At 34.5% G+C, this 64,955-nt stretch overlaps 2 protein-coding genes, 2 long non-coding RNA genes and 1 pseudogene across 5 annotated transcripts; 2 read left to right on the top strand and 3 right to left on the bottom strand.

Moving 5' to 3' along the window:
- Positions 1-5,368: 5,368 nt before the first annotated feature.
- LOC108465922 (disease resistance protein RPV1-like) lies at positions 5,369-8,360 on the bottom strand. The gene is made up of 3 exons (XM_053021579.1): positions 6,934-8,360; positions 6,086-6,843; positions 5,369-5,819 (listed from the first exon to the last, which is right to left on the bottom strand). Exons 1-2 carry the CDS (start codon positions 7,996-7,998, stop codon positions 6,580-6,582), a joined length of 1,329 nt encoding a protein of 442 aa, XP_052877539.1. The 5' UTR covers positions 7,999-8,360; the 3' UTR covers positions 5,369-5,819; positions 6,086-6,579.
- An 865-nt stretch (positions 8,361-9,225) lies between these two features.
- Positions 9,226-11,205, bottom strand: LOC108471851 (disease resistance protein RPV1-like). The gene is made up of 2 exons (XM_017773405.2): positions 10,558-11,205; positions 9,226-10,269 (listed from the first exon to the last, which is right to left on the bottom strand). The coding sequence occupies exons 1-2, from the start codon at positions 11,043-11,045 to the stop codon at positions 9,321-9,323; spliced, it is 1,437 nt and encodes a 478-aa protein (XP_017628894.2). The 5' UTR covers positions 11,046-11,205; the 3' UTR covers positions 9,226-9,320.
- An 8,962-nt stretch (positions 11,206-20,167) lies between these two features.
- Positions 20,168-29,262, bottom strand: LOC108471852 (disease resistance protein RPV1-like; annotated as a pseudogene).
- Positions 25,255-26,317, top strand: LOC108470454 (uncharacterized). Its single transcript, XR_001869333.2, has 2 exons — positions 25,255-25,660; positions 25,988-26,317. It is a non-coding gene; the product is annotated as an uncharacterized LOC108470454 (long non-coding RNA).
- A 24,972-nt stretch (positions 29,263-54,234) lies between the features above and the next one.
- On the top strand, positions 54,235-56,553 carry LOC128284063 (uncharacterized). 2 transcript variants are annotated; one of them, XR_008274376.1, is made up of 2 exons: positions 54,235-54,393; positions 56,361-56,553. It is a non-coding gene; the product is annotated as an uncharacterized LOC128284063 (long non-coding RNA). The 2 variants fall into 2 exon arrangements; XR_008274375.1 differs by lacking the exon at positions 54,235-54,393 and adding an exon at positions 55,448-55,579.
- Positions 56,554-64,955: the final 8,402 nt, after the last annotated feature.

The raw sequence follows: 64,955 nt of genomic DNA, 5'->3' as shown, positions 1-64,955 counted from the left end.
TTATCCACTCTAATGTCTAGCAGGTAGGATATATCACCATAACTTTGGTAAAACAACTGCTTGATCCTTTCATCCCAACTAGCCCAAATGTCTCTCAACTCTTGTAGCTCATTCTGTACTACATTGACGCGAGTGAAATCCCGTAGCTCTGATACATGCCCTTCTGCCAAGCTATCCCCTCTCTCAGATTGTAGCCTTTCTGACCAAGCACGAATGACTGCATTATCCTCGACTTTACTAAGAAATTCATTCTCCATGTCAAATTTTCTAACGTAGTAATTGAATGTAGATTAACGCCTCCTTTAGTATGCAATTTCATGCAAAAAATACAATCAAAACAAAACATCAGTTAGTATCAAATAATAGCGATAGAATGCAAGCACATAAACGGTGATTATAACGCATATACAGGTAAGTACTAAGGCTCGACGCGGCTCCACCCAAGGATAGCTCCTAAGGTTCACTATATGTGGTTTAGTTCTAGGAAAAGAGGTACCCGAACCAGCAGATTCCTCAATCCTCACCCATTATAAGCTCATATAGATCGAGTTCGGTTCGAGGGGATACATTTCCCTATGACCATACGGAGATGAAAATCTCACGAAATCATAGGTACGGATGTACCCCGGAAGCAATCCACTAGCCCATGCGGAGGTGAAAACCTCACGAAAGCGTAGTTTCTTACTCCCACTTAGAAGGTGTGACCACGGTGGTCATGCAATGAAATGCAGTACTATTATACAAGACCCGCACCAAAACAATCATACAATCGAATGCAATCGAAAGATACATGATTTTTAAAATACATTTTCGGTTTTTGACAAAAAGACAGTAAATAATCGATTTTCATGGCTCGACTGTCAAGTCCCCAGCAGAGTCGCCAAGCTGTCGAAACCATCCCTCGAATTAAAAATTTTGAATTTCGAAATTTTTGTTTTAATTAAAAAATGGGGGAATCGACTATTTGGGAAATAGAAATATGGAGTCGCCACCGATCTTTTGTTTTGGTGTGATCGGGTCACCTAAGGATTTGGTTATTTTAATAAAATGTTTTGGTTTACTAAAATAACGATTTTGGTCTATGAAAATATGAGAAAATGGGCTCGGGAGTTGGTTACGTATGAGGAAGGATTAGCACCCTCACTACGCCTAAAATTGGTACCAAATCGATTAAATATTGTCCTTAGGTCTAAGATAAAAATGTTTTGGAAATGTGGTTCTTTTCTAATAACGTTCGAGTAACCCGAGTTGATTGTCAAAAATCTTCTTGTTTCGATGACCGAAAATTTATAATTTGAAAATCACAAAAGGATGCTCAACTATTTAGTCCAACGAAAAATCGAAACCCAAAGACAAGAGGGTACGATTCTCAATTTCAAACATTGACCATTGCCTTACCTTATAAAATACGTGTGAAATTTCGAGGAGATATTCGATTATTTTGGACAAATGAAAAAGTGCAACCCAGCATGATAGGGCACGATTCTCAAATCTCCAAACAATGAACATCGTCTTCGTTTTTAAGTATTTTTTTTATAAACATGAGCGAGAATATAAAGGAATGTTCGATCGTTTTGAGCAAACGAGAAATCACAACCCAGCACGATAGGGTATGATTCTCGAATTGTCAAACGCCAAATATTGCCTTCATTTTAAATAATTTTTAGAAGACATGAGTGAAATTTTGAAGTGATATTCGATTATTTTCAACAAACGCGAAATTGCAACCCAACGCGTTAGGGCACATTCCGCGAATTGTCAAACATCGAATCTCGTCTTCATTTTGAAGAATTTTTGAATGAATGATTATAAATCTAGCTTAAGACGTATTAAGTCGATTTGAAATAAGACGAAGTTAAATCATAAAACTTGGTTTTAGAACCATATTTCAAAAATCAAAAGGAAAACAATGAATGGGGTAATATGCACATGCGAGATTTAATGCTTAACGAATGAAAATATTAATCAACTAGCAGAACAAGCAATTAAATATAACTAATCTAAGTTAACCTAATTTCAATCGCGTAATAATAATAATTGAAATATCAACAGGATGAATACCATGCGATGACAATGTATATGCTATAATATAGAACAATCGACAAAATAAGCTAACAGAATAAAATTTAAAAGTTAAAGTAGTATAAAACGATGTCGAAACAAAGGCGATCTAATGAACCAATAATTTATACGATATGCTAATTAATGAATTGAGACACTTTAAATCTATATAAAAAAACTAGGATATATATACTTGATACATATTATAAAATGAATGTATTAATCGGATATCATACCAAAACATTAAATAATATTGGTTTAAAAAAATGAGGATTTATAGTATGAAAAATTTAAAATATGTGTAAAATATATTACAAATAATAATAATAATAATAATAATAATAATAATAATAATAATAATAATAATAATAATGTATAACACGATATAGTCTTTAAAAAACATAATGGTTCTATAAATTATATGTATAAATAATAATTTATTTTTAAAAAATAATTATTTGTAAAAACATAAAAATACATGCATGCTTAAATTAATTTTATAAAAAATTATATAATAGCTTTACTGAATGCACTTATGTATATGTAATAAGGAAAACTATGTAAAATACATGAATTAAATAATATCTATCTAGATAAAATATAAGTATTAATATATATATATATACACATAATAATAATTTAAGAGATGCATTTCAGAGGATTATATAAAAAGTTGATAATAGTATGTATACATATGAAATGAAACCAACTTTAATACAAAATACACATGTACATATACAAAATGGGCTAAAAGCATACTCATATGTGCAAAGTATTTTTAATGAAAATATACATAAGGTTTATATATATATATATATATATATATATATATATATATATATATATATATATATATATACGCGTGGATTCAAAAGAAAGAATATATGTGTAAATGTGTAGAAAAATCTTTTAAACAAGGTATCATGCAGACTGTCATGCAAATAACATGATAAAATAAGCTTCAAAACCCTTACAAAAATAAAACCTAATTAAAAAGATTCAAAATAAGTGGGGACAATGCGCGAACTCTTGAAAGTGGACTAAGGACTAGCACATAATGCGCATGAATGCCGAAGGACTAAGCTGGAAATAGCCCAGCTCCCAAAACGCGGCGTCCAGGCGCGGATCCCCTTGCAAGCAAGCATAAATTTCGGGGCTGAATTAAAGAGAACAAATAAGCAAAAGGGATGCGATTGACTGCACGTGAGAAAGGGGAGGGTCTGGTGCGCAAATATCCCCTCACCGCGAAAACGCACGGATCCTAGGGGGACTCAGGTCGGATCATCGGGTCATAGCTCTTAGAACGGTGTCGTATTGCAGCCATTGGGATTGGCACAAACGGCACCGTATCTGCTCTCATATAAAGCTAAATAATGCCTTTTCTAGAACCATTCCAGAACCCTAACCTACCCCTCCTTTTTCTCAGCCGAAACCCCGCCTCTTTAGCACTAGCTTCGATCTACCTTCATACGCAACAATCGACCAGTTCGGGTTTTGACGGGTTACCTTGTAGCTTTTAAGCTCTCCTCCAAACTCCGATTTTGACGGAGCCAAGGAAATCCGATGGCCCTAAAGCAAGGTAAAGTTCATCCCCTCCCTTTCCTTTTATTTTCCCTTTTTTTTTTTTTAAAAAAATGATGAAAGATTCAAGTAAAAATAGCAAAAAAGAGAAAAGATTATAGAAATCGAAAGTGGAAAATCACCTTCTCTATTTTTGATTGCTCTTTTTGTATTGCTCGTATATCTTGCGTAAAAATGTATATGCGTTTGTAACCCTTACAAGGGTCAAAAGCTTGGCTTTTTATAGCCGAAGAAAAGAAATAAAGAAAAATAAATGAAAAACGCCCTTTTTCAATTGTTGTTCTGCTATTTTGTTTGTGTTTGCTGCCGTGTGGTTTGTCCTTTTTGCAGGTAGAGTACGGACGTGCGTTGGCCCTTGGCGTGAGGCGTACGGGGCTGTGTTGGCGTGGTTGCTGGAGACTGGGGCGTACGGAGGCGATGTGGTTGCTGCTCGTGAAGGCTGCGGCGCGAGGACCCTTCTGCCCTAGGGTTTGCCGAAGTTTGGCTTGGCTTTCGGGCTATGGGTCATGTAACTAGACTAATGGGGTATTGGGTCCTCTGTAACCTTAGCGTTTTGGGCCTGTTCTTGTAGTTGGGCCACGGGTCTTGGTAATTGGACTGTAAAATTGGACCATGGTTATTTATATTTTATTTTTATTTATTTATTTTTGGGTTTCAAGGGGGCCGGGCAAATTGGCCTATTTACATGTGGTCTTTTTGCAGTGAATGCTTGGTGGAAAGCTCTTTTTTTCAACATCCTTTTTTGATTTCTCCCTTTTGTCAAGCCATGGTTTCTTCTCTTTCTGACTTACACCTGAGCTTTCTTTGACCTTTGCTTGGAAAGCTCCTTCAGGATGCTCTTCTTGCCTATTAGTCCTCCTTTGCTCATGTGCATACAAGGAATTTACCAACTCAGGCAATGAGATGGTTGATAAATCCCTCGAGTCCTCCAATAAAGAAATCCTTGACTCAAATTTCTCAGGGAGAGTTGTAATAACCTTTTCAACAACTCTGTTCTCACTGAAATCATCACCAAGGAGCCTAATGTTGTTGACTATGGCCATTATCCTATCAGAGTACTGCCTGATGGTCTCTGACTCTTTCATCTTCAAGTTCTCAAAGTCTCTCCTAAGGTTGATTAGTTGCTGCTGTCTTGTCTTGTCTGACCCCATAAACTCCTCCTTTAGCTTCTCCCATGCTTGCTTTAGTGAGTCACATGCCATTATCCGAGTAAAAATCACATCGGATACTCTATTTTGCAAGCAAGCCATAGCCTTGTGCTTCTTGGCACAATCTTCACTATGTTGCCTTATCTGTGCAATGGTGGGATTGGCCCTCAATGGAGGTGGTTCAGCATCATTCTCTACAACATTCCACAAATCGTGTGCTTGGAGGTATGTCTTCATCTTCACTGCCCAAATGTGGTAGTTTTCTCCAGCAAACACAGGTGTTGGTGGTGGTGTAAAACTTATCTTGCAGCAACAAAACAACAACTTCAACTTCTTCCTCTTTAAGTTTTCTCCACAGAAAAATACCAACAACAGAGGCCCTTAAAGATGACAGGCTCTTGATACCATTTGTTGGGTTTTAAGAACAGAGAAAGAAAACAAAAGCAAGTAATTCGGATGAAGTATGAAGCTCTATCTGGAAATAGAGCAACAATGTAATTAACCCGGATAAAATATAAAAGAAGCTTAAGCTTCAAAGACTTGAGACTTGCAGAGAGAAACTACCAACAAAGCAGAAATTTTTGGAAGAAAATGAATTTTTCTTTCTTTCCATTTCATCTGGCTAAAGTATATATGTGTTACAATAAAATTGACAGTTACCTAACATAATTGGTCCGAAAATGCTTGTCAAAAGCTTAGCTAAAATTACAAACAAAATGTAGCTGACATACTAGCTATCACATTCAAATCTTGACCAAATCCTACTAACTTAAAATTTAGATTACAAAGCAACCAAGTCAAGTTACAAATAAACAAAATGATTTTGCTTCATTTGGTTCAGCTCAAATGCTAGTTTGCATGTTGCATTGCATGCTAAAGCTTAACAATTTCTTCCAAATCATTCTTATACACTATTCCAGCACCACACTTTTTCACCTTAAGACTGTGACCAATTGGGGTTGTGAAAGAAAACTCAAGCATATTACAACCAGCTGGTCCAACTAGCTCTAAAAAAGATAGCCTCCATATCTGCATCATGTCAAAATGTACACATTTCAATTATGTAAAAAAGGAATGAATTAAGTAATTAAAATTTTAAATGGTATAAAAAATTATGTTATCAACATTTGAGATATATACATGTTTAATATGAGTATGAATAATAAATATAAAATCTTTTGGTATATAAGAAGGATTATATATAACACGCAAATAAGTCATTCTAACTTAAAATGAAATAAAAAACATAGAAATGTAAAAAAAGTTAGTAGGACAAGGTTGGTTTAGTAGTTTACCACAATTAATGCTTCTGATGAGATTGGCCCGTTATAAAACTGAAAAGTTTTTGCATCCGTTTTGGTTGTGGCCCTTCTTCCTCAGCTTCCTCGTAGATATTACATTTTCGTTTTATGTGAGAAGTGTTACCTACTGATTCATCGTTTTGAGCAGAGTGCTGGTGGATTTGTTCAAAATTTGGAAAACTTTGAGTGCTATGGCATTGCAACTCTTTTATTTCTTCCAAATCTTTCTCGTACACTATTCTAACACCACACTTCTTCACCTTAACACAAGGGAAATGTGGCGTCCTGAAAGACACCTCAAGCTCATCGCATTTTTTATCTAAGCCATCTGTTGCCCATAAATTATTGGTTTCACAGTCACCACATTTATCTTCCAAGGAAAATGGATATAATTTATCACGCGACCAATAACGAAGAAAAAGGTGATCTTTCATTATTCCTCTACCCAACCCCAAGCCACTACTATTAATCTGTCGAGAATTTCTACCTCAAAAGATAGATCCATTACAGCTGGCTTGTTCAGAATTTCTACAATAGATACATGCTCCACAAACGATAACCTCGTTATCCCTTGAAGCATCATTATTGACAAAAATACAGCAACAAGCAACTCCAATCCATTGACTATCTTTCCGAAGGTTGATAGGTAGGGGCATCTTAATTGAACAGTCATTTTTTTGTTGGCTAAACCATTCTGAGATTTCACTTCCGGGCATAATAATATCAAACTTTTTTCTTGAATTTGCAAATGCCTGCAAAATAAAACACAAGTCGTTTGGTACCTAAACCAATAAATTCTCAAGTATGAGATTTTGTAAGGGAGAAAGTAGAGATAAATCGACCTTAAGATGTTTTTTCAGCAGTGTTAATGCATTGATATTCTCAGCCAATTTGAAGCAGTTAATGGCTCTAATGAAACCCAAATCCACTAAATTGCATGCTTTTGATGGACTTGCAACTACTTCAAGTGAAGCACAACCATCTATCTGCACCCTTTCTATACTTGCTAGAAGCTCAGGCAAATATTTAAGTTTCATGCAATTTGACAATCCAAGAAACTCAAGCTTTGAGAGTCGAGTAAGAGATGCAGGTAGGCTGATGAAATTGTTACGCTTAAGATCAAGGAATTCCAAAGAGGATAGACCATGAATATCTGCTTCACCAAGAGTGCAAATGTTGCAATTTGACAATTCAAGATACCCAAGCTTCGAGAGTCGAGTAAGAGATGCAGGTATGCTGATGAAATTGTTACCACTAAGATCAAGATGTATCAAAGAGGATAAACCAGAAATATCACGTGGAATATCTCCTTCACAAAGACTGCAGTCCCTTACTTTTAGCACTCTTAATGAACTCAAACCTGACAACAAAGGCAACATCCGAGCCATGGGATTCGTCCTTCTTCCTTGGATTACCCTGAAAAGAGAAGGTAAATTTGGTAGGAACTTATATGATCGTCCCTTGCGCCCATTGAAAGACAGAACTTCAAGATTTTTAAATTGAAAAATGAAGGATGGTGGTTCTGTTATAGCTGTTTCACTCAAGTCGAGCTTTTCCAAAAACTTTGCTTGCTGCAAATTCTCCCATAAATTTTCCACTCTATAACAACTGGAAAGATCTAGAATTTTTAGACGTTCCATTTTCCTATCAATCTCCGGAAACCTTGCAAGACTTGAGCAACCTGAAAGAATTAATGTTTCAAGAGATTCCATTCCAATTTTGGTCGGAAGAGTCCTAAGACTTTTGCAATCTCTTAAATTCAAAAGTTTAAGACTCTTAAGCACTCCGATTGATGGATGAACATCCACTAATTTGGTACAACCTTCCAAAATCAAAACTTCAAGATTTGATGCTGTTGTGAAGTCTGGTGTCTTGATCAGGTTTTGGGACCCTTTGAGGTTCATCATTTTCAACTTATACAAGGGCTGTTGAAAACACTAACAAATTAGATACAAATGAGAAAACATAATAATGCTCATTTTTATTTTTTTTACCTTAATCAAAGTTTTATCATTTATGTTAAAATAAGCTAAAACATAAGGATAAGATGAGTTAATTCTTACTCTATTTTCCTTCCATAATTGTTCAATGTGACTATATGGTAAAAGAAGTGCGATAAGGTTGTTCGGTTGGAAGCTTGAAGGTAAATATTTTAAAGGATATCCTGTCCAATCTAAAAGTCGTAGTTCATTAGAAAGATATTTAAGATCATCACAATTTGATAGGCAAAGCACTTTGAGCAATCTCAATTTTTTCATCTTCGAGAAGGTATCGACACTCAAATTGAGCATTTTGGTTGATTCCCTAATAACAATGAGCAAAACAAAAATGAGCTTCAAAATATGCTAAAACATTCAATATCTAAAAGCTATGTTGCATTGATATTGTTTTCTTAAATACCCGTATGAAATACTTATATCTAATGCATATCCAAATACGAGTATTAAGATATGGTTCTTTTTAAGAACTCGTTAAATACATGAAATTTTAAAAAATTTAACATACCCATATTGAAGACATTTATGTCTAACAATTACATTAGACTACAAAATACTTAATCGTAAAAAATTCAATTTATATTTTGATTTATACTTGATACTAAAACAATGCATAAATCTATAAATAAACCAAACAATGACATGTAACTAAAATGAAACTATTTTCATTTAAAAAAAACTTTTGATGATATGTTACAATCTAATTCATTTATATAGACTATTAGTGCATTAAATATATATCATGAGTATTTCAAAAAGTCATACATTCTCTATTGCTTCTTTTGAAAGAGTAATATGTTGCTAGATAAATTTCATAATTAAACATTGAAATATTGTGTCAAAGGTTTTGCTATAGTTTCTTATCATATTTCAAAAATAAAATCATTATTTACAATACACATAGATATAAGTTTATGTGTGTCTTCTTACCTTTATTATTAATGATCATGCCTTCAATCATTTCGTAGCCTAAAAATTAAAAAACAAAAAATAAGAAAAAAAAATAAATGCGGTATAATGTAGGATAAAACTATTTAAATGAAAAAAGAAATAGTATGTAACTTTTGTTGAATAACTTACAGTATTTTTTGTTAAGATATGATGGACGTCCATTTCCTCCCACAATCTGCAACGCTTTCCAGGTTCATCAACACATTTTTCTCTAACAATTTTTCTTCCCATTTCTTGCAACAAGTCATGCATCCTCAAATATTTGTTGTTTTTATCGACTTTTATGAGAGATTTTTTAATGAGAACATCAATTCTAATAGTTGGGAAAAACTCACAACCATCCAATTATTGATTACAAAATCTTTCTTCTCCCCATTGAAGAAACATGCTATATCTAGAAATATATTCTTCTCCCTTTCTTCTAGTCCTTCAAAACTAATTTGAAGTTTATCGAGAATTTCTTTATTAGAATCTCTTTTAAGTCTTTCAATTGCACTTTTCCATTGAGTTGCATCTCTACCGCATAAAAAGGAACCTAAAACTTCAAGAGCTAAAGGGAGTCCACCAGCATAATTTACAACATGTTCAGAAAGCTCAATAAAATCATCTTTTGGCACTGTATCACTATGGAAAGCTTTCAGATAGAAAAGTTGAAGCGCATTTTTGGGATTCAATGTTGTGGGCATATACACATCATCAACTCGACAACATCGAAGCAAATGTTCATCTCTTGTTGTTACAATGATTCTGCTCCCTAATCCAAACCAATCATGCCTTCCAACCAAGCATTTTAAGTGTTGTATGTTATCAACATTATCAAGAACAATAAGAACCTTTTTGTGAGACAACCTATGGCTAATTATGTTATTCCCTTCATGAACATTGAAAAAGTTGAAGCATTCATCATGAAAGATCTGTGAAAGAAGTTGTTTCTGTAAAGAAACTAATCCACATTTGTCTGAAACTTCTCGAATATCAGCAATAAAACTTTTACCTTCAAAATGAGATAACATTTGACCGTAAGCAATTCTTGCAAGTGTTGTTTTACCGATGCCACCCATTCCACAAATCCCGATAATGCGGACATCATCTTCCCCAATGTTTATTTTCAAATATAAATCTTCTAAGTGTGCACCAATTCCAACCAAGTCGCTATGAGTAACTGGATATGTCTGACATAATTTTGCTGATATCTTCTTAACAATCTCTCCAATAAATTTTGATTCATGCCTATAAAGAAAGATATTTTAATTTTTTGAATATTTTTTTTTGATATCTTTCAGATGCACTTTCTTTTTCTATGAATCATGGAACATAATATAATTTGGAACCAAGAATTAAAAAGGACGATCTTTTGCCGAACCAGAATACAAAATTTGCTCTTTTATTGAAATATGACGCTTTTCAATTAAACACATAGGATTATAAAATATTATATATATAAAATTCATATAATATAAAAACTAACAAGTTTCTGGTGATTAAAGCTAGAAAAAAACGAAGAAAAGAAAGAATTACCTGTTATTTAAATGCCATCCCTTGATTCCAGCCACTTGAATTAAAGCATTTCGCCACCTTTGGATCTTATCACTACCTTCTTTGTATCTCTCTTCATGTCTGGCAAAGGCTTCTTCCACTTTCTTTTTTTGTTTACTTAAATCAGATGGTTCAACATGGTAAAAAATTGGAAACACTTTATAGCCGTTGTTGTTATGTTGTTTAACAATCTTAGCAAGCTCCTCCAAGCACCAACTTGAGAAGGCATAAGTTTCTGAAAAAACGATTACCGAGCACCATGATTGCTGAATTACTTTAAAGAGTTCTGGCGCGATCTCTTCGCCGGCCTCCAGCTTTGGATCATCTCTGAAAGTGGCAATCCCGCTCCTCTTTATAGCATTATAGAGATGATCTGTGAAGTTCCTGCGAGTATCTTCACCTCTAAAACTCAAGAAAACATCATATTTCTTTTTAGAAATGGACGATAGAGTTGAAGGTATTGATAACATGAGGATGTATGAGAAGAAGATATTTCTTTCTAAAACTCAAAATCAGAAAATAATTCGCCCAATACCGCAGAAAGAAACTGGGAACAATGAATATATGAGCATAAGAAAGAGAAAAAAAGATAAAAAATAGATGAGGGATGACGTTCTTTCCAAGAAGGTGAGAGTTGAAAAATTGGAGGCTAGTTTATTCAATTATACGCAATAATTAAAAATGTTGGACGGTTTGTATTTTACAATTAAAGAGTAGATATGACAAACAAAAATAATAATTAAAAACAAGTGATGCAAACTTATTGGCTTATTTTATGTTGCCTATACAATTAGTAATTAAAGTTGATAGCTAAATTAGAGACGACAGAGCTTTGATAATATCTAGCCAGTGACAATGTGGTTAAAGAAAATGTAAACAATCTCTTAGGGAATGTTAAACATATACTTATATTTGTGGTGTTAAAAATATTAAATATATTAAATATGGATCTTACGGAGCACGACGGAAGCGATTAAGGTGAACCAGCGAATAGATCAACAAAGAAAGTTTGAATACGAGATATCGAAGGAAAATCGGGATGTCGTAATGGAAACTACACAAGAAACTTGGAAATCTCTTTCTTGGAAAGATCGCCTAATGGGTTTAGGGCTATACTCGAATGAGAAAACATCAGTCGTGATAGGATCAGAAGAAGATGAAGATCTTGAGTTAACAGAAGATGATGTGGAGCGCTCAACAATCAATGACATTCCTTCGATTAAGTTTTCTGATTGAATTAACCAAATCCTCATCAAACACATGGAATTCACAGTAGTAAATAAACTGTTGGGGAGAAATATAGGTTATAATGCACTTCAAAACAAGGTAAATTCGCTTTGGAAACCCTCCCAACCATTTCGACTAATGGATGTGGAGAATGGTTATTTTCTGGCAAAATTCAAAAATCCAGATGACTACGAGAAGGCTTTGTGCTAAGGGCCTTGGGTCATCTTTGGTCAGTATTTAACAGTACAACCATGGACAATGGACTTTAACCCCACTCAGCCACACCCTAGCACAGTTATGGCCTAGATCCGACTCCCCAGATTACCTGGCCACATGTATAAACGACAAGTCCTAGGGGAAATCAAGGCAACGATTGGAAAAGTCGCAAAATTTGATTTCAACACCAATAACGGTGTAAGAGGGAGATTCGCGAGAATGGCGATCTTCATTAACTTAGACAAGCCCTTGATTTCTCAGGTCATTATCAATGGAGTAACTCAACGAATCAAGTATGAACACCTCTCAACGGTTTGCTTCCAATATGGGCACTATGGACATACAAAAGAAATATGCCCCAAAGGAGAGATGGGATTGGAAGGATTCGGAGAAGGAATTCTAGGAGACAAACTAGAACAGGGACTCACCTTAGGGGAAAATAAAGGAGAGAACTCAAGTCAAAGTGTATACGACCCGTGGATGCTTGTTGAAAAGAAGGCAAAGAAAATCAGCAAAGTAGGAAGGAAGGTTGACAGCAAAAGAGCGGTAGGTGCAGAAAGGAACTCAAGATTCTAGGTGTTGGAAAACATAGATAAAGATGGATCTTCAAAAGCCCGTGAAGAGGAAATAGGAATGGATATTGAACAAATTAATCCGAGGCCTTAAAAATGTGGATGAGTCGAAATTAAATAAATTGAAATCACAATTGTGAAAAGAAACAGAATTGAGAAAAAAGGGGTTTTCCTATTGAGAGATTCTAGCCTCCGGTTATCTCGATCCTCCTTTGGTTCAACCATCGGCTTTTAGGTGATCCTTCTCATGATCGAATAAGTCAGTTATAGTGGAAGAGGGCGCCTACGACCACCAGCTCCACTTAGGTTAAAACTTTACAATCTTGAGGAACTTAACTCTAGCTAACTGTCACTTTTGTGGGACCATCTTACACTAGGTCATCGCTTCTCAATGGTGAATGTCATGCCATTTCATCTCTTGGGCTCGACAACATCTGATGCAATAAGTTAACGAACCAACTGTGCAATCCTTCCAAAACATAAAAAGTGGTCGTTCCTTGCACAAGATGAAAAGATTGCTTTTGGAAGGACATGGACAGAAGTGAGTCCCGTAATGCAGAGAAATGATGAATACTCGTTGAGAAGGCTAATTGCAGATTCTAAGCCTCATGAACTCTTTTGGAGGAGTCTTGATAACCTTTAGTTAGATGAGTTTAATGGCTCGTGCTTTTCGGGAAAAGAACACAGATGTAATAGAATGGAATTTTTATTGGAAAATAAAAGGAACAAAAAGCTAAAAGCTTTAGGGAAAAGGAGTTTTTTACAGAATTGATTAGTGAATATTCATGCCACTCCATCTCCTATTTATAGTACATAAAAAACTTAATTTGCTCCTAATTAAACTCTAGAAGGTAAGAAAAAATATAATTTGAAATTAAATCTAAAAAATATCATAATAATCCTAACAATAATCCTAAAAGTAAAATTCAAATTTAAATAAAGTCTTATGTTCATAAATCTCTTCTTTTAATTTTTTTCCCCAAGTTTTTCACACTATGTATTTTCGGCACCATTTCTTTCCTATTTCGCATGCTGACCTATTTTGTCTTTAATTTCACTCTTTTTTCCTCCAAATTTCTTTTTTTCCTTCAATTTAGTCCCTACAAGATAAAAAACCATAAAAAGCCCAATACTCAAAATATATATGTAATTAACAAATAAAAGTATGTCATTTTATAGTATTATCAACAACGTAGATGTGTAAAAGAAATTAATAGGACAATGTTGCTTAAGTAGTTTACCACAATTAATGCTTTTTCCCCAATTGGCCCATTATAAAATTAAAAAAAAAATTTGCGTTAGTTTTGATTGTGGCCCTTCTTCCTCTGCTTCCTCGTAAATATTACATTTTTGTTTTATGTGAGAAGTGCTACCTATTGATCCATCGTTGTTAGCAGGGTGTTGGTGGATGTGTGTTGGAATTTTGATACTAAGATAGGATTGTAGAGAAAAAAAATGAGAAATTTAGTAACAAAATTGTCTGCTAAGGTTTTTTTTTTTTATTTTGCACTCATATTTTTTAAACAATGTAACATGAGTATTTATAACAAGAGAAATTCCTAAATATGGAAAGAAATAACAAAGATATTTATACTAATTAATGCTAAATATATTATACTAATAAAACTAAATCTTCTACAAAATAAAGATGTTTTGTTTAACTTGTCTTGCAAGTGAACTTAACTTGCAAACAATCTTTTTTGAAAATCTGTTCATATTTTTTTTTAGTCCACCAAAGTTGAAGTGTTCGCCAAGTTTGCATGAATGGTCATCTCGCAACACTCCTTCATGGCCTTCATGCTACCACAGCCAATTTCATTTCACAGTTTCTCAAACCTGGACTTTTCAAGCAGTTTGGTCAGAATATCAGCAAGTTTGCATCTTGGCCAACTCACAACTTTATATTTTGATGAGTTCACATTTTGGCTAGTTTGCACTTTTGCAGCTCACATTTTATTCAGCTTGCATTTTGCACTTTGCATAGCTCGCACTTGTTTCAACTTGCAACTTGCACTTTTCATAGCTCGCACATTTGTCAACTCACACTTTGATGATGATTTACTTAACTAACTAAAATCACGACAAAGACAAGTGCACCTATCGAATAATAGTATAGCTATGGTGAGTCGGGAATATCGTATCCACGAGGTCTAAAAGTACTAGTACTTACTATTTTTCTATTATCTAGCCGGTAAATTGAAGAAGTTTGTTTTTAATCTAAAATTATCTAAACTAATTATTAAGAACTAGACAGAGAATAAAGTACGAAAATAATCGAATAAACCAATGAGAGAGACAATACCCAGGAAAAAATCCACCTAGACTTCACTTATTATTCTGAATCTGACTTAAACGATTTATTCACTTGCCTTGATCCGTAAAAATCCCTAAATCATATTAATATCTCTTTCGAGAGTAAAAATGACTGACTCTAGGTTATTAATTGAAATTTTTTTCTAATTAAAACCCCTATTGTCTCATTAACTCGATCTATGGATTCCCCTATTAGATTTGACTCTAATCTGGTAGATTTATGTCATCCTATTTTTAGGATTGCATGCAACTCCACTCAATTATGGCAGATCTATTCTTAAACAAGGACTTTTGCTCCACTAAAATAAGCACATCAATCATGAATTAATATCCTAAAAACATTGAAACATGGAATAAGTACACATAATTGAGATCAAGAAATCAAGTATTTATCATGTAATTCAAAAATTAAATAATAAGATCCATCATAGGTTTCGTCTTCCCTAGGTATCTAGGGAATTTAGTTCATACTTTGGGAGGAAAACATCTCAAAATTAGGAAAACAACAAAACATAAAGAAACCCGAAAACTTCTAGAGAAATTGACTGGATATCTTCAATCTTGAAGGAAATCCTGCTTCTGAGTTGATTTCGACGGCATTTTTCGAGTAATTTCTTCATTTTACTCTGCGTGCTCCCTTAGGTCCTCTTCTAGTGTGCATTTATAGATTTTAGAATGCTCAAAAACATCAAAAATTGGTTTTTTTCGCGTGTTTAGGTAATAGGGAGCGATATTGACACGAGCTAGCACATGGGTGTGTGGCCAGCCTGTGTGTCTGACACGGGCGTGTGCTCAGCCTGTGTGGGAATATCAAGGCCATGTGGATCCTAAAAGTAGCTCGTTTTGTCCAATTTTTGGCCCGTTTTCTGCTTCTTTTGCTCTCTTATGCTCTCCTAAGTATGGAAACATGAAATTAAAGGATTAGGAGCATCAAATTCACTAAATTAAATAATAAATCATCCAAAAACACATCAAGAATGGGATTAAAATATGTTACTTTTATGCCTTATCACACTTTTTTTGAGTTTGTAACTTGCATTTTGGTAAGCTTGCAAGCTCACACTTCATCCTGTTGGTTGCTACTGCTTGATTGGCCAATTTGCAACTCTTTCTTGACCACCTTGCAGCAAACTCCAATTTGTTTTCTCGTGCAACTTCTTCAAAAATTGCATGTTCCATTACTGCTAAGTCACATTTGTGATAAGTTTCAACAATAGGCCTGATACTTTTAACAGGAACGTAATCAAAACCTTTATCTCCATATTTATCTTCAACTTTTGTCATCTTCTCAACTGATTTTGACTTCCACACTTAACTAAGGGAATTATAGTTCACATGTTCTTATCTTTTATGCCAACTATATGATTTATCCACTGGACCGGTATAGCCTCTTAAAGCCTCAAAATTCCAATCCAACACAAAGCTTTTATTTTTCATTGAGATTGTGACCACTTCCTGTCCCAATGAATCAAATATCGTGCATCATTTATCTATGAAAACAATAGTGTATTTCTTCTCCATCAATTGACCAATGCTAAGAAGATTATGATATATCACAGGTACTAAAAGAACATCAAAAATTACTTTTGTAATTACTGGCGAATTGATCACCACTTTGCCTTTCCCCTTAGCCTCTAAGAGTTCGCCATTATCAATCCTAACTTTAAGATTGCAGATTCGGTCTATCTTCTTGAAGATGCTTTCATTTGAGGTCATATGGTTGGCGCATCCACTATCAATCAACAGACCTCTCACGACTTTGTTCTTTGATGCAGAACTTGTGGCTATAAACACCTGCTTCTCCTGAATGCGATCTTTCTTAATTGCCTGAGCCTGCACATTCTGTTGAGGGGTTCATCTTTTGTTCTTGCATACCTTTTCTATATGGCCTAACTGCTTACAGCTTCTACATTGAATATCTGGCTTGAACCAACAATACCTTTCCAAGTGATTTGTCTTTTTGAAGTGGAAGGATGGTGGGTTTTTTCCTTGCCACCATCTCTACATCTATCCTCTTTCTTCTTTGTCCAACCTTTCTTACCCTTATGTTTTTGGGGGTTCACATCATCAATACTCAGGGCTCGCAGTGCTTCTTCTTTTACGCACTCCCAATGCCTTACTTCTTCTTCTACGTGCTTCCAATGCCTTGATGCTCTTCTTTGCTCTTGAGCATACAAGGCATTTATTAATTCTAAAAGAGAGATCACTGAGAGATCCCTTGAGTCTTCGTGTGAGGAAATCTTCAATTCATACCTCTTATGAAGTGTTGTTATGACCTTCTCAATGACCCTGCTATCTGCGAACTCTTTCCCAAGTAACCTGATGTTATTTACCACCGCCATAATCTTGTCTGTGTACTACTTTACTGTTCAGCCTCCTCCATATTCAAATTCTTAAAATCTCTTTTGAGATTAATAAGTTATTGTTGTTTGGTTTTATCAGAACCTTGAAACTCCTCCTTTAGCGTATCCTAAGCTTCTTTTGGAGTCTCACAAGCCATAATACGTGTGAATATGACATTTGAGACGCCATTTTGTATACATGACATTGCTTTGTATCTTTTAGCTCGCTCATCACTATGATGTTTGATTTGATCGACTGTCGCGTTGTCCCTTAATAGTGCTAGCTCGACATCAGTATTCACAACCTCTCACAAGTCATAAGCCTATAGGTAGGTCTTCATCTTAACAACCCATATATGATCATTTTTGCCATTGAAAATAAACGGTAAAGGTGGTGAGAAACTTGCAGAAGCCATATGTAACTCAGAGGGAATAATTATGGCCCTTAAGAAGATAGCTCTGATACCAATTATTGAAATTTTGATACTAAGATGGAAAGAATTGCAAAGAAAAAAAATAAAAAATTTAGCAACAAAATTGTCGATAAGGTTTTTAATATTGTTCACTCATTCTTTAAACAATGTAACAAATTTATAGTAAGAGAAATTCCTAAATATGAAAAGAAATAACAAAGATATTTATGCTAATAAATATTAAATATATTATACTAATAAAAACTAAATATACTAGAAACTAAATATATTTTGTTTAACTTGTCTTACAAGTAAACTTAACTTGCAAGTAATCTTTTTAAAAATATGTTCATATTATTTTTGGTCTACCAAAGTTAAAGTGTTCGCCAACTTTACATAAAGGGTCGTCTCACAACAATGTGTTCAAAATTTGGTGAAGATTGAGTGGTATGGCATTGAAACTCTTTTATTTCTTCCAAATCTTTCTCATACACTATTCTAACACCACACTTCTTCACCTTAAGGCTATGACCATTGAAAAACACATGAAGCCCATCACATTTATGATCTAAGTCATCTGTTGTCCTTAAATTATTGGTTTCACAGCCACCATATTTATCCTCCAAGGAAAATGGATATAATTGATCACGTGACCAATAACGAAGAAAAAGGTGATCTCTTTCATTATGGGCTTGTTGAATCGTTTACCCACCAACTAGCCTCTCCTCTCAATCTGTCGAGGATTTCTACCATACATTAACGCTCTACAGTCGATAAAGCTGATATCCCTTGAAGCATCATTATTGACAAAAATGCAGCAACAAGCAACTCAAATCCATTGACTATCTTCTTGAAGAATGATAGGTAAGGGAATCTTACTAAAAAAGTCACTTTTTGTTGGCTAAACCATTCTGGGATTTCACTTCTGGGCATGATAATATCAAACATTTTTCTTGAATTTGCAAATGCCCGCAAAATAAAACACAAGTCGCTTGGTAACTAAAACTATAAATTCTCAAGTAAGAGATTTTGTAAGGGAGAAAAAAAGAGATTAATCGACCTTAAGATGTTTTTTCAACAGTGTTAATGCATTGATATTCTCAGCCAATTTGAAGCAGTTAAAGGCTTTAACGGCAGCCGAATCCACTAAATTGCATACTTTTGATGGACTTGCAACTACTTCAAGTGAAGAACAACCATCTAGCAATTTAAGCCTGGAAAGTTGAGTCAGAGCCAAAGGAATGGTGATGAAATTGTTGCCCTCAACAAAAAGATATCTGTTTTTTCTTTTTTACTCTTTTTTGACATAATGTTTAGAGCTATTTATAACTCCATCCCGAATCATAAATAAGAAGATAATATGTTTCAGTACACTCGAACTTACTTCTTCCTGCATTAACAATAATGTCTATGCCAATTGAATTAAAACTCAATCAACTTTTATAGAAGTTATTTAAATGCTAAAAGACTTATTTAATTATTGATTATTGTTTGTTTAATGTAATGATAAAATTAAAAAAAAAATAGTTTATAATAGTCTCAAGAATTCATTCATATATTAATCATCGGAACCATTGATTACTTTGAGCGAATTTCCATACTGATGTTCCCTCAAGTAAGTTACAATTATGCCATGGTTGAAGATCATCAAAGACCGCGTTGTTCTATCTGCACCAGCAATGGGTGACAGAGATATCATATTCAAATTAATAAATGGAAGATTATTTTAATTGATAATATAATATAATATTTTTTATAATTATGATGTATGTTATTTATATTATATTAAGCAAATATTTTAAAATCTATTGAACTTTGAAAAAAATCAATTAACTAAAAGAGTAGGTGCTAAAAATAAATGTCTAAATATAAATACTTTATAAAAAAATACAAAATGAAGAGTTAGAATAATAACATTTTACTTCAAGCTATAAAATTTAAACGGTATACTTTTATTAGGAGGAATTAAACCTATTTAAGCACTTATGTTTAATCTTCCAAATATATAAAAAAAACAATTTTGATGGATTAAATTGAATACATAAATTGGTCTCAAATAAAAATTAAATGACTTTTAACTCAATTGAAATTATGATCTAATCCTCGTTAAAGGATTTTTACCTTATTAGCATCTGCTTTGATAGAAATACTATCTATTTTTCTCCACATTTCTATATAATGAAAATAAAATTTTGGTAAGTAAAAAATGAAACCAACCAAAATGTACACATTTCCATTATTATGTAAAAGGAATGAATTAAGTGACTAAAATTGTAAATGGTATAAAATATATATATATATATATATTATATCAACATTTGGGATAGGTATAGAATATAAGTATGAATAAAAATTTTAATTTTTTTAATATATAAAAGGGATTATATCTCAATCGCAAATTACAAATAAGTCTTGAGTGGTTACTTCAAATGAAATAAAAGATGTAAATAAGGTATATGTGTAAAAAAAACTTTTAATCGGACAAGGTTGGTTAAGTAGTTTACCAAACTTAATGCTTCTTCTCCAATTGGCCCATTATAAAATTGAAAAATTTTTGCATCCGTCTTGGTTGTGGCCCTTCTTCCTCTACTTCCTCGTAGATATTACGTTTTCGTTTTATGTGAGAAGTGCTACCTAGCGATTCATTGTCGTGAGCAGAGTGTTGGAGGATGCGTTCAAAATTTGGAGAAGATTGAGTGCTATGACACTGCAACTCTTTGTTTTCTTCCAAATCTTTCTCATACACTATTCTAACACCGCACTTCTTTGCCTTAAAACTATAGTTACCTGGAAAATATATCTCAAGCTCATCTCATTCTTGATCGGAGCAATCTGCTGTTAGTAAATTCTTTGGTTCACATTTATCCACCAAGGAAGATGGATATAGTTCATCACGAGACCAATAATGAAGAAAAAGGTGGTCCTTCTTTATGGGTTGGACATATTCCCGACCTAAAGAAATTATACTCGAATGGACCTTTCGAGAATTTTTACAGCCAGATTGTCCTGCAATTTTACTATGGATATTAGGATATTAGCTTTACAGCCGAAAATCTTATCCCCAGAAGCACTATCATTGACAAAAATGCAGCACACAGCGACTCCAATCCATTGACTGTCGTTCTGAATATTGAGAGGCAGAGGTATTTCAATTACAGAGCCACCTCTCTGTTGGCTGAACCATTCTGGGATTTCATTTCCAGGTATAATAACAAAAAACCTTTTTCTTGAATTTGCAAATGCCTGCAGGGTAAAACACCAGTAGTTCAGTAATGAAAATCATAAAATTTCAAGTATGAGATTCTCTAAGGTAAAAGAAAAGAGAGTGATTAACTGACCTTAAGATGTTTCTTTAGCAATGTTAATGCATTGTCGTTCTCCGCCAAATTGTAGCAGTTAATGGCTGTAATGTAAGCAGAATCCGATAAATTGCATACTTTTGATGGACTTGAAACTACTTCAAGTGAAGAACAACCATCTATCCACACATCTTCTGTACTCGTTGGTAGCTCAGGCAACGATTTAAGCATCTTGCAATCTGACAATCTAATATAATTAAGCTTGGAAAGTCGAATAATAGATGCAGGTATGCTTATGAAATTGTTACCCTTAAGATCAAGGAATTCCAAAGAGGATAAACCAGAAATATCACTAGGAATATCTCCTTCACAAAGACTGCAGTCCCTTAGATTCAACTCTCTTAATGAACACAAACCTGACAATGAAGGTAACATCGGAGCCATGGAATTTGTCCTTCCTCTTCGGATTAACTTGAAAAGAGAAGGAAGATTTTGTTGTAACTTAGACGATCTTTTGCATCCATTGAAAGACAGAACTTTAAGATTTTTAAATTGAAAAATGAAGGATGGTGGTTCTGTTATGGCTGTTTCACTCAAGTCGAGCTTTTCCAAAAACTTCGCTTGCTGCAAATTCTCCGATAATTTTCAACTCTATAACAACCGGAAAGATCTAGAGTTTTTAGACATTCCATTTTCCCATCAATCTTCTGAAACCTTACAAGACTTGAGCAACCCGAAAGAATTAATGTTTCAAGAGATTCCATTCTAATTTTGGTCGGAAGAGTCCTAAGACTTTTGCAATCTCTTAAATTCAAAAGTTTAAGGCTCTTAAGCACTCCGATTGATGGATGAACATCCACTAATATGGTACAACCTTCCAAAATCAGAACTTCAAAATTTGATGCTGTTGTGAAGTCTGGTATCTTGATCAGGTTTTGGGATCCTTCAAGGTTGATAATTTTCAACTTATAGAGGGGCTATTGAAGACCATAATAAATTAGAAACAAATCAGAAAACATAATAATGCTCATTTTTTTACCTTAGTCAAATTTTAATAATTTATATTAGAATAAGCTAAAACACAAGGATACGATGAGTTAATTCTTACTCTATTTCCCTTCCATAGTTGTTGAATGTGACTATATGGTAAAAGAAGTGCAACAAGGTTGTCCGGTTGGAAGCTTGAAGGTAATGATCTTAAAGGGCATCCTTTCCAATTTAAAAGCCGTAGTTCATTAGAAAGAAATTTGAGATCATCACAATTTGACAGACAAAGCACTTTAAGTAATCTCAATTTTTTCATCTTTGAGAAGGCATGGACACTTAAATTGAGCATTTTGCTCGATTCCCTAATAACCATGAGCAAAACAAATATGAGCTTTAGAATATACAAAAACATTCAATATCTAAAAGTAATGTTGCATCGACATTGTTTGTTTAAGTACCTATATCCGATTCTTATATCTAATGCATATCCGAAACTTATACTTTAAATACATGAATTTGTTTTTAAAATTCAACACACCCATATTAAAAACATATGTATATCTTAATAGTGACATCCCACGTCAAATTACCTAATCTTAAAAAAGTTTTGAATTAATATTTTGATTTATATTTGTGTCAAAACTATCCCTTTTTCGAAATTTAAAATTTTAAATTTAATAAAAAATAGGGGAATCGACTTTTGAAAAAAACAGAAATAAGGGAGTCGCCACCGATCTTTTTGTTTTGGGTGTGATCGGATCACCTAAGATTTGGTTATTTTAATAAAACATTTGCAATTTACTAAAACAACGACTCTGGTCTACGAAAATTTTAGAAAACGGGCTCAGGAGTCGGTTACGCTTGAGGAAGGATTAGCACCCTCACTACGCCTAAAATTGGCACAAAATCAATTAAATACTGTCCTTATGTCTAAAAAATGTTTTTGGAATGTGGCTCTTTTTATAATATTTGAATTACTCGAGTTGGTTGTTAAAATCTTCTTGTTTTGATGTACAAAAGTTTATAATTTGAAATTAACAAGAGGATACTCAACTATTTGGTCCAACGAAAAACTGAAACCCAGCACAGTAAGGCACGATCCCTCAAATTTCTAAACATCGAACATTGCCTCACTTTAGAGAATATAAGTGAAATACCGAAGAGATACTCGATTATTTTGGAGAAATGAAAAAGCGGAACCCAACACGATAGGGCTCGATTCTCAAATCGCCACACATCGAACATTACCTTCATTTTGAAAGATTTTAGAAAATGTGGGTGAAATCCCGAAGGGATATTCAATTGTTCCGGATCAATAAAAAAGCGCAACCCAGCACGATAGGGCACGATCCTCAAATCGCCAAACATTGAACATCGTCTTCGTTTTTAAGTATATATTTTTAAAACATGAGTGAGAACACAAAGGAATGTTTGATCGTTTTGAACAAACGAGAAACCACAACCCAGCACGATAGGGCATGGTTCTCGAATTGTCAAATGCCAAATATTGCCTTCGCTTTTTTAAAAAAAAAATAGAAGATATGAATGAAATTTGGAAGGGAAGCCCGATCATTTTGAACAAATGAAAAATTGCAACCCAACACGTTAGGGCACGATTCCGCGAATTGCTAAATATCGAACCTCGTCTTCGTTTTGAGGAATTTTAAAAGGCATGAGTGAAATTTCGAAGTGGTATTCGATTATTTTGAGCAAACGCAGCATTGCAACCCAACACGTTAGGGCACGATTCTGCGAATTGCCTAACATCGAATCCCATCTTCGATTTGAAGAATTTTTGAATGATTATAAAGTTAGTTTAAGACGTATTAATTCGATTTGAAATAAGGCAAAGTTAATCATAAAACTTGGGTTTTGGTTCTCGAAAGGAAAACAATGAATGTGGTAATATGTACATGCGAGATACAATGCTTAACGAATGAAAAATATTAATCAATTAGCAGAACAAGCAATTGAATATGATTAATCTAAGTTAACCTAATTTCAATCACGTAATAATAATTGACATATCAACAGGATAAATACCACGTGATGATAATATATATATGCTACAATATAGAACAACCGACGAAATATATGCAAAACGGAATAGAATTTAAGAGTCAAAATAGTATAAAACGATGTCGGAACAAAGGTAATCTAATGAACCAATAACTTATACGGCATGCGAATTAATGAATTGAAATACTTTAAATCTATAAAAAACTAAGGATATATATACTTGATACGTATTATTAAAATGAATGTATTAATCGATATCATGCCAAAATATTAAATAATATTGGTTTTTAAAAAGAAATGAGGGTTGATAGTATGAAAATTTTAAAATATGTGTAAAATATGTTATAAATAATAATAAATATATATAATATGATATAGTCTTTAAGAAACATAACGGTTCTACAAGTTATGTGTATATATAAATAATTTTCAAAATAACTATTTGTAAAAATACGAAATACATGCATGCTTAAAAATTTAAAAAAATTATATAATGGCTTCAAGAATGTGCTTATATATATGTAATAAGGAAAACTACGTAAAATACATAAATTAAATAATATCTATCTAAATCAAACATAAGTATTAACATATACACATATACATATAATAGAAATAATTTAAGAGATGCGTTTAGAGGATTATATAAAATACGAGGAAAATGAATTGATAATAGTATATATACATATGAAATGAAACCAACTTTAGCACAAAATATACACGTACATAAACAAAATGGGCTGAAAACATACTAATGTGTGCGAAGTATATTTATTTTTAATGAAAATATGTGTAAGGTTTTATATATATATACACGCATGGATTTAAATGAAAGAATGTATGTGTTTAAAGGTAAATACATGCAAACTCATAGATAATGTATATGCATTGTAATATATGTATATGTACGTATATAATAATATAAATGAAACCAATATTTAAAATGTGCAATACATTATGCTAGAATTGCTAAAGGAGAACAGTTTACAACAATGGAGTAGCCATGATTTAAAATTAAAAATGATTAATTAAGAACACACAAAAGGGTTACGAATTAAAGGACTTAATCGAAATCAAGCTAAAACAAGAGGGAAAAATTAAGAAAATGGAACAAATGAAAAAGGGGAACCAATGTGCGAGGCGTCATAATGCAGAAGAATCTAAACTGGAAATATACCAGTCCTCACAATGCAGCATTAAAACGCAGACTAAATTGCAAACACACACAAATTACAGGTAAAATTTAAAAAAAAAGAAAAAAATTGCGCATATTAATTGATTTGAAAATGGGGCTAAAGCGGAGGGACCAATCCTGTAAATAACCCTCACCACGAAAACGCACGGGTCCTCGGGGTGCCTGGGGACGGGTCGGGTCAGACTCTCTAGACGGTGTCATTTTAAGGCTACAGATCATGCCTTAAATGGCACCGTTTCGCATCACCGAATAAAAGAGGACAAGGCCTCTGAAAACCCTAGACATTTCAGTCAAAACAATGGGGAAAGGGGGAACCTAAAGGTTCTGCGCCGTTCGGCCACCATTTCATCACTGCGACGATGAATGACGACCTTCGGTGACCCCCCCTTTTCGCTCCTTCGTCCGCTCCAGCGTGGAACTCATCAATTTAAGCCCCGAAATCCCATCTCCAACTTCGACTTCAGCGAAGGAGATGAGGTCTTCAATGGCTCGTTATGCAAAGGTAAAGTTTCACTCTCCCTCTCTTTATTTTATTATACAGAAACATGTGAAAACGAAAGGAATCTCAAACAGATGCGAAAAAGAAAAGAAAAAAAAAGCACCAGGCGTTCGAAAAGATCACCTTCTTGTTCTATTGCTTTTCTATTGATTTGCTATCTGGGTTTTTTCGTATTGTTTGCGTTTGTATTGCTTGTGAAAGAAAAAATCTGAAGACCTTTACAATCGAAAAATACCCAGATTTTTATAGCCGAGAGAAGGAGAAAAATAAAAATATACAATTTTTTCTATTTCTCTTGTGTCTGTTGTCGTTTTGTCCATTTCATTGCAGGTATAGGTGCGTGGCGCTTGGGTACGGACTGTACTGGCGTACGGAGGCTGTGCTGGACAGTACGGAGGCCAGGGTTGGCATGGACGGAGGCGCTGGGGGGCTCGAACTGCTGCGGCGCAATCAGACAGCTAGGGCTCTGTGCAATCTTAGTATTTTGGGCCTATCGGGTCTTGTAAGTTTTGGTTAGGTTTAGTAGTTGGGCTGGGGTTATGTAGCAGGTTTGGGGCTGTTAGTTTTGATTTTTGGGCCTGTAAAAACTGGACTTTAAATTTTTAAATTTTATTTTTAATTTATTCTTGTGGTTTGGGCCCGGGCATAATTTGGGCCTTACAGATTTGTTCCGCAAACAATGCATAATTCTATATAAGTTAATAAACCAAACAATGGTACGTATTTTTTGAATAAAATACTAGATAATTGTCATTAAAAAGGTAAGAGATAAGTAATGTGCATGAATGCCACATGCCCTAAACGGTCACACATCACAAAGCGATGGGTAGTCCTAATAAATGAAAAATAAAATAAACATTAAAAAAGACTATCTAAAGAATATTAATCGTCCAAAAAGTAAAATCATTTCTGCTCATCAAAGTAGAACCCTAAAGACACATAAATAAAAATGAAACCATTTTCATTAAAAGAAAAAGTTTTTGAAGAGACGTTATAATCTAATCCATTGATATATATTATTAGTGCATAAATAAATATCATTAATATTTCAAAAATTCATAAATTTCCTATTGATTCTTTTGAAAGAGTAATATGTTGCTAGACAAATTTCATAATTAAACATTGACATATTGAGCGTATAAGGTTTTGCTAGAGTTTCTAATCATATTTTAAATAGATTAAAATAATTATTTATAGTATATATAGATACAAATTTATGCGTTTTTCTTACCTTTTATTATCAATGATAATGTCTTCAATCATTTCGTAGCCTGAAATAATCAAAAATAGAAAATAAAAAACAAAATAAATGATGCACAGTATAAGATAAAACTTTTGAAAATTTACATTTTGTTTAACATTATTATACTCGAATTATAATAAATAAAGCATTTTAAACAAAGTAAAACAGTTTCTAATGAGGAAATGCAATGCAATGAAATTAAATATTTATTTTACAAGTTCTTAATATTGTAAACATCAAAAATACCTTTATCTCAAAAAGTTACTAAATATCATTTTTGAAGGACCGTTGTATCAACTAATTAGACTAAGCTTTGAATTCATACCATATATTGATTAGAATTTTATACAAAAAAGAACTAGTATGTAGCTTTTGTTGAATGACTTAATGTGTTTTTTGTTAGGATACGATGGACGTCTGTTTCCTCCCACAATCTGCAACGCTTTCTAGGTTCATCAAGACATTTTTCTTTAACAATTTTTCTTCCCATTTCTTGCAACAAGTCATGCATCTTCAAATATTCGTTGTGTTTATCGATTTTTATGAGAGATTTTTTAATGAGAACATCAATTCCGATATCTGGAAAAAAAATCACAACCATCCAATACTTTGATTACAAAATCTTTCTTCTCCCCATTAAAGAAACATGCTATATCTAGAAATATATTCTTCTCCTTTTCTTCTAGTCCATCAAAACTAATTCTAAGTTTATCGAGAATTTCTTTATTAGAATCTCTTTCAAGTCTTTTAATCGAACTCCTCCACTGAGTTGCATCTCTACCGCACAAAAAGGAACCCAAAGCTTCAAGAGCTAAAGGGAGCCCACCAGCATAATTTATGACATGTTTGGAAAGTTCAATGAAATCACCTTTCGGCATTGTATCACTATGGAAAGCTTTCAAATTGAAAAGTTGAAGCGCATCTTTGGGATTCAGTGTTGTGGGCATATACACATCATCAACTTGGCAACATCGAAGCAAATGTTCGTCTTGTTGTTACAATGATTCTACTCCCTAATCCGAACCAATCATGCCTTCTGACCAAGCATTTTAGGTGTTGCATGTTATCAACATTATCCAGAACAACAAGAACCTTTTTGTGACATAATCTATGGCTAATTATGGCACTCCCTTCATGGACATCGAAAAAATTGAAGCATTCACCATGAAAGATCTGTGAAAGAAGTTGTTTCTGTAAAAAAATTAGTCCGCATTTGTCTGAAACTTCTCGAATATCAGCAAGAAAGTTTTTACCTTCAAAATGAGGCGACATTCGATCATAAGCAACTCTTGCTAGTGTTGTTTTACCGATGCCACCCATTCCGCAGATTCCTATAATGCGGACATCATCTTCCCCTATGTTTATTTTCAAATATAAATCCTCCAAGGGTACAGTAATTCCAACCAAGTCACTATGAGTAACTGAATATGTCTGACATGGTTTTGCCAATATCTTCTTAACAATGTCTCTAATAAATTCTGATTCATGCCTATAAAGAAAGAAATTTTGATTTTTTGAATAAAATTTTGTTGATATCTTTCATATGCACTTTCTTTTTCAATGAATGAAGAAACATAATATAGTTTGGAAGCAAACAAGAACCAAGAATAAGAAAGAAAGATCTGTTGCGGGACCAAAATACAAAATTTGCTCTTTTATTGAAATATGACATTTCTCAATTAAACTAGAGAAGAGAAAAGAAAAGAAAGAATTACCTGTTATTTAAATGCCATCCCTTGATGTTTGCCACTTGAGTCAAAGCATTTCGCCACCTTTGGATCTTGTCTCTATCTTCCTTGTATCTCTCTTCGTGTTTGGCAAAGGCCTCCTCAACTTTCTCTTTCTGTTTTCTTAAATCGGATGGATCCACATTGTACAAAATTGGAAATACCTTATGTCCCATGTCGTTTTTTTGCTTAACAATCTCAGCAAGCTCCTCCAAGCACCAACTTGAAAAGGCATAAGTTTGTGAAAAAACGATGACCGAGCACCATGATTGCTGAATTGCTGTGAGTTCTGGCGTGATCTCTTCGCCGACCTCCAGCTTTGAATCATCCCTGAAAGTGACGATCCCACTCCTACTCAGAGCATCATAGAGATGATCGGTAAAGTTCTTGCGGGTATCTTCACCTCTAAAAGTGAAGAAAACATCATATTTCTTTCTAGAAATGGACGAAGAAGTTGAAGGTAATGACAACATGAGGATGTATGAGAAGAGAAGAATTTCTCAATCTGGTGTTCAAAATCAGAAAATAGATCGCCCAATACCCACAAAGAAACTAGAAAAAGTAAGTATATGAGCATAGGGGCTGAAATTAGGGGTCAAAGATGAGCTATGGACCTTCTTTCCAAGAACGTGAGAGTTGGCAAAGTGGATGCTAGTTTAATTATAAGTAATAATTAAAATTGTTGGACGGTTTGTATTTTACGTATTTAATTATAAGATTATGACAATAATAATTAGAATATAATTTTAAAGCATGTGACTATCAGTTTGAATACACTCTTTACACTGTAGGTTGTTTAGTATATTAGCATGTGACCATCAGTTTGAATACACTCTTTACTGTCACCTTTATTTCTAAGAATGACATTTATGTAATATTTTCCTCAAACCCAAATTATTCATAATCATTTAAAAATTCATTACCCATAATAATTAAACTTAAAAGTTTAAGTTTCATATCTAAAATTATTTAAACTTGAATTGATTTTAACTATCATATGAAATTTTAACTTAAGTTCAAATAGAAAATAACTCAAATTTAAATTGAATTAAAAAATACTTAAAACCTGAATTGATTCATTTTAAATTAATATAATGTTTAGAGCCTTATATTCTTGGGAAAAATAGAGTTAGTGGGAATGTGTGATGAAGCCAATAAGAACTTTGTATAGCATGGGGAATTATAAATCTATATTAGAAAATGGATTGTTTTTCATTTTATTTCTTTTTAATAGAAGAATCATAAATCAAATTTTTATTCTTAATTTTTAATTTTTCATATAATTTTTTACTTAAATAATTTTTTTATAATTTAATTCAAATGTGAAAGTATTGAAAATTTTTAAATTAATATAATGTTTAGAGCTTCTCCTAACTCATCCCAATGATAAAAATGGAAGATAAACACTTTACTCAAATAATTTTAAAAGATTAAATTGTACACTTATCACATAAGTTGGTCTAAGTTGTGACAATCTTAAATAAAACTATTAACCATATATATATATATATATATATATATATATATATATATATATATATTGTAAGGCCCAAATTTTACCCGGCCCGTTACAGCACAAAAACAAAAAAACAAAAATAATAAAAGCCCAATAAATAATTGTCCATCAGTCCAAAATTACTACAATGGCCCATAGCCCATTTACAAACAAACCCAGCTACATAACCCAAAACCCTATTAAAATCCAATAGCTAAAACCTAACCCAATACCCTAGAGGCCCAAACATGATAGCCCAACTACAAGAACAGGCCCAATAAGCCCATCTCCTTAACAAGTTTCAGAAACCCTAAGTCATCCTCATTCCTTGCACTGCAGCCTTCAGCCACCGTACAACCCAATCGCCGCTCGTGCCTCCACGTCAACAACCCTCGTACGCCCACGCCAAGCGCCAACACGACCCCTGTACACGCGTCTTGCTCCGTACCTACGAACAAGACAAACGCAATAGCAGCATGGATCAGAAAAAAACAAAGAACAAATGTCGAATTCTTTTTATTTATCTTTACTATTTTTTTCTTCTTTCTTTCTTTTTTCGGCTATAAAAAGCTAGGATCCTTAATCGTTGTGAGGGTTACGAATACAAAAACAGCCAATATACGTAATAGAAAAGCAATAGATGAAAAAGAAGGTGATTTATTCGCGATTTCTATCTCTTATTTCTCTCTAACCTTCTCGTTTACCCTTTTTTTTATCGAACGTAAATAAAAAGAGAGGAAACGACACTTACCTGTGTTTGATGCCTTCGAATCAATGCTTGTTTCACCGTGATTGAAACTAAGTGGCAATTTGGGGCTATAGGTAAGACTCACGAATCTTTCGACTCGAGGAAGCCTTGATTGACTCTCACATGAGTCAAAAGGAGAGGCAGAGGAACATACCTTCGAAAGGCTGTTGGTCGGCGGAGGATTGAGAAAGTGTTCTAGGGTTTTTTTTTATGTGAATGGTTGCAAACATATTAGGGTTCACTTCGGTAGCTATAAGGGACCTCTGTACATCGCCGTTTTAAGCCAAATTAATGGCCTCAAAACGACTGTGTTCAAGGCTACAGCCCGATGACCCGACCCGCACATACCCAAGATCTGCGTGTCTGGTTACTGATGGGATATTCTCAGCTTCGGTCCCTCTCTCTTCGCGCCTCAGTTCAATCAGCTCACATTTGTGTTCCATTTTCTTAAAATTGCCCTTATGATTCGCATGCGTTTGCATTTTAGCCCGCACTTGTACACAGCGTTTTGGAGTCTGGAATAATTCCAGTTTTGATCCTTGTATATTTGTATACATTATGCGCTAGACCTTATTCGTGTTTACGAATTATACTTTCATTTTAATGTGATTTCAATTAGTTTTTTTTTAGGTTCACTTCATGTTTTATTTTGTTTCACCTGTGTTCATTCATTTATATTCATCGTCTAACTTGCATCATTTACTTATTGTAATTTGGGTAACTATGCTTTCATATTTTGTGTATTACATCATGTAATTGTTTTCTTTATATACGGTATTGTACATATATATTTTTACTTTATATTAAAGTTAATTTCATTTCATATATATATATATACATTGTTAACCTTATGTTATTTTATATATGTGTTTTCTTAAATTTATTATTGTAGTTTATTACATAGTCCTATATAATATATTTTCTCAATTATTATTATATACATATATGTTTATAGATATCTATATTTGATATATATATATATATATATATATATATATATTATTAAATCTATGTATTTTATGCATGTAGTTTTTTTTTACATATATGTAAGCATATTCTTCAATTCATTATATAATTTATAATAAAATTAACTTTAGCTTGCATGTATTTCTATGTTTTTACAAGTAAATATTTTTAAAAGTCATATATATATATATACATATAATTGGTAGAATCATTATGTTTTTTAAGATTATATCGCATTACACATTATTATTATTTGTAATATATTTTAAATTTTCATACCACAAATCCTGTTTTTTTTTAAAACCAATGTTATTTAATGTCTTGGTATGATATCCGATTAAAACATCCATTTTATAATATGTATTAAGCATATATCCCTAATTTTTTTTACAAATAGATATAAAATGCATCAATTCATTAATTTACGTGTCGTATAAATTATTGGTTTATTAGATCGTCTTTGTTTCGACATCATTTTATACTACTTTGACTTTTAAATTCTATTTTGTTTTACATGTATTTTGTGGGTTGTTCTATATTGTGGCATATACATTATCATCACATGGTATTCATCTTATTATTATTCATACGTAATTGAAATTAGGTCATAATTTTTAGATTAATTATACTTAATTGCTTATTCTGCTAGTCGATTAATATTCTCATTCGTTAAGCATTGTATCTCGTATGTGCATATTACCCCATTCATCGCTTTCCATTTGATTTTCGAAATGTGGTTTTATAAAGTTCAAATCTTTATAATCAATTTTGTCTCATTTCAAAAATGCATTAATACGTTTTAAGCTAGTTTTATAAGTATCCATTTAAAAATTCTTTAAAATGAAGACAAGATCCGATATTTGGCAATCCACGGAATAGTTTGCAGTTTCGCGTTTGCTCAAAACAATTGAATATCACTTCAAATTTCACTCACTCTTTTTAAAATCCCTTGAATGAAGGCAATATGCGATATTTGGCAACTTGTGGAATCGTTCCCTAACGTGTTGGGTTATGAATTTCTCGCTTGCATAAAATAATCAAATATCCCCTCAAAATTTCACTCATATATTTTAAAAATCCTTTAAAAATGAAGGTAATACTCGGTATTTGACAATTCGGGAATCATGCCCTACCGTGCTGGGTTGTGATTTCTCGTTTGTTCAAAACAATCGAAGATTCCTTCGAAATTTCACTCACGTTTTCTAAAAACCCTTTAAAATGAAGGCGATATTCGATGTTTGGCAATTCGGGGAATAGTACCCTATCGTGTTGGGTTGCAATTTCCCGTTTGTTCAAAATAATCGAATATCTCTTCAAAATTTCACTTGTATTTTCTAAGGTGAGGCAATGTTTGATGCTCAAAAATTTGAGGAATCGTGCCCTACTGTGCTGGGTTTCGATTTTTCATTGGACCAAATAGTTGGGCATCCTTTTGTCAATTTCAAATTATAAACTTTCAGATGTCGAAACAAGAAGATTTTTGGCAACCAACTCGGGTTATTCAAATATTATTAACAAGAACCACATTTCAAAAACTTTTTTAATTTTAGACATAAGGACATTATTTAATCGATTTGGTACCAATTTTAGGCGTAATGAGGGTGCTAATCCTTCCTCATACGTAACCGAATCCCAAGCCCATTTTCTCATATTTTCGTAGACCAGAATCGTTGTTTTAGTAACCAAAAATGTTTTATTAAAATAACCAAATTCTTAGGTGACCCGATCACACCAAAAAAAAAAGGATCGGTGGCGACTCCATGCATTTGTTTTTCAAAAGTCGATTTCCCCCTTTTTTTTAACTTAAATTTTTAAATTGAGGGATGGTTTCGATAGCATGGCGACTCCACTGGGGATGGTTGAGAGTCGAGCCATAACAATCAATTATTTACTGTCCTTTTGCAAAAAACTGAAAATTTATTTTAAAAAATCATGTATCTTTCGATTGTATTTGATTGTATGTTTGTTTTGGTGCGGCCCTTGTAGAATAGCACTGCATTTTATTGCATGACCACTGTGGTCACACCTTCTAAGTGGGAGTAAGAAACTACGCTTTCGTGAGGTTTTCACCTACGCATGGGCTAGTGGATTGCTTCCAGGGTACATCCGTACCTATGATTTCGAGAGATTTTCATCTCCGCATGGTCATAGGGAAATGTATCCCCCCGAATCGAACTCGATCTATATGAGCCTATAATGGGTGAGGATTGAGGAATCTACTGGTTCGGGTACCCTTACTCTAGAACCGAGCCACATGTAGAGAGACCTTAGGAGCTATCCTTGGGTAGAGCTGCGTTAAGCCCTAGTATTTACCCATATATGCATTATAATTATCGTTTATGTACTTGCATTCTATCGCTATTATTTGGTACTAACCGGTGTTTTGTTTTGATTGTCTTTTTTGCATGACATTGCATACTAAATGAGGCGTTAATCTGTGTTCAATTACTAAGTTAGAAAATTTGACATGGAGAATGAATTTCTTAGTAAAGTCGAGGATAATGCGGCCGTTCGTGCATGGTTGGAGAGGCTACAATCTGAAAGGGGGGATAGCTTGGCAGAAGGGTATGTGTCGGAGCTGCAGGATTTCACTCGCGTCAATGTAGTGTAGAATGAGCTGCAAGAGTTGAGAGACATTTGGGCTAGTTGGGACGAAGGGATCAAGCAGTTGTTTTACCAAAGCTATGATGACATATCCTACCTGCTAGACATTAGAGTGGATAAGCATTTGTTCCGAGCCTTGGTGCAGTTTTGGAATTTTGCGTACAAGTGTTTTACTTTTTGAGAAGTGGATTTGGTACCTACCATGGAGAAATACACTACGCTGCTTAGGTGTCCAAAGGTTCAGGTCCGGAAGATGTATGCCCAAGTTTTTAGTAGTCAAACTTTCGTGAAGAAACTGATGAGCATTTCTGGGATGAGCGAGCCTTGGGCCACTGCTCAGATTCAGCAAAAAGGAGATAGCAAATGTATCCATTAGGAGAATTTGCAAGATTTGATCTTGACGCATCCAGATGAAAGAAAGAGGGTCAATATATTTGCCTTAAGCATCTACGGATTAGTGATTTTCCTTAAGGCTTTGAGGTACATGGACGAGGCGGTCATTGACTTGTTCGATCGCCTTGAAAAGGGAATCACTCCAGTACCGGCGATATTGGCAGAAACGTTCAAATCTTTGAGCTCATGTCGGAAGACAGGTGAGGGGCGGTTTATTGGATGTGCGTAGTTGTTGATGGCATGGTTTCACGGGCACTTTTGGAAAATAGACAAAGTTTCCTATCGAGTTTTTTTCGAGGGTTATTCCCCGTTGAAAGAAGAGGCAGCTATACAGAGAAGAGAGGATATCTCGAAGGAGAAGTGGATGGACATTCTTCAGAACCTCAAGGAGGAGGATATCGAGTGGAGATCTTATTGAATGGTTCCTGACGAGATCATGTATCGATGTGGTAAATTCGATTGGGTGCCATTGTTAGGAATTTGGGGAGCTACCAGGTATACTTCGTTAATAGCCTTGAGGCAATATAAGTCGAGGCAGTTTGAACCCACGACCTATGGACTTGCTCAGAGTGAATTCTCGTTTAAAGGTGCTCACTATAAGAAGAGAGTTCGAGAGTTATCGGATGCTTGAAAACAAACTTGTTGGATAAAGAGATTAGCCGTCGGTTCCATGGTAACGCCCGAGTATAGCGAGTGGTTTAAGAAGAGGGTTAATGATAATATTCCTAGGCCAAGGTTAGAGAATGCTTGACCTATTGGGGAACAATTACAAGTCGGCCCATCAGAATTGGAAATTATAAAACAAGACTTCGAGAAGAAAAGTTCAGAGCTTGGGAAGAAGATCGAACAGTTGGAGGAAGAGAAGATGCACTTAAGGTTAGATGCTGATGTTCAGAGGTCAGAGGCTGAGAAGTGGAGAAAAGGAAAAACGAAGGCTGAAGAAGATCTAGACAGCTTGAAAACGGACTACAAGAAGCTACGCCTATCTATGAGGACTGCGGGTTTAGGTAAGACTTCTGAACAATGGCGCCATGAAATTCGAGAAGAAAAAGCCAATACCGACCTGCGGGAAAGGAAATTCTGAGAAGCTCAAGAACAAAATGAAGATTTGGAGAAGAGTCTGTCGAAAAGCAGAAACGAGCGAGGTGAATTAAGGGCTAGAGTGGCAGAACTCGAGAAGTCTCTGCATCAGTACCGAAACCGCAACACCACAATAGAGTTGAGGGCAAGCTTGAGTAAGATAGAAGAAATGAAAGGAAGAATAGAAGAATTAGAGCCGTCACTGCAAAACTGTGAGATTCAGATCCAGTTTTCGAAGCAAACGAGGATCATTGGAAGGAGTAGCTTCACCATGCGCAAGACCAAGTCAGAAACAGAGATTACCTTATGGGGGAAGCCATAACCCAGATTCGGGAGGTAGCGGACTACTTGCAAACTTTAGCGGTTCAGGCGGACACACTAAGTGTGAAGTATGAATTGGAGTCGGATTGCGGACAAGAGCTAGCCTCGTTACTTAAAAAAATTAGGACTTTGAGCGTTAGAGCGAAATTTTATTTGTAGCTCGACTTTATGTAAAAGATTTTATTTTTAAGTGAAATTTTCTAAGGGCAATTGAATCAAAATTGATGACTCCTTTGCATTCATGCATTTGTATTACATCATTTCATTATACATTAAAGGCCATAAGAGTTTTCTAATTAATTAATTAAAAATTATTTCAGTAACCTGGAAACCAACGAAAATCAACCAACCATGCACCCCTACGGTATAAGGAAAAAATCAATGGATAAGAGACTCGAGAAATTGGAGCAAATGCAAAAGGACATGCAAGATCAAATGTAGTCTCAGATGCAAGAGCAGCTAGCCAAGATTCAATGAGAGATGATAGAACAAATGATGGAGTCCCAGAGAGAAATGATGTCCCAGTTATCCAAATTGTTGTTGGGAGGAACGGATAAGGGAAAGAGCCCCATGGAAAAAGTTGAAGAAACTAATGAAGATCTCCAATACCCCCTGGCTTTACTCTGACGTATATACCAATGAAGCCCTAGATTAACCTACAAAAACCATCTGTCACAATCATGCCCCAGCAAGTTCAGGCTGGAGCTTCGATTCTGATGAACTTCCAACCCGACTCAGGCTCTAATTTTGTTAACGACCCGAACTATCCACCCGTTTTCGATTTGGATGAAGTTGCTGAAGAAGAAAAGGCGATGATGGATTCACAAAAATAATTGGAAGAATGGTGTAAATGGCTTGAGGAGAAATTCAAAGCTATGGAGAGCGCGGATCATCATCAAGGGATTGATGCCAAGGACCTGAGTTTGGTCCCAGATTTAGTCCTCCCCCCTAATTTCAAAATGCCTGAATTTGAGAAGTACAATGGAACAAGCTGACCTGAAGCCCACATCACCATGTTCTGCAGGCGAATGACGGGATATGTTAACAATGACCAGCTACTAATCCACTGCTTTCAAGATAGTCTGGTTGAAGCGGCGTCTATGAAGCAATACAAACATGTGACGGACATGACTCCCGATAGAATCACTCTCCAAAATATGGAGAAAAATTCAAATGAAAGCTTCAGACAGTATGCACAAAGGTGGAGAAAAGTGGCCATACAAGTTCAGCCGCCACTTCTAAAAAAAGAGACGAGAATGCTCTTTATCAACACCTTGAAAGCCCCTTTTATCACTCATATGTTAGGAAGCGCCACAAAAAGCTTCTCCGACATAGTGATGACGGGGGAAATGATCGAAAATACTGTGAAGAGCGGCAAGATAGAATTGGGATAGAGTGCCAGGAAGTAGGCCTCGAGAAAAAGAGACAATGAAGTAAACAACACAAGCACATCCAACAAAGGGCAGTCCAAGTCATTCACCGTAAATCAACCCAAGACGGTGACCACCAATCAACAAAGCTCTGTAAGACAAGAATCCAACGCAAGGGAGAACACAGAAAGGCCACAATTCACCCTATACCCGTGACGTATAGAGAGTTGTACCAGAACCTGTTCAACGCTCATATGGTGTCCCTTTTCTACCTTAAGCCACTGCAGCCCCCGTATCCCAAATGGTATGACACAAATGCCCAATGTGAATACCACGCGGGAATCACCGGGCACTCTATTGAAAACTACATTACGTTTAAGAAATTAGTCGAAAGATTCATTAAGATGGAGATCGTGAGATTTGACGACCCAGCCACGCCCAATGTAGCAGGAAACCCGCTCCCCAATTATACCGACCAATGAGTGAATGGAATAAGTGAAGGCTTGAACAAGAAGACCAAGTATGAGGTGGCAGAAGTCAGGACCCCGTTGAGGTGGGTATGGAAGGAGATGGCCAAGAGAGGATTGATCGCGTTAGATTCGAGGGAAGAATCCAAAGTAGAGGGAAACTACTGTGAGTTTCACGACGAGGTGGGGCATGAAATCTAAGATTACGTGGAGTTCAGGGCCGTAGTACAAAACGTGATGAACAATAAGGAAATGGAATTTTATGAAGAAGCCAAAAACCCCGTAGAGGGAGATATATGCGCATCAGAGGGAGAATCGAAGGCGCAGAGTCAAACAGCTAGCTACCCCGTGGTCATCATATCAAGACCCAAAAATAATGAAGCTGGAGTACAAATGCCACCGAGGGTCATAATCCAAAGACCTACAGTTTTCCCCTACAAAGACAGCAAAAAGGTCCCATAGAATTATGATTACAGTGTGACGATGTCGGGAAAATAGAGCTCGGTTAACGCTTTAAGAGGGAATCAAGACAGAGGTTCCTATACACGTAGTGAGAGACGTTACGATACGGCGAATGAGGAGGCACAGCCCACAAAAGGAAAAGCCCAGGTGGTCGAGGAAATGAAGGGAAAAGCAACCAAACCTGTTAACGAGCTAGTTAACGAATAGGAGGACAAGGAGTTTTTAAAATTCCTAAAGCATAGCGAATATAGTGTGGTAGAACAGCTACGTAAACAACTAGCCCGTATCTCAGTGTTGGCCTTACTTCTAAGCTCGGAAGTTCATCGTAGCGCGCTAATGAAGGTCTTAAACGAGACATATGTTGCCAATGATATCTCCATTAACAAGCTGGACCGTTTGGTGAGCAACATAAGTTCCGACAATTATATCTTTTTTAATGACGACGAGATACCACCTGAGGGCATGGGGTCGACTAAAGCTCTGCATATCACCACACACTGTAAAGGGTATACACTACCAGGCCTACTAATTGACAATGAATCAGCTTTGAACGTCCTGCCATTGACTATGCTGAACAGATTAGCTATAGACAGCTCTCACATGAAGGAGTGCCAGAACATCGTGAAGGCATTTGATGGCACAGAGAGAAAGGTGATGGGCAGAATCGAGGTACCTCTTCAGATTGGGCCAAACACATATGAGGTGGATTTCCTCGTAATGGACATCAAGCCCTCATACAATTCCTTGTTGGGGAGGCCCTGGATACATTCAGCTGGGGCTGTGCCTTCCTCGTTGCATCAAAAATTGAAGCTAGTATCAGAAGGGAGGTTGATAACGATCAAGGCTGAGGAGGATATTATCGCAACTGTGAGCAATAACGCACCCTATTTGGAGACAGATGACGAAGCGATCGAATGCTCATTTCGATCTTTGGAATTTGTTAATGCGACGTTCATCGCCGAGGAAGTAAAATTCTGGTGCCAAAATTATCCAAAACCACGAGGATGAGCCTCCAGTTGACGATTGGAAAAGGGGCCCTACCAGGAATGGGACTTGGGAAACATCTGCAAGGAAGGGTTGAAACGCCAATGCTGAAGGACAAGAGGGACTGCTTCGGCTTAGGATTTAAGCCGGATGGGAAACAAAGGAGAAGGGAGATGGAAAAGAAGCAAGAAAGAAGGAGAGCTCGGTTAACGGGGGAGGAAATCAAGTGGGAACCAATGATATTCCCCCATATATCAAAAACATTTGTGTCTGGGGGAATCATTCATCCTGAGAGAGACACGCCAATGACGGGAGCTATAGAAGAAAGGCTAGAAAGCTTGGACATCAACGTCATGTACGAAGAAGAGACCGAAAGAGAAAATTTGTCGGGCATTTGCCCCTACACACCTGGAAGCATTCTGGACAACTGGACTGCGGAAGAAATTCCTGTAGTTTTTAGAACAGATTCAAAGTAATATCCAAAACACACTTATTGCTCTAGGCCTAGGAGTAATAAGAATCTTTTGTGAAATAGGCTGATGTTTAAAAATGTTATTTCAATAAAATACACTGTTATTATCATTTTTGAGCAAATGTTCTCTCATCCTTTCAATTTCATCCATAACCATACAAATGATTACTTTCAGATTCTTTTATTCTTGAAACATTCTTCTAAATATTCTTTCATTCATCATTCATAATCATACCACGCAAATAAATTTTTCAAATTCTTTTGATTCTTTGTATCTGCCTTTATCCTCATAACAGGTCTCCAGATATTAATGATACGAGTGACACTGCTAGCGACTCAGAATTTCCTTTCGAGAGAGATGTGTGTATGGATGATTCTCAGAATTTTGAAGATGACCAAGACTGTAACCTATCTCCTGATTTGTTGAGGATGGTAGAACAAAACGAGAAACAAATCCTACCTCACAAAGAATCAGTTGAAATTGTGAGCTTAGGAGAAGGACAAGAGGTGAAGATCGGATCATGTATCACTATGGAGACGAAACGAGACCTCATTGAATTGCTTCAAGAATTTAAAGATGCCTTCGCATGGTCATACCAAGATATGGCCGGGTTGGACACTGACATCGTGGTACACCGACTCCCCATAAGAGAAGAATGTAAGCCAGTTCAGCAAAAACTCCGAAGAATAAGGCCCGATGTTTTGCTAAAAACAAAAGAAGAGGTTCGAAAGTAGTTCGACGCCAGATTATTGAATGTGGTAAAATACTCAGATTGGGTAGCTAACATCATCCCCGTCCCTAAGAAAGATAGAAAAGTGCGAATGTGTGAGGACTACAGAGATTTGAACAAAGCCAGCCTAAAAGACAATTTCCCACTGCCTCATATTGACACCTTAGTGGACAACACGGCAAGACACTCACTGTTTTCATTCATGGACGATTTTTCCAGATATAACCAGATCAAGATGCATCCTGAAGATATGGAGAAGACCATATTTGTAACCATGTGGGCACGTTCTGCTACAAGGTGATACCGTTTGGACTGAAGAATGCGAGGGCAACTTACCAAAGAGCCATGGTAACCCTTTTTCACGACATGATGTATAAAGAAATCGAGGTTTATGTCGATGATATGATAGCTAAGTCTCGAACAGAGAAGGAGCACATACAAGTCCTGAGAAAATTTTTCTTGAGATTGAGAAAGTTCCAGCTAAAACTCAACCCCACCAAATGTACCTTTGGAGCCAAGTCTGGAAAGTTGCTTGGATTCGTGGTTAGCGAGAAAGGGATTGAGATTGATCCAGACAAAGTTAAAGCCATACAAGAGCTATCTCCACCGCGTACCTAGAAGGAGGTTCGAGGCTTTCTAGGAAGATTAAATTACATTGCGTGGTTCATTTCACAACTGACCGAGAAATGTGACCCTTTCTTCCGCCTCCTCAAGAAACACAACCCAGATGAATAGGATGAAGAATGCCAAAAGGCTTTCGATAAGGTCAAACAGTACTTTTCCAACGCTCCGGTGCTAATGCCACCTAACCCCGATAAGCCATTGATACTATATTTAGCAGTATTTGAAAATTCTATGGGATGCGTATTGGGTCAGCATGATGAGTCAGGAAAGAAAGAGAAGGCTATTTACTATCTTAGTAAAAGTTCATAAAATGTGAGACAAGGTACCCGCCGATAGAGAAGTTGTGTTGTGCCCTAATTTGGACAACCTGAAGGCTGAGGCAGTATATGTTGTATCACACCACTTGGCTCATATCAAAATTGGACCCTTTAAAGTACATGATGGAGTCAACAGCCTTGAATGGAAGGATGGCCCGATGGCAGATTCTGCTTTCTGAATTCGATAGTCTATGTGAACTAGAAAGCAGTAAAAGGAAGTGCAATAGCAGATTTTCTAGCCAGTAGAGCTTTGGAAGACTATGAGCCTTTGAACTTCGACTTTTTGAATGAAGACCTAATGTGTATTGCTACCACTGAAGAAGACGCTCTAAAAGAACTTCCTTGGAAACTGAACTTCGATAGGGCGTCAAATGCTGTGGGCAATGGAATCGGAGCCATCTTGGTATCCCCAAACGGAGATCATTATCCATTCACTAGTAAATTGGATTTTGATTGTACAAATAACATGGCAGAATACGAAGCGTGCATTATGGGCATCCCCGCAGCCATAGAACACACGATTAAAGTGCTAGAGGTGTATGGGGATTCTGCGCTAGTGATTTATCAATTCAAGGGAGAATGGGGGACCAGAGATCCTAAATTGATCGATTATCAGAAACTGGTCCTTGAATTGGTCAAAGAGTTCGACAATATTACCTTCCACCACCTTCCACGAGATGAAAATTAGATGGCTGATGCTTCGGCTACCTTAGCCTCCATGATCAAGGTGAACAAACAAGAAGATGTCAAACCCATCCGGATGAGCATTTATGAAATTTCAGCCTACTGTTACAATATTGAAGAAGATGAAGAGAAAGATGATCACCCTTGGTATCACAATATATTGCGATACGTGAAGAATCGTGAGTACCCAGACCAGGTAAACGAGAATGACAAAAGAACACTAAGAAGATTGGTTATCGACTATGTCTTAGATGGGGATATCCTATACAAAATAAGAACTGATCAAGTGCTACTAAGATGTATAGACACTGTAGAGGCTAAGAAAATCTTGAAAGAAGTCCATGAAGGCGTCTGTTGGACACACGCTAATGGTTTTACAATGGCCAGGAAAATTATGAGATTCAGGTACTATTGGTCCACCATGGAAAGAGACTATGTCAATTACGCTAAGAGATGCCATAAGTGCCAAATCTACGGAGACAAAATTCATGTGCCTCATTCACCGCTGCATGTCATGGTTTCTCCATGGCTATTCTCTATGTGGGGCATGGATGTTATTGGATCAATATCGCCGAAAGCTTCTAATGGGCATCGGTTCATCTTTGTGGTTATCGACTACTTCACCAAATGGGTAGAAGCCACTTCGTATGCTAATGTTACAAAGTCGGCAGTGAGCAAGTTCCTAAAAAAGGAGATCATATGTCGATACAGAATACCGAAGAGGATCATCTCTGACAATGCATTAAACCTGAACAATAGTACGTTAACGGAAGTCTGCAGTCAATTCAAGATCAGACACCACAACTCGTCACCATATCACTAGAAGATGAATGGGGCAGTGGAAGCAGCCAATAAAAACATTAAGAAGATTGTGGGGAAGATGACCGAGACTTACAGAGATTGGCATGAGAAGTTACCATTTGCCCTCTTTGCTTATCGAACATCAATCAGAACCTCAACTAGGGCAACCCCTTTTTCTTTAGTCTATGAAATGGAAGCGGTGTTGTCGATTGAAGTCGAGAACCCGTCCCTTCGAGTGTTGTCAGATTTAAAGTTGGAAGAAGCCGAGTGGATCCAGTCTCCATATGATCAATTGAACCTAATTGAGGAAAAGAGGCTAAGAGCTATCAGTCATGGTCAGATGTATCAAAGGCGAATGATGCGGGCTTATGACAAAAAGGTTCGCCCTAGAGAATTCCATGAAGGAGACCTGGTTTTGAAAAAGATCCTTCCCGTACAGAAGGATTTTCAAGGGAAATGGATGCCTAATTGAGAAGGGCCTTACGTGGTGAAGAAAGCTTTCTCCGGAGGAGTATTGATTCTAGCCGAGATGGACGGTAGAAACTTGCCCAATCCTATAACTCGGATTCGGTCAAGAAGTATTTTACCTGAAGAAAGAGAGGCCAGAGTGAAAACTTGCAAAGGGCACTCTGAAATCTTCAAAAAAAAATGGAGAGGCTAAGGTGAAAACCCGCAAAGGGCACTTTGGAAAAAAAAGGGTTTTTGAGTTGAAAACCCGAAAACGGGCAGCTCAAATTTTGAATATAGGGCATATGGTAGTCTTGTCCTCCCGAAATTAGCAAGACAGAAGAACAGTACACCTTGGAGCATCAACAAAATACGTAGGATCTCTTGAATACACATTTGGTTCGAAGGAGCCTTTGGGAAATTGGAATAGTGAAACTCGTACTACGATATCTAGGGCACCTCTTTTCTCAATTTTATTTCGCACCTTATCAGATTCATTATCCTAAGTATTCACATCACATTTTGCTTAATAAAATGCCATTTGTCCATTATGATAATCTCTTTCGAGCATTTTTGTTGAAATCACGATTTTCGAACATGTAATTTTTACACAAAAGATGTTATGCATATTACTCCAGAAAAGTCTCTAAATAGTACAAGGACCTAAAACAGGGCCACTAGTCAGGACTAACCAGGTTCAAAGTTAGAAAACATTGAGAAAAGAGTAGTCCAAATTATGACTATTTCTTCAAATTTTCTGTCAGAGATAACGTCTAAGCAAGAAGATGCGATAGCACATCAATGATAGAACCTGGGTGAATTATGAGCAATGACACTTTAAGCGTTTAAAAAGGAATCACTCTCATAACATTTCTACATTCATAATCATTCATTTAGTTAGGAGCACTTGGTTCATTCCGATCATAGCATTCTAATTATTTGACATAAACACCACGTATAGTCAGGGGCATTTGATTCATTTCGATCATAGCATCCTAGTTATTTGACATACACAGATACAGGAAACCCATTCTACACATCATGTCTATAGAAGATAGTGTAGCGACATTGGCGAATCCTGCAGATTTGGCATCTCTGTGTTGACAGAGAGCAGATCGAAGATAGCAGATTTGGCGTCTCTGTATTGGCAGAGAGTAGATCGAATCCTACATATTTGGCATCTCTGTGTTGACAGAGAGCAGATCGAAAATAGCAGATTTGGCGTCTCTGTATTGGCGGAGAGTAGATCGAAGATAGCAGATTTGACGTCTCTGTATTGGCAAAGAGTAGATCGAAGATAGCAAATTTAGCGTCTTTGTATTGGTGGAGAGCAGATCAAAGATAGCAGATTTGGCATCTCTGTGTTGTCAGAGAGCAGATCGAAGATGACAGATTTGGCATCTCTGTATTGGCTGAGAGCAGATCGAATATAGCAGATTTGGTGTCTCTGTATTGGCGGAGAACAGATCAAAGATAGCAGATTTAGCGTCTCTGTATTGGCGGAGAGCAGATCAAAGATGACAGATTTGACATCTCTGTATTGACAGAGAGCAGATCAAAAATAATAGATTGGTGTTCCCGAGTTTTCAAGAAACAAGTTGAGGATAGCCAATTTGACACTCCTAAAGACATCAGAATACCTTTGAGGAAGATGAGGATCAAGATTTTGAGACTTAGCCAGACCGGGCAAATTTGGTCCTTTTATAGTCTTTGCTCCATTCTCGTTACACGACAATGAGCAAAGAGGGCCAGCTGTAAGGCCCAAATTTTGCCCGGCCCGTTACAACACAAAAACAGAAAAGCAAAAAATAGTAAAAGCCCAATAAATAACAGTCCATCAGTCCAAAATTACTACAATGGCCTATAGCCCATTTACAAACAAACCTAGCTACATAACCCAAAACCCTATTAAAATCCAATAGCTAAAACCTAACCCAATAACCCAGAGGCCCAAACACGATAGCCCAACTACAAGAACAGGCCCAATAAGCCCATCTCCTTAACAGGTTTCAGAAACCCTAAGTCATCCTCATTCCTTGCGCCGCATCCTTCAGCCACTGTACAGCCCAATCGCCGCTTGTGCCTCCACGTCAACAACCCTCGTACGCCCACGCCAAGTGCCAACACGACCCCCGTACACTCGCCTTGCTCCGTACCTGCGAACAAGACAAACGCAACAGCAGCATAGAGCAAAAAAAACAAAGAACAAATGTTGAATTCTTTTTATTTATCTTTATTTTTTTCTTCTTTCTTTCTTTTTTCGGCTATAAAAAGCCAGGATCTTTAATCGTTGTAAGGGTTACGAATACAAAAACAGGCAATATACGTAATAGAGAAGTAATAGATGAAAAAGAAGGTGATTTATTCGCGATTTTCGTCTCTTATTTCTCTCTAACCTTCTCGTTTGCCCTTTTTTTTTGATCGAACGTAAATAAAAAGAGAGGAAACGACACTTACCTGTGTTTGATGCCTTCGAATCAACGCTTGTTTCATCGTGATTGAAACTAAGTGGCGATTTGGGGCTATAGGCAAGACTCACGAATCTTTCGACTCGAGGAAGCCTTGATTGACTCTCGCATGAGTCAAAAGGAGAGGCAGAGGAACAGACCTTCGAAAGGCTGTTGGTCGGTGGAGGATTGAGAAAGTGTTCTAAGTTTTTTTTTTCTGTGAATGGTTGCAAACATATTAGGGTTCACTTCGGTAGCTATAAGGGACCTCTGTACGTCGTCGTTTTAGGCCAAATTAATTGCCTCAAAACGACTGTGTTCAAGGCTACAGCCCGATTACCTGACCCGCACACGCCCAAGATCTGCATGTCTGGTTGCTGATGGGATATTCTCAGCTTCGGTCCCTCTCTCTTCGCGCTTCAGTTCAATCAGCTCACATTTGTGTTCCATTTTCTTAAAATTGCCCCTGCGATTCGCATGCGTTTGTATTTTAGCCCGCACTTGTACACAGCGTTTTAGAGTCTGGAATAATTCCAATTTTGATCCTTGTATATTTGTACACATTATGCGCTGGCCCTTATTCGTATTTATGAATTATCCTTCCATTTTAATGTGATTTCAATTAGTTTTTTTTTAGGTTCACTTCATGTTTTATTTTGTTTCACCTGTGTTCATTCATTTATATTCATTGTCTAACTTGCATCATTTACTTATTGTAATTTGGGTAACTATGCTTTCATATTTTGTGTATTACATCATGTAATTGTTTTCTTTATATACGGTATTGTACATATATATTTTTACTTTATATTAAAGTTAATTTCGTTTCATATATATATATATATACATTGTTAACCTAATGTTATTTTATATATGTGTTTTCTTAAATTTATTGTTGTAGTTTATTACATAGTCCTATATAATATATTTTCTCAATTATTATTATATACATATATGTTTATAGATATCTATTTTGATATATATATATATATTATTAAATCTATGTATTTTATGCATGTAGTTTTTTTTACATATATGTAAGCATATTCTTCAATTCATTATATAATTTATAATAAAATTAACTTTAGCTTGCATGTATTTCTATGTTTTTACAAGTAATTATTTTTAAAAGTCACACATATATATATATATACATATAATTGGTAGAATCATTATGTTTTTAAGATTATATCACATTACACATTATTATTATTATTTGTAATATATTTTAAATTTTTCATACCACAAATCCTCGTTTTTTTTAAAACCAATGTTATTTAATGTCTTGGTATGATATCCGATTAAAACATTCATTTTATAATATGTATTAAGCATATATCCTAGTTTTTTAACAAATAGATATAAAATGTATCAACTCATTAATTTGCGTGCCATATAAATTATTAGTTCATTATATCGTCTTTGTTCCGACATCATGTTATACTACTTTGACTTTTAAATTCTATTTTGTTTTACATGTATTTTGTGGGTTGTTCTATATTGTGGCATATACATTATCATCGCATGGTATTCATCTTATTATTATTCATACGTAATTGAAATTAGGTCATAATTTTTAGATTAGTTATACTTAATTGCTTATTCTGCTAGTCGATTAATATTCTCATTTGTTAAGCATTGTATCTCGTATGTGCATATTACCCCATTCATCGCTTTCCATTCGATTTTCGAAATGTGGTTTTATAAAGTTCAAATCTTTATAATCAATTTTGTCTCATTTCAAAAATGCGTTAATACGTTTTAAGCTAGTTTTATAAGTATCCATTTAAAAATTCTTTAAAATGAAGACGAGATCCGATATTTGGCAATCCACGGAATAGTGCCCTAACGTGTTGGGTTGCAATTTCGCGTTTGCTCAAAACAATCGAATATCACTTCAAATTTCACTCACTCTTTTTAAAATCCCTTGAATGAAGGCGATATGTGATATTTGGCAACTCGTGGAATCGTGCCCTAACGTGTTGGGTTATGAATTTCTCGCTTGCATAAAATAATCAAATATCCCCTCAAAATTTCACTCATATCTTTTAAAAATCCTTTAAAAACGAAGGTAATACTCGGTGTTTGACAATTCGGGAGTCATGACCTACCGTGCTGGGTTGTGATTTCTCGTTTGTTCAAAACAATCGAAGATTGCTTCAAAATTTCACTCACGTTTTCTAAAAACCCTTTAAAACGAAGGCGATATTCGATGTTTGGCAATTTGAGGAATAGTACCCTATCGTGTTGGGTTGCAATTTCTCGTTTGTTCAAAATAATTGAATATTTCTTCGAAATTTCACTTGTATTTTCTAAGGTAAGGTAATGTTCGATGCTCGGAAATTCGAGGAATCGTGCCCTACTGTGCTGGGTTTCGATTTTTCGTTAGACCAAATAGTTGGGCATCCTTTTGTCAATTTCAAATTATAAACTTTCAGACGTCGAAACAAGAAGATTTTTGGCAACCAACTCGGGTTATTCAAATGTTATTAACAAGAACCACATTTCAAAAACTTTTTTAATTTTAGACATAAGGACAGTATTTAATCGATTTGGTACCAATTTTGGGTGTAATGAGGGTGCTAATCCTTCCTCATACGTAACCGACTCCCGAGCCCGTTTTCTCATATTTTCATAGACCAGAATCGTTGTTTTAGTAAACCAAAAATGTTTTATTAAAATAACTAAATTCTTAGGTGACCCGATCACACCAAAACAAAAGGATTGGTGGCGACTCCATGCATTTATTTTTCAAAAGTCGATTTCCCCTTTTTTTGAACTTAAATTTTTAAATTGAGGGATGATTTCGACATATATATTTTTTAACCATCATATCTAATACTTGTATTATAAGTAAAAGATATCTAAAATGATTATTTTATATCTAAAATGATTATTTTATGTGTAAAAAAATGAATTAATAGGATAAGGGTGGTTAAGCAATTTACCACGGTTCATGCTATTTTTGCATCTATATTTTTAAAATTATTTAATATATATATTTAAAAAATTATATATCAAATAAATTAAACTAAATAAATTTCAAATATAAAATATCTATAAATTATATAAGAAACTGATCAATAAACTCCACAAATAAAAAGATATTGCTTGTTCCATTTTATCATTGAAACGGTTGCACCGGCCGGTACGACCGGAACCGGTGCAGAACCGACGACCATGATTCTACCTGCTGAACAACTCGGTATTCAGGCATAGTGCTGGAGAGGTGTCAGTTGAGTCAACTTTTGCGTTGTTGGCTGTCATGTTTATTCTGATAGCTGCGTTGGGAATCCCCTACAGGTTTTTGGGATTTATAGTAGATTAGATGAATACTAGAAGAAGCTATTAATATTAACTACGGGATATTTTGCAGAGTGGATCAGTATGTCATTGCTAAGTTTGGTGAAAGTTTTGAATTGGTAGCAAGAACCCTGGCAGAGAATGCTGGACTGAATCCAATGGAAATCATTTCTAAGTTGTATGAAAAGCATGCATCTGGAAATGGAGTGTGTTGCGTGTAGATCAGGTAATTTAGTAGAGGCAGAAAGCTTGAAAATGAAAATCGCACTTAAAATAGTTTGCTGATGGGATTAGGTTCTCATACAATGCCGTTTATTCAATGTTTGCAGATTATGACGGCGAAACCAGCTGGAGGTCCAGCGAGGAGAGATCAACCTGCAGAAATGGACGAGGACTAAGTCTTGCACGGTATGATTGATTTCCTATCTCTTGTATCTCATCACCCATGTTCGGACTTTGTTTAGGCGTCTATTTTATTTTTAGATGCTAAAACACTTGAGCTTGAAAGAATTTTGCATGTGATTTTAGAATTTTTACAGTGTTTTTAGTGTATTAGTGTATTATCGTAACCTATATTAGAGTAATCTTAATTTTTTCATTTTCAAAAAGTATCAACACTTAAATTTATCTACTTATTCAATTTCCTAATAACCATATGCAAAACAAAAATTAAACTTCAAAATATACAAAAACATTCAATACATTAAAGATGATGCGCTTCAATAGTGTTATTTTTAAGTACTCTATAAGCTTGCTCTCTCTTTTGGCCTGCACTTCCATTGACATATTGTCACATGTCATAAGTAAAAATTACTTAAAACTAAAAAACTCATTAAAATCTAAAAATATATTAAAACTTAGAAAATTTTAAAATTAAAAAAAAATCATAATCTAGAAAATTATAAAAAAATTTAAAATTATAAGTATGTAAAAATTAAAATTTTTCATAATTTTTTTATGAAGTGCAACTCTTTTCCTCCTGAATCCATTTTTTTTTATTTTGAATCTATTGGAAAATATCCATATTTTGAAAAGTCAAAGATATGGATGTCAGAAAGTTGGAACTGAAAATAAGAGTATTTATGGCACCGAAATTTGGTTTGAAATTTGGCATTGGATAATTGCAATTTTGGTCCCTTATTGTATAGGGATTTTTGCAAGTTGATTCTTGAACCTCAACTATAAATAGACCTAACCATTTCTCATTTTCTTCATCCCATATTTGTTATTCTCTACTTAAAGCATTGTTTTCTCTCCTTATTTGTAAATTTTCACTTGTATTTTAGAGTGAAATATATTTGGTAGTGCCCGAGGACGTAGGCAAAATTTGTTGAACCTCGTTAAAATTTTGGTGTTCTTTATTGTTTATTTTGTATTTTTTTTGTGAGTGTGATTGTAGTGATTTATTGTGCAATTAAATTACGATAGAGGGATATTCTGGCTAGGAAAGACCTGGTACTTAAGTGATCCTTGTGATCCACCTCTCTTTCCTGGGAATTAAACTTAGTGTGATTTTTCAGTACAATAATTTTACTCTTTTATACGCTTCCGCGCAACAATTGGTATCAGAGCTAGACTCGTACTTGGGGAATACGACCATTTATGGTACTATTCACATATACGACACTGTTCACGTATACAGTAGTTGGGATTGAGGAGAAAAATGGCAGAGGCATCGTCATCAGCAAGGACTACTGTGACCAATGCAAAATTTGAAGTAGAGAAATTTGATGGTACCAATAATTTTGGTATGTGACAATGTGAGATCTTGGATGTCTTATGTCAGCAAGAGCTGGATATAGCCTTTGAAGAAAAACCTAACAAGATGGATGACAAGGAGTGGGTCATGATTAATAGACAAGCGTGTGGTACAATCCGCCTATGTTTGGCCAAAGAGCAGAAGTACTCCGTCATGAGGGAGACATCAGTGAAGAAGTTATGGGATACACTGGAAGAAAAGTTTCTAACAAAAAGTCTTGAAAATAGGCTTTATATGAAAAAGAAACTTTTTCGATTCATGTATGCTCCCGGTATGTCGATGAATGACCATATGAACTCATTCAATAAAATTTTAGCAGACTTGCTAAATTTGGATGAGAAATTTGAAGATGAAGACAAGGCATTATTGTTGTTGAATTCTCTTCCTAATGAATATGATCATCTTACCACCACATTGCTTCATGGGAAGGACACAATCACATTTGATGCAGTCTGTAGTGGGTTGTATAGATCTGAGACTCGAAAGAAAAATAAAAGAGATCACAAAGATACAACTGCAGAAGTCTTAACAGTAAGAGGTCGTTCACACAACAGCAAATCTGGTAGAAGGGGAAAGTCCAAAGGGAGACCCGCCAAAGATGAATGTGCCTTTTGTCTTGAGAAAGGGCATTGGAAAAAGAATTGTCCTAAGTTAAAAAAGGGCAAGGCTATTTCTAATGCATGTGTAGCGGAGCATGATGAGGAGTCAGACTTTAGTTTGGTTGGCATGGCAATGGCATGTCCTACGGATGAGTGGATTTTGGATTCGGGATGTACTTACCATATGTGTCCTAATAAGGATTGGTTTTCTAGTCTTAAAGAATTAGAAGGTGGAGTTGTTCTTATGGGCAATGACAGTGCTTGTAAGACAATGGGAGTAGGTACAATCCAATTGAAGAATCACGATGGCTCAATCCAAGTCTTGACTGATGTTCGCTACGTACCTAGCTTGAAGAAAAATCTTATCTCATTAGGGGCCTTAGAATCTAAAAAGCTCATAATCACTTTGAGAGATGGATTACTAAAGGTAGTAGCCGGGGAATTGACGGTGATGAAAGGCACAAGAAGAAATAATTGGTACTTTTTAAATGGAAGTACAGTATTATATCAACATCAACAGTTTCTGCGAAAGATATAGATTCAGAGGCTACCAGGATATGGCATATGCGATTGGGACATGCTGGTGAAAAAGCTTTGCAGACTTTGGCGAAACAAGGCTTGTTGAAAGGTGCAAATTCTTGCAAATTGGAATTCTGTGAATATTGTGTTCTGGGCAAGCAGACGAGGGTAAAATTTGGTTTAGCAATTCACAATACGAAAGGAATTCTGGACTACGTTCACAGTTATGTATGGGGACCTACCAAAATAGCTTCTTTGGGAGGTATGCACTATTTTGTTACTTTTGTTGATGATTATTCAAGAAAAGTATGTGTGTATCAAATGAAAAGAAAAAATGAAGTTTTGGGTGCATTTCTAAAATGGAAGAAAATGTTAGAGACTCAAACTAGTCAAAGGTCAAATGACTTCGATCAGATAATGGTACTGAGTACAAAAATGATTCATTTCTACAAGTATGTCAAGATGAGGGCATTGTATGATACTTCACTATTCGTGATACACCACAGCAGAATGGGGTGGCAGAACGCATGAATCGGATTATACTGGAGAAAGTTCGATATAATTTTTCCAATGTTGGATTGGGTAAGAAATTTTGGGCTGAAGCAGTTACATATGCGTGCCATCTAATTAACCGTTTACCATCAGCTGCAGTAAATGGAAAAACTCCTATAGAGATGTGGACTGGTAAATCTGCTACTGATTATGATTCTTTACATGTTTTTGGTTCCACTGCATATTATCATGTAAAAGAATCTAAGTTAGACCCAAGAGCAAAGAAAGCATTATTATTGGGTATAACTGATAGAGTAAAATGATATCGTCTCTGGTGTCCTGATACAAGGAAGATTGTCTTCAGCAGAGATGTGACTTTTGATGAATCAACCATGTTAAAGTACAAGGATTCATAAAAGGATGACAAAACCAGTAGTACTTTGCAGCAAATGGAGCTTGAAAAGGTTAATGATGATCCAACCAACATTGGAAGGACAAATGATGAAGAAGTTTCGACCCAAGAACCTCTACAGCAACAAGATTCAATTGCATATAGGAGGCTAAAAAGAGAGATTCGTAAGCCTGCTCGGTTTGATGATATAGTGGCCTATGCACTTCCAATTGCAGATGATGATGTTCCGTCTACTTACACAGAAGCAATAAGTAACCCTGATGGTGTAAAGTGGAAGCAAGCCATGAATGAGGAAATGCAGTCTCTTTATAAAAATAGGACCTGAGAATTGGTGACATTGCCTAAGGTAAAGAAGGCAATTGGATGCAAATGGGTATTTGCAAAGAAGGAAGGATTTTTTGGTAAAAATGAAATTCGATACAAGGCTAGATTGGTAGCAAAAGGTTACGCTCAGAAAGAATGAATAGACTACAATGAAGTGTTTTCTCCAGTTGTGAAGCATTCGTCTATTCACATTTTGCTAGCCTTGGTTGCGCAATATGACCTTGAACTAGTTCAGCTTGATATGAAGACTGCGTTTTTACACGGTGGTTTGGAAGAGGAAATCTATATGACTCAATGTAACGCCCCAATTTTTGGGAATCCTATGAATGTTGGCATAGGTTTAATTATGTTAGTGGGCCTCTAGAAAGCCCAAGTTTAAGATAGAACCCGGTAATTTTAGTTAATTTTTGTTCCATAAGAAAAAGGGAGTGAAATTGTGAAATAGGACCTATGTGAAAATGTTTGAAAATGCTATAGATTAAATTGAAGTGGCCAAATAAATAGGAGTGCAAAATAGGAGGATTTGCATGATAAACCTCCCATTTTACATGAAGTGGCCAACCATCATGTTGTTGTAGACAAAATGTACACTTGATATCCATAATTTATAGTACAAATTGATACAAATTGATAATAGGTTAGGTAAATGTTCCATGATAATGGGTTAGGTAAATGTTTCATGATAATAGGTTAGGTAAATGTTCCATGATAATGGGTTAGGTAAATGTTTCATGATAATGGGTTAGGTAAATGTTTCATGATAAGAATATCATATCTTTTGTATTAAAGAATTAAATGGATGAAATATGAAGTTTTATTAAAAGAAAAAGGGGTGAAAAGAACAAAGTTTTGTCCATCTTTGTTCATCATAGCTGAAAGTTAGAGAAGAGAAAGGAGAGGAGAAAGCTCTTGAGTATTCGGTCATTAGGAGGAGGAAAATTGAAGGTAAGTTCTTGGTACCTTGCTTCTATTTTGAGGTTCATGAGTTCTTCTTGATTCTACCTTAACTCTTGAAGTATATTTTGATTTTTAGTTGTGTTATGAGCATTTAGTCATGAATTAAAATGAAGGAAATGGTTGTTGTTTCATGTTCTTTTGATGAAAAATGGAAGATAGGTGAAGTTGAGCCAAACAAATGAACATGCATGTGCCTTAGATGCTAAAGGGAAAAATCAGCTAACATGTTGTGCTTTAAAATGATGAAATGGAGATTATACTTAAGTAAAATCATAGATATGTGATGATTGATTGGTGATATACATGTTTAAATAACATGCATGCAAGTTAGGTGTGAAAGAGTGATTTGGTAATAAATCTGCTTGGGACAGCAGCAGTAACGTGACTTTGAAAAATCACCATAAATTGTGGGAGATGAATTAGAAGCTGAATAAATTATGTAATTAAAGCTTATTGAGTCTAGCTTCTAATGAAATAAACAAGAACATATTTTGAATTCTGTACAATGAGAAATTTGAGTCGTAATGAAGAGTGGTCAGATTAGTCAAACAGTGAAACATGGGAAACTTTGAGAAAAATCTGGTATTGATTGGATAAACCAAAAATTCTGAAAATTTTATGGATAGAATATATATGAGTCTATTTTCAGGGAAAATTAACGGAACTTGATTTGGAGTTTCGTAGCTCCAGTTATAAATGATTTAGTGACTGTTGCTCAGGAAGACAGCTTGCAGTGAAATTATGATTATGTGGTAAACATTGACAAAAATTTGTTAATGGGTTGCTTATTGATTTCTTATAAGCTTACTATGATCTGTAGGTGTGGTTGGCGAATATTGTAAGGGATTAATCGTAGTTCATATTTGAATAGTTAGATTAACGTGTTGGTAATCCAATTGTAGGCGGTTCGTGTGTGGATCTCGTCAACATATAAATGCAAGCAGTGTGTAACTAACACCCTCTTTCTTAGTCTAGATCGGCAAAAGCGAAAAGCCAAAATGCCAAAAGCGGTATTTTGTAGATTTATGAGTGTCACGAATGCTCGTGAGGTAAATCGATTAATGTTTTTGGTAAGCTGCAATGTTTGGACTGCAAAGTGCATGATTTCTATGCCCTCGATATTTTTGGGCTTAATGGGCCAAAATTGGAATGATGGGCCAACGGGCCCAATTCGGTAAGAACCCTCGGTACGTGATTCTATTAGTACGTGAAAAGTAGGAATATGCATGAAAAACCCTAAAATAGATAAATTACTGAAATACCTTTAAAAGTGGAAAATTTACAGTTTTACCCCTAGTAGATAAATTACCGAAATACCCCTAGGGTTAAATTGACCTAAATGCATGTTTGACTGTTGTTATTTACTGCATGCCATGTTGTTATTATCTGATGCATGGGACTGGGATATTGACGGAGGAAGTACTGAAAGTGGCTTGTCCATGTACTGGAGGCTTTGCCTCAATTTCTTTGATAAGCGAGCAAACAATCTTGCAATGTGGAGTGTTAGGTGGGTGGGTTGAGCTATTCCCACATGGAGTGTATGGCTGGTACGGGTGGAGTGTAGTGGTTGGTGGGTTGAGTAGTCTCCCAAATGGGCTTGCATATGTTTCTTGATGTTGCATGTATTTTGAAATGGGCCTATGGGCCATATCATTATCTGAATAAGGGCTAAGGCCCGGTTATTGTAATCTAAAAGGGCTTTGGCCCAAGATCACTATTACCCAAATGGGCTTGCATATGTTATTGATGTTGCATGTATTTTGAAATGGGCCTATGGGCCATCATTATCTGAATAAGGGCTAAGGCCCGTTTATTATAATCTGAAAGGGCTCGCCCATACCACTATTACTGAATGGGCTTAGGCCCAATGGGCTTGAGCTGACTTGGACTTTGAATGGGTTTTCCTTACACACTGAGTTTCCCCAAACTCACCCCTTTTATTTTCATCCACGCAGGAAATCCCCAACCATAGTGGGCTTGGAGCTGTGAGGGAATTCGGAGTGGCCACCCGTTCTGAAAGTTTGATTTTTTTCTGGTGAACTGGACATCCTTTTAATTACGTTTGAGGTTTTGGGCTTTTAAATGTAATAAGGTCGCTTATTTATTTTTGATGGTTTTAATATGTATTACTAATATAGGTATTACTTATTTTAACTGTTGAAACTGGATAGCTTTAGGGCGCGTTTTCAAAAACAACAGTTGATTTCAAAATAACACGACAACAAGCAAAGCTTCCGCAATGAAAGTATTTTCCAAAATTAATCACTTTTCCTAAAAATGACTTAATCAAATCGGTTTCCTTGAAATATCCATGACGTTAAGGTGTGGCAATGGCAGTATGCATGCCTAGGATTGGATCCGAAGGGAGCTTAGTACTTAAGCAGTCCGATGGACTCACCACCTCTTTTCCGGTTTCCTACCTGGTGCACAGCTTCCATTCACTTTAACCCTTAATGAATTAATCTTTTGAACATTAAGTACGATTTTCTGGACTTAGAATGGATTTTTTTTTTAACGTTTTTGATGTGGCATGTTGGATCCGGCCATAACTTCTGGGCCGGGTTTGGGGTGCTACACTCAACTAGATGGATTCAAGGTTGCTGGTAAAGAAAATTGGGTTTGCAAACTGACAAATTCACTTTATGGATTGAAACAATCTCCAAGGCAGTGGTACAAGCGATTTTATCAGTTCATGAAAAGGCAAAGGTACACAAGAAGTAAATTTGATCATTGCGTGTATTTTCAGAAGCTACAAGAAGGAACTTTCATATACTTTCTCTTATATGTTGATGATATGCTGATAGTATCTAAGAGCAAAGTTGAGATTAAAAGATTGAAGACTCAACTCAATCTCGAGTTTGAGATGAAAGATCTAGGTGAAGCTAAGAAGATTATTGGCATGGAAATATGGAGAGATAGAGCTCATAGTAGAGTTAGCTTGTCTCAGAAGCAGTATTTGAAGAAGGTAATAAAGCAGTTTGGCATGAACGAGCAGAAAAACCTGTAAGTATTCCATTGTCTTCTCATTTCAAACTTTCTGCACAACTATCTCCTTCAACGAATACGGAACGAGAATACATGTTGCAAGTTTCGCATTCTAATGCAGTGGGTAGCTTAATGTATGCAATGGTGTGTACAAGACTTGATATTTCACAGACAGTTAGTATAGTGAGTAGGTATATGCATAATCCTGGAAAAGGACATTGGCAAACTGTGAAATGGATTCTACAGTATATTCAAAAGACTGTGGATGTTGGATTACTGTTCAAGCAGGATAATACACTTGGTAAAGGTGTTATTGGGTACGTTGATTTTGACTATGCCGGTGATTTGGACAAACGAAGATCAACCACTGGTTATGTGTTTACATTTGCTGGAGGACCAATAAATTGGAAGTCTACACTATAGTCTACAGTTGCGTTGTCAACCACAGAAGCAGAATACATGGCTGTAACAGAGGCTGTAAAGGAAGCTATTTAGTTATAAGGTGTCGAAACCTCTCCTTTTAAAAGGGAGAATTTTGAAAAGACGGGAGTCGCCACCAACCTTTTAAAGTGTGGTTGGATCACATTATAAAACATTTTGGTCTACGAAAGTATGAGAAAACAGGCTCGGGAATCGGTTATGTACGAAGAAGGGTTAGCACCCTTGTAACGCCCAAAATTGGTACCAAATTGAATAATTTTGTCTTAATATCAAATTTTTTTTTGAAAGAATTTAGAAATAAAATCTCTTTTAAAACCGCAATAATTTGAGTTGAAAATCGAAATTCTTTTGTTCTGAAAGAATACTAACATCACATCCAGCATGATTAGACACGATGTTTTTAAACTTTCGTAACTAAAATCATCTCATAATTTGCAAAATCTATTAAAATGATACTTTAGATATTTAGACAAATGAGAAATCGCAACCCAGCATGTTAGGGCACTATTTCCGAATTTCTAAATACAAAAGACATCGCCTCATTTTTTTAAAAAATTTGATTAAATGAAATAAATTTTTAAAGGAAAAAATGATGCATTTAACATATTATGATATCAATATTAAACAATATAAACTATATACTTTAATACTTCATACAAATATAATAGGGCAAATGATGAATGACAACATAAATTATGATATACATTATCATTTCATGCAATTATAATCATAGAAAACAATGTAAATAACAACATAATACATATATAATAATATTTCATACAAAATATAACATAGAAAGCAATGAATCTAGCAATATAAATTACATAATGTACAACAATATTCCATGAAAATGTAACTTAAAACAATATAAATAATCACTTTTTATACAAATATGGTAAACAATAAATATAGAAATAACAAATAGGTGGTGAGATATTATTACCATTTTAAAATAATATTAAGTAAATACAATAAGATACAAAAATAGATAAACAAAATTATGAACATACAAATCAAAAATAAAGATAAACAAAAAAATTTTAAAAATAGATGAAGTATTCAAAATATTTAAAACAAAGTATAAATGATGAAGGTGAATTTTAGAGATAATTAATATAAATATATAAAATACATTACATGATATAATAACTTAATATACTTATAAAAATAATAATATGTTAAATCGGAGTAAAACTTTGTAGTAAATTTTAAAATACTAAACATTAAATATATAATAATAATAATATATGTAATAATTTATAATGATTTACAAACGTTAATTTTTATATATACTAATAAATAATAGATAATGAAATAATATGTATAATAAAAGGAAGATATTATAAGGAATAATATATAATAAAATATGATATGTAATAAATATATATAAATAAAATATAATGAAACATAAATACTATCATATAAATAAGGATAATATATACTATTATTCAATAATAATAAAAATTTATACAATTAATGAATAATAAAATAATACATAATTTATAATAAAAAATTTAAAAAAATGCAAGGAATAATATATAGTAAAAAAATATAATGTATAATGAAATTTATAAATAAAATGTATAATAATAAAAATAATATAATGTATAATATGTAAATAAAAACTATTTTATATAACTAATATTTAAAAATAAATAATATATAAAGTATTTAATAAATAAATTATGCAATAATATTTAAAAGGATTAAAATTAAATAAAACTAAAGTTCTGGGCCTATTTTAAAATAACCCAAAAAAAATTATGCCTAATTAGAACGCATTCAAAACTACAAGGGACTCCCTGGGCAATTTGCCCTAATCCCAAAACGACGTCGTTCTTCAGAATGTATTTTAATGGCCATTAGGATTAATTTGAAACAAATATAAAAGATTAGGGCCAAATTAAAATAAAAATAAGATGAAATTATAAAGATTAAAAATGCGAAGGACCAATTGGGCAATTAGCCCATCTTCCAAAAACGCGCAGATCCTACTCAGATCTCGGGTTAACGCGCGGATCCTAGCCTTGGAATGATGCCGTTTTTAAACTTATTGTTTTAAGCAAAACAACGCCGTTTATATGAGGCTATAAAAGCCAAGTTTCAGCCAAAAAAAATCATTTTAAAACAGATTTTTAAAAAAAAAATAGAAGGATTCTTTGAAAGGGGGCCGAGAGCAAACCCTCGGAGCTCTGTCGAGCCTCCGTCATCGGGTTCCCACGCGCTCACGCACCACCGCTGACCTCGCCGAGTACGGCTGTCAGAATACGAAGCATTTCGTCTTTTTTACAGCAAAGAAAAGGTAATCTCTTTTATTTATTTTTATAGTATTTTGCATGTATGGAACGTTGATATCTAAGAAAAGAAAAAGGATCACCTTTGTTTTCTGACAAAGTGAAGAAATCTGTAATATTCTCTTGTGCTCTTTTTATTTCTTTTTTCGTGTCCTCAACAAGTTACAAAGAAGGGCTTTTATAGCCCCTTGTAAATCATTACAAATCTGGGAAAGAAATCTTTGATTTCTTTCCATATTTTGCTTCTCTTTTCTCTGCAGTTCTTTCCATTTTGCAGCAATCAGCGAGGGTCTGGTAATAAACGGGCATTGACAACGGCACACCGGCGTTGATTCAGGCGTCAATCCTAGCATGATACGGAGCCTGGAATCACGGTGGGTCATTACAAGACGAACGGGTGCGTCTGTTGGGGTGCTTGCGGCGCAAATTCTGGAACCTTCCGTTTACGGCGCCTAGGGTTCCAGAAACCCTAGGTCTTCCATCCTCTGTTAACAAATTGGGCCATTTGGGCCGTACCTGTTTGTGGGTTGGGTGTAATGAGTATAGGTTTTTGGGCTAAAAATGTAATCGGGTCTTGGGCTTTGTACATGGACTGTATAAAAACTATTATTTTTTGTTTTTATTTGTTTTTATTTATTTATTTACGGGCCGGGCAAATTTTGGTCATTACATAAGGTATGGTTAAAACCTTGGGATTGGTTCAAGAGCATATTAACGTGTATTGTGATAGTCAAAGTGCTATTCATTTAGCAAAGAATCAAGTCTATCATGCACGTACAAAGCATATCGACGTACGATTCCATTTTGTGCGGGAAATTATTGATGAGGGGAAAATTTGTCTTCAGAAGATCAAGATTGCAGATAATTCCGCAGATATGATGACCAAGGTGGTAACAGCAACCAAGTTCGAACATTGTTTGAACTTGATTAATATCCTGCAAGTTTAACAGTTGAAGAAGGCACTATCAAGTATTGTTGTCAAAGGCAGAAAGAATTGTGTGAAGATAAGATTATCCTAATTAAATCTTCAGGTGGAAATTATTGGAAAATATCCATACTTTGAAAAGTCAAAAACATGGATGTCAGAAAGTTGGAACTGAAAATAAGAGTATTTATGGCACCGAAATTTGGTTTGAAATTTGGCATTGGATAATTGCAATTTTGGTCCCTAATTGTATAGGGATTTTTGCAAGTTGATCCTTAAACCTCAACTATAAATAGAACTAACCATTTCTCGTTTTCTTCATCCCATATTTGTTATTCTCTACTTAAAGCATTGTTGTCTCTCACTATTTGTAAATTTTCACTTGTATTTTTGGAGTGAAATATATTTGGTAGTGCCCGAGGACGTAGGCAAAATTTGCTAAACCTCGTTAAAATTCTGGTGTTCTTTATTATTTATTTTGCATATTTTTGTGAGTGTGACTGTAGTGATTTATTGTGCAATTAAATTACGATAGAGGGATATTCTGGCTAGGAAAGACTAGGTACTTAAGTGATCCTTGTGATCCACCTCTCTTTCTTGGGAATTGAACTTAGTGTGATTTTTCAGTACAATAATTTTACTCTTTTATACGCTTCCGCGCAACAGAATCAGTGCCAACTACTTCAACATCGACATAATTTTTTTTTTAAGTTTTGAATCGGTGCCAGCCACTTCAACACTAGCATTTAACAAAAAAAAATTTCTTTTTAAATTATAAAATACCTATATTTTTTGAAGGTATTTAAACAAAAATACATTTGGGTGTCGGCCATTAAAATGCCGACACAAAAAAAGATATCATTTTTTATTGGACGGGACAATCATTAAGGCATGATGGAGGGTGGTGCCAATGGTGAGATGGCCGACACCACTTGACATTATAGATTTTAGATTATATATGTCATAAATTTTCAAACAGGCTTATTTTTATAAATATTTATTTTCTTTGAGGTTAGTTGAATAAAATAGTCGGAAGAAATGAACGAAATAAATGAATGTTGAACTGTTTCTTTCTTTTTCACTTTTCTCAAATTTGGCATTGTGGAGCTTCGACTATTTTACCCAAATGACCTAAAAAATAATTATAACCTTGGTTCAAAAACATTACCTAAATGACTTAAAATGAACAATAAAATTAAATAAGAGAGACTAAATGGCCGACAACAGTATTTTTTTCTGGCACAACCATTGTTTGATGATTGTGTTAAGTGTTTAAAAAATAAATTTTTGAGCGTCGAGAACTAAATGATCAATATCATTATATTTTTTTCACCTGTATCATATTACTATACATTTGTACTAAATTTTTTTTAAAAAAAAACTATCTTTTTAGAGTGCTAACACACTAATGGCGGCACTCAATTAATCTCAAAATCCACGTGACCACTGACCTCTATATTTTAAGTCGTATTTTGATTTATGATACTAATAAATTATAATTTTATTACTTCATCAATGGTTTCGTTGGCAACTAACAGTCTATTTGGATCCCAGTAGAACAGTGTTTAACTTTCTAACTTTTATAATTTAAAATTAAATACGGTTGTAAAAACCTGACATTCGGCTTGTGAGGGCCGGCACCTGCTCAGAAGGTCACAATGCCATTAAGTGGCCGGCACCTTTTCTTTTAAATTTGGTGTTGGCGTGTCGATAATTAGTATTTCGGCACTCAATTTTTTTTTTAATTTTAAAAAACTACCGATCATTTGTGTGTTAACACTTAAAAAATTTTTAATCAGATAAATAAGGTATTGATTATTAATATACCAATACTTAATAAAAATATTTTTTAATTTGATAAAGAGATTTCGCCATTAATGTATCAACACTCAAAAATATTTTTTAAATATTGATATAAATATATATTAATATGATACGGAGTAAAAAAATATAAAGGTGTCAACCATCTAATCCTCAGTATTTAAATCTTTTTAACACTTTACATAATTATTAGGTAATGATTATATCATAAAAATACGTGATTTCAATAATTTATTATCCCAACTCAATTTTACTATTTATTTTAAGTCATAATTATTTTTAGAGTGATTTAATTAAAATAACCGTTAGAACTAAGCAACTAGGCATGCTTTGGAACCATTCTGTTGGATAAGACAATAAAATTTTCTTTTATAGCATTTTTTATTTTGTCAAACTTTTTAAAATTAAGATGATGTCCAACATCAATAAAAATATTTCTCTCTTTTTTTTTTTTTGTATATTTGAAAATATAGATATTTTAAAAAAGTTTTAACCGGTACTATCTAAACAACGGTGACATACATTATAAAAGTATTTTTTCTTTATTGTGAATATTCATATTTTTTACTAATATTTTAAAAATATATACGATATTATCTGATACAATATTAACATAAAAAATTCTTTTTATTTTTAAACACTGATGATTAGGTGAAAAATGCGAATAGTTTCATTGGTGTGTCAAGTCGTACTGATAAATACTACAACTCATATTCGTATATATTTGTTTTCCCAACTCATTTTTATAATGAATTAATTTTAAGGATTATTTTTATAAAATCTACTTCCGAAGTGAAATAGAAATACCATTACCCAATATTGAGCTCGCTTTTCAGTAACTAGAAGCCCAATAATTATTAAATAACTTTTTGGAATAATATTTATTCAATTTAGTGTTTATAGACCTAGTGAAATTGGTTTGGATGAAATTTATACATAATATTAATATATTTTGTCTTCCGTATCTCAATTCGACTTAAATATAGAACTATATTTTTATCTAAATTTTTATATTTGTACCTAATTAATTCAAGTTTGTTTAGACTAGTATATATATATATATATTAAAATATTTTAATTTAAATTAATAATTTAGTTTTTTAGTAAAACTAAAATATAAACAAATTAATATATATTTTTAATATTTACATAGTATTTATATTACTATATATTCTATTTTATGTGATATAAATTACATAATATGTGAAAATAAAAATAAAAATATATTACAAAAAGTATAAAGAGGGTTGAGCTAAGCTTCGACTTTAAATATTGGAGTTCAAGCTGGGTGCATATTTTAAATAGTTCTAATTTTGGCAAGCTGATTTTGGGGCCTTATGCTATTATCTAATTTCTTTCATATTTTAAGTGAATCTTTAAACTTTAATTTAACCTTATAATTTTAAGTTAATAAATCCTTATATTTCTTCGATTTAATAATGTTAACCGGACGTGACAATTTAATTAAGATACAAGTGATGAAGTGAAATATTTTGTCTATTTCACCATTAAAATTTTAAATGGATTTAAGAACAATATATATATATTTTGAGTATTTTAAGTTTTTTAAATAACAATGCTTTAATTTAGTCTATAATTTTAAGGCGATATATAATTATTTAACAATGTTGGTCCAATTTTTACATGTGTTAATTTTTCTACAAGTGATATTGAGGTCAATATTTTCATATTTAGATTAGTAGTTGAACCGGTCAAATCATTAGTTCTCACCTTTAATTAATTCTTTGATCAAAATTCTTTTCAAATATGAGTTGAATTTGGTTCCACCACCTTATGTTAAATCAAATGCAAGTAATTGGGTGAAATACTTTGGTTAGAATTTAATTAAAAGGAGGTAATGTTAATTAGTAATGTGTACAATAATGAAGTGATTGAGTGTAAATAGTCTTTAGATTCATTTAAGTTTTTATATTATGATATTTAATTTTAGTCAACTTTTTTATGATATGATATACAAGCTAATCACAAGTTGAGGTGTATATTTTTAATCACGTTTTAGTAATTATGGTTTAAATTAAATGAAATTCAATTAATTAATATATGTATTAATTTTAAGTGTGGAA

Source organism: Gossypium arboreum, chromosome 11, assembly GCF_025698485.1.
Source record: "Gossypium arboreum isolate Shixiya-1 chromosome 11, ASM2569848v2, whole genome shotgun sequence".
NCBI classification, from domain to species: Eukaryota; Viridiplantae; Streptophyta; class Magnoliopsida; order Malvales; family Malvaceae; genus Gossypium; species Gossypium arboreum.
This window is presented reverse-complemented; position numbering and strand designations above follow the sequence as displayed.

Excerpts from the sequence above, each read along its gene's own strand:
- LOC108465922 (XM_053021579.1), bottom strand. The coding sequence starts at position 7,998 with ATGATGAACCTCAAAGGGTCCCAAAACCTGATCAAGACACCAGACTTC. Across the intron at positions 6,844-6,933 it reads TGCTGAAAAAACATCTTAAG|GCATTTGCAAATTCAAGAAA; the intron begins GTCGATTTATCT and ends TTTATTTTGCAG.
- LOC108471851 (XM_017773405.2), bottom strand. The coding sequence starts at position 11,045 with ATGTTATCAATACCTTCAACTCTATCGTCCATTTCTAAAAAGAAATAT. Across the intron at positions 10,270-10,557 it reads GGATGGCATTTAAATAACAG|GCATGAATCAAAATTTATTG; the intron begins GTAATTCTTTCT and ends CTTTCTTTATAG.